At 38.2% G+C, this 72,089-nt stretch overlaps 3 protein-coding genes across 4 annotated transcripts; 2 read left to right on the top strand and 1 right to left on the bottom strand.

Moving 5' to 3' along the window:
• Positions 1–16,851: 16,851 nt before the first annotated feature.
• LOC6042540 (tubulin alpha-1C chain) lies at positions 16,852–23,249 on the top strand. Of its 2 annotated transcripts, none has more exons than XM_038263747.1 (3): positions 16,852–16,951; positions 21,886–23,104; positions 23,158–23,249. In XM_038263747.1, exons 1-3 carry the CDS (start codon positions 16,940–16,942, stop codon positions 23,235–23,237), a joined length of 1,311 nt encoding a protein of 436 aa, XP_038119675.1. In that variant the 5' UTR covers positions 16,852–16,939; the 3' UTR covers positions 23,238–23,249. The 2 variants fall into 2 exon arrangements, with proteins under 2 accessions (XP_038119675.1, XP_038119676.1); XM_038263748.1 differs by lacking the exon at positions 16,852–16,951 and adding an exon at positions 21,732–21,778 and having other exon boundaries at positions 23,158–23,245.
• Positions 23,250–23,310: 61 nt separating this feature from the next.
• On the top strand, positions 23,311–31,186 carry LOC6042539. Its single transcript, XM_001870644.2, has 3 exons — positions 23,311–23,672; positions 30,634–30,685; positions 30,769–31,186. The coding sequence occupies exons 1-3, from the start codon at positions 23,358–23,360 to the stop codon at positions 30,957–30,959; spliced, it is 558 nt and encodes a 185-aa protein (XP_001870679.2). The 5' UTR covers positions 23,311–23,357; the 3' UTR covers positions 30,960–31,186.
• Positions 31,187–41,690: 10,504 nt separating this feature from the next.
• Positions 41,691–46,536, bottom strand: LOC119768952 (uncharacterized protein K02A2.6-like). Its single transcript, XM_038260791.1, has 2 exons — positions 45,296–46,536; positions 41,691–45,012 (listed from the first exon to the last, which is right to left on the bottom strand). Exons 1-2 carry the CDS (start codon positions 46,534–46,536, stop codon positions 41,691–41,693), a joined length of 4,563 nt encoding a protein of 1,520 aa, XP_038116719.1.
• Positions 46,537–72,089: the final 25,553 nt, after the last annotated feature.

The raw sequence follows: 72,089 nt of genomic DNA on the forward strand, positions 1-72,089 counted from the left end.
TATAAAATTTGTTGCGAATTTTGTGAAAGGAAATCAGCCGTTTAGCTTTCCAGTTAAATCCAGTAATTGAGCCAAAATAAATCAAACACGAGCGATATTAATTAACATTTTTTCTTGCGATTTTTTCCTCAAATACATCCTTTGAAGGAAGCAAACGCTCAAATAACTGAAAGGTGACCTTAAATTTTTACCCAATTGGCTGGGTTGCTAAAGTCGAAGGCGTGTTATGGTCAATATTTAACAATAAAACAATTCAAATCTCTATTCTGCACGAGCGCTTCTTGAAAGGATGTGTTTTTTTTTTTGCACAACTGCAGAAATTTTGTCGTAGGTCACAAACATTGTGGAAATGGTTATTTACGGCCTTTAGTTACTGAATTTGACGACCCGTCTATGTATCTAGGAAAAGTGACTGTGTCTAAGCTTATTAGAGTTGCGTTCACCAACCGTATCGCTACATAACAATCAACGCATCGTGGGTCAACGATGTTCTGCAATTTGTTGTGGGGAGTTGTGGTGGCTTTAACAGTGTTTCGGAGTCGCTTCAGAAACAACGCGACTGCATTCCTGATGAAAACATAGTAAGGCCGTTGCAAACATTTTTCAAAGTTTATGTCGCCCCTCCTTTCAAAATTAGTCTGAAAAATCAGGGGGCAAAAAAAATATTTTTCCAAAAAACTTCAAAATTTACATGAAAATAGAAGTCTAATCAACACGGAGAAAAAAGTGTTCCCAAAATCGTGAACAAGCGTTCATGAAAATGGGAACCACGAACAAAGTGTTCAAATCTCATGGTACGATTTCGAAAAACGTACCATGGCATTTGAACACTTTGTTCGTGGTTCCCATTTTCATGAACGCTTGTTCACGATTTTGGGAACACTTTTTTCTCCGTGAACTGAAAACAATCAAAATAGTAGTTTATGCAACAAGTTGCAAAAAGAGGATTTTTTCAGCACGAGTCGTACATTTATCCAACGAGGTTCACCGAGTTGGATAAATACGACGAGTGCTGAAAAAATCAAGTTTTGCAACGAGTTCCATACAACTTTTTTTGCAATTCCGAAAAACACCCATTGAGTGAAATTTAAAGTCAAATTTTCATGTATTTTGTCAATAAAACGTTTAAATCAAAAAAAAAAATTGAAAAGTGTTACTTTTCGAAACAAGTGCTGAAAAGTTCAACTTTTCAGCACCCATTTCAGTGCTGAAAAGTATAACTTTTCAGAATTTATTTTGAAAAGTGTTGCTATTCGATTCTGTTATTTTTGGTACAGAAAAGTAGGCTATTTCGTCGATCGAGAATGACAGGAAAAGTAAGTAGATTCACGACGGAATTGCAAAAATGCATTTTTCTGCATTGATAATCATATTTAGCATGTTTGGGTTTGTTTAAAAATGTTTTGATTTTTTATGAAATTCCAATGTACAGCACCGCAAAAATTTTATTTTTCGCGAAAAATAAAATTTTCGTGAATACTTAGATATTTTGGAATCTAATGATGGCAAAACAACTGGACAAGTGTATAATGGAATAAAAAACACTTTTTTCATTGAAATGTTGAAAACATGGCTCGTAATTTCAATTTTTATACTTTTTTTATTTTTTTTTGACCCCCCCTCCCCCCCCTCCTCGACTTCGGTCAGAATCGAGGGACATAAACTTCAAAAAATATTTGCAACGGCCTAAATTGTTATATAAGTAAATGAAAAAATCTTCTTAGTTATTTGTTTTAAAACACACAAAATATTCAAAAATGGATCCCGCGTTTGCGATGTGGAGTTTAAATAAATTGCCCAATTACACTCCAAATTTATTCTATCAATATGAAACTGATTTAGACAAACTTGACCCTTTTTAGCTCGTTTAAGTTTTTTTTAAGGTTTTGAAGGACCAAAAGTTTCAGCTTATGAGTTAAAGCGTTTTAATTTTAGCCAAGTTTTTGAATAAATAGTATTTTTTTTAGTTTAGAAAAAAACCCAAGATGAGGCCAAATCTTTTTATTTTTTAATATTAGCCGCAATTTTGAAATGTTGAGCATATTATTTAAAAAGATGAGAAAATTTTACATAGGTTTCTTTTTTTTGAAAATCGGAAGAAATTAATGTTTGAAAAATAGGGGCTAATTGGGTAGCATTTAGAATTACAATCCAGGCTCGATTATCCGAAGCCACTAAGTTGTGGTGGCCGAGGCAGTAAATTCATTGGATTAGTCTCTCAAAGGTCTCTGGTTCGAATTCCGTATTCGACACTTTTAGTTTTTTGTTTTGACGGATGAACTTTTTTTTTTGCAAATGAACCTTGAGAGAATAATTCTCTCGCCCATCTCGAGCTGTGTTCTCTGTGTCCGTGAATGGTATCACTATTCTCACGACTCGAGGCCATTGTTCTCTCGGACGAGCGATGCCCAGTTTGAGAATTGATAAAGATTGGAAGACTATTATGCCCTCTACAGGTAAAAAACTGGAACAGTTGCCTTTCTCCATACATTTTGACAATTTTTCCCATACAAATTTCAAGTGGTTAGAGGGAGGGATTCCCGTGTCCCCAGAATGAGCTCAAATTTGGAATTTAGCCTAGTGATGGGTCAATCTTTGATTTCAGGGGGAATTTGGACCACCCTAGTGTGTAGGGATGTTGATCGAAAAATTGTCACTCGATTATCTCCGGATTCTGACCGTTGTGGCCTCATTCGATCCGTCTTAGGGTCCTCTAAGTCGCTATCTATAAATCATGATGTTTAGTTATGTACTTAAAAAGTTATGCTAACAAAACGATTTTGGCTAAAGTTCGCAAGATTGTATAAAGGGTGGTGTTCGCACTTCTACTGCGAATATTATTTCTTGGACCAGTCTAGAGTCCACTCTCAGCTGACTTACAACCAGCAGGTCGAGTGGACAATAGATATATTTGTGTGTTGTGTGTGTCCAATTTTCTGTGTGCCTTACGAACAAGACGACAACAACAAAACAGTGCATCTTCGCATTCGGCCCGAACGGGCAGGGGCCACTTTCGTTTTTAAATAAACCGTTGGTTTCAACTTGTGTGGTGTTTCATTGATGGAGCTAAGCTAGCGCTGCTAATCTGGACGAGGTCTTCTGTTCCTGCTCTACGCGGTGCTTCGAACAGGTGGTTTTTGTAAGAAAATCCGGCATGTTATATATTTTTAGAAAGGTATTTGATTTTACAACGAGTTCAAAATATTGAAGATCTGACAACCCTATCAAAAGTTATTAGCTCTTAAGAGGCAGTTTTTGTAAATATTGCTCGGTTTGTTCTAGTGGTCGTATCGAGTTGCTCCAATTTGGATGAAACTTTCTGCGTTTGTTTGTCTATATATGAGATGAACTCATGCCAAATATGAGCCCTCTACGACAAAGGGAAGTGGGGTAAAGCGGGCTTTGAAGTTTGAGGTCCAAAAAACATGAAAAATCTTAAAATTGCTCCCATTTCCATAAAACTTCATCAATTCCAACTCTCTTAGATGCATTTGGAAGGTCTTTTGAAGCACTTCAAAATGTGCCATAGACATCCAGGATTGGTTTAACTTTTTCTTATAGCTTTTGCAAATTACTGTTAAAAATAGATTTTTTTAAAACCTTAATATCTTTTTGCAACAGCCTCCAACACACATACTCCTATAGGTCAAAAGTTAGGGAATTTTATGGACTATAAGCCTACGGTATTAACTTTTTGGCCAATCGCAGTTTTTCTCATAGTTTTTCAATTTTTCTGCAACAAACTTTTAACAACGTTAGTTTTTGCTCTGCAGGCCTCCATAGCGCCACTTTTTGGTCTCAATTTGGACATATTCGGTATCCTCGTAATATTTCACGTATGATAGAAGTATTGGAGTTGTAAATTTGATTGAAAAAATGCTATTTAGAATGAATTTAAATATTTTTAACAATTTGTTGGATTGGGGGTAAAACAGGGTTTTGCCTACTTGATACAGCATTTGACGTATTGATCACAGGGTAAATAAGATCTATTTCTTTTTCCAAAAATGTTTTATTTAATTATTTTTTAAATCAGATTTTTATCTTCAATATTTCTAACTAACGTAAAATTTTCCGAGGATTCCGAATATGTCAAAATTGAGTCCAAAAAGTGGCGCTATGGAGGCCTGCAGAGCAAAAACTAACGTTGTAAAAAGTTTGTTGCAGACAAATCGAAAAACTATGAGAAAAACTGCAATTGGCCAAAAAGTTAACACCGTAGGCTTATAGTCCATGAAATTCACTAACTTTTGACCTATAGGAGTATGGGTGTTGGAGACTGTTCCAAAAAGATATTAAGGTTTTAAAAAAATCTATTTTTAACAGTAATTTGCAAAAGCTATGAGAAAAAGATAAACCAATTCTGGATGTCTATGGCACATTTTGAAGTGCTTCAAAAGACCTTTCGAATGCATCTAAGAGAGTTGGAATTGATGAAGTTTTACTGAAATGCGTACAATTTTAAGATTTTTTATGTTTTTTGGACCTCAAACTTCAATGTCCGTTTTACCCCACTTCCCTTTGTCGTAGAGGGCTCATATTTGGCATGAGTTCATCTCATGTATAGACAAACAAACGAAGAAAGTTTCATCCAAATCGGAGAACCTCGATACGACCTGTTGCACATTGGTGAAAAACTCGCTCTTAAGTGTTAATTATACACATTTTGAAGGCCGGATCTCAGATATCTTGATGAAAACGTTGTCTGGATCTAGCATGCGACCCTTAGTTGGATTGGTCATAATATCAAAAGATCTTTCCATCAAGCCCAAAAGATTGATGATCTGATAACCCTATTTAAAGAAATGAGTGGTAAAGTTTAATTTGTTTAACTTGTTTAAGGGGAATAATGATATTTTTATTATGTATTCAATATATGAATGTGAGGAAGGCACCAACCACCTTACGATGGAATAAGTAACGTTTTAATTTAACTAAAACGTTATTTTTATATTCAAGACCAGTTTTGAACACCTTGTGTCTTTTGCCAGGAGCAAGATAGGATCATATTTTCTTCGAGAAAGTCAAAAAATAGTTTTTTCATACAAATTTTCATACAAAATTGATATGCTTCTCGGAGACCCGTTTCTGTTTAGAGCAAGGGTGCCCAACCTTTTGGCCCTGCGGGCCAGATCTGATTTTTCTGAAGCAGTGACGAGCCGGAACTTATGTTGGTAAAAGTTAAAAAAAAAGTAAAAAAAAGGTAAAAAAGTGTTGCAAAAATGATTCATTTATTTTGATTTTAAGAAAGAAAAACAAAGAAAACTTTCAAAGAACTGTTTATCTCATTTTTTTATGTTTTGGTTAAAATTGTATTGTGATTTTTTCTGTCGATTGAAATTAAATACCCTGATATCATCAACAAAATAAAAACAATCAAATTTCGTCGCTGCAGGTTTTTTTAAGTTTTAAAAATCAACGAAACAAAAAAACATTTAATGAAACAAAATTTGGATTCAATTCTTCTTTACAAAAAAAAAAACATATTTGCGTTGTAGAGCAGTGCAATGTGCACTAGGGTGGTCCAAATCTGGACTTTTTTGGGGCTACCCCCTGAAATCAAAGATTGACCCATCACTAGGCTAAATTCCAAATTTGAGCTCATTCTGACCACGGGAACCCCTCCCTCCAATCGCTTAAAGTTTGTATGGGAAAAATCGTTAAAATGTATGGAGAAAAGCAACTGTTTTACTTTTTTACCTGTGGAAGGCGCCATAGTTATCCGATGCTTACCATTTCTCAAATGTAGAACCTTCATTATATTTAGAACAACTTTCCCGAAGACACCATATTTTTAGGATTTTTTCCCGCGAAGTTATTAGCGCCCAAATCTGACCATTTTTGCGCGGCCAGCTGTAAGGGGCTACCTAACAACGATGTTTAATTCCAATTCGTACACGCACGTGCTCTCTTGCCTGCCTGGCTGCCTGCCTGTCTGCTTACCAACAAGCGCGCGCTGTTTCTCTGCTTGGACTTTTGTCGTCGTCGTCGTTTTCGTTTGCTATCTGCTGCGCTGCATTTCTGGCATGTTTATTATAATTTTCAACTAAAATAGCAGGTTTGTTTTGAGATATATTTAGCATATAAATTCTTAGATTATGTCAAAATTGAAAAAAGTGCACTAAAAAAAATAATTTGAATAAAAGACTTAGGCCTTGGCTTAGCTTCGTTTAAAAAATTGAAGCAAATGAACAGGATTTGTTCGTTTATCCAAGCATTACAAGCAGTTGTTAATTTTTTTTTAAATAATTGAATCATTCTCTCTAATGAGCATATACGGCTCATTAGAGAGAATGATTCAATTATTTTAAAAATCTTCAGGTAATACAAATTTTGTTTTTTTTTTATTCTATATATCATCCGACCAACTGCTTGTCCATTCGAAGGCGATTTGATTACAGATTTCAAACTAGCTAGCTCAACAATCTCTATTTTTGAGCCTTTTCTTTTAGACATCGTTGCACTTTTTGGATGTTTCGGAATCGTAAACTTCTAATAATCGTCAAAGGCAAAATATACCGCAATTTGTTGTAAGGAAGTTTTTTATATTTTCGGCAGATTAAAATATTTTGTATGGAATGAAAAATAATCGTGATCATAGGGCTACGAAAAAACTTCAAATGTTTTCTTTTTAAGCTTGTTTGATAGTATACAAAAATGAAAAAAAAAAAAAACAGTTCCCAAAATCGATGAATTGTCTAAGTGTATTGTTCTTCTTGAAATCTATACTTGACTAAGTTAAAAAAAAAGTCTTATATTTTTTTCTAGAAGAGTTAAAATCCCAGTCTTGAGTTTGGTATGATACAAAAACTAGAAATAAATTTCAATTACATAACATAACATTCTTGGAGGAACAAATTTATCGAAATTTGTATTCTCTTACACACGCTCTGATAATATGATATCTATTGTTAATCACATATTACATTTAATTTTATATCTCGAAATAAATATCGAAATATATCTTGAAAATTATAATAAACATGCCAGAAATGCAGCGCAGCAGATAGCAAACGAAAACGACGACGACGACAAAAGTCCAAGCAGAGAAACAGCGCGCGCTTGTTGGTAAGCAGGCAGGCAGGCAGCCAGGCAGGCAAGCAAACTCGTGAGAGAGTTTGAACCTGAGAGAGAGCACGTGCGTGTACGAATTGGAATTAAACATCGTTGTTAGGTAGCCCCTTACAGCTGGCCGCGCAAAAATGGTCAGATTTGGGCGCTAATAACTTCGCGGGAAAAAATCCTAAAAATATGGTGTCTTCGGGAAAGTTGTTCTAAATATAATGAAGGTTCTACATTTGAGAAATGGTAAGCATCGGATAACTATGGCGCCTTCCACAGGTAAAAAAGTAAAACAGTTGCTTTTCTCCATACATTTTAACGATTTTTCCCATACAAACTTTAAGCGATTGGAGGGAGGGGTTCCCGTGGTCAGAATGAGCTCAAATTTGGAATATAGCCTAGTGATGGGTCAATCTTTGATTTCAGGGGGTAGCCCCAAAAAAGTCCAGATTTGGACCACCCTAATGTGCACCTTTATTCAAATATTTAACAAATTTTTCTAAATGATTTTAAAGACACGAAATTAAAAAAAAGTGGAGAAAAATAAATATTTGATAGTTGTTTATTCGTCATTCTTCAAATTTCTTAGATTTATTGAAGTGAATGAAAAAATGTTGTCTGATTTCTTGACTGATTTTGAAACATTTTGAAACATTTTTTAATATTTTAAAAATATTAACAGGGATGTTTATTATCGATACGATTAATCTGCATTTTTGTAGATTTTTTTCAGCAAACTTTTTCATTGAAAAGTTATTCTGAAAAAAAAACATTAGTTTTGCTTAATTATTTATGAAAAACCAATTTTAATCAAAATCCTCAAAAATGTAAAAATTAAATAAGAAGTAAAAACAGCCAAAACCTTATGAAATTTAAATTTAGTGTCTTTTTACAATCTTTTTGCACATTTTTCAAGTTTAATAGTTCATTATGAAAATATCAACATAGAAATGATAAGAATTAAATTCAAACATAAAGAATGTTAAAAAATACAGAGGCAAAATTGAAACTAAACGTTGAATTAGCAACAATTTATGTCAAAAGCAAAAATAAAACAAATAAATATTTCGTTATAATATCTAAAAATATGATCTCAAGGTATTTTTTTAAATTTTGACGCAAATTTTATTTACAATTTTTGAACAGCCTTAAGGGCCGGTCATAGAACTATTTTGAAAAGCCGTCGCGGGCCGTATGAAATGGCTTCACGGGCAGATGAAATGGCGTTGGGCAGGCCTGGTTTAGAGTGATAATAAATAAATTGTTCGTTCTACAGAATTGCCATGGCGTTCTCGATTGTGAGATTCCTACTCGGATCTAGGTGTTCGAAGGCTTGATTGTTGAGGCAATTGAACACCTCTTTTTACAGGGGGTAAGAGATTCCAAAAAAGTAAAGTGTCCACGTGGTTTATGGAGTTCTCGAAGATACGAAAAGATACTAAATATCTGCTATGCTTAGTTGCACATCAAATGCGGAAAACTTTGGGCAAATTCCAAAACGTCCAAAGCTTGCGGTCAAAGTTTTGAGCAGTGTTCTGCTGAAAATGACCTCGGACAGTAGAGACTCTCAAACAAGAGCTCTCCGAATGGCGGCGTTATTTGTTTATTTGGGTAATTTACAGCCCATTCCACGCGTGGTCGCCGTTGCTGGAGTAATTACCCGAGAGCTTGGAGTTGGGGCGGGTGGAAGAGGAGGCATTATAATCGACATTAAGTACTTTGTTCGACGTGTGAAGATTTGCTGCTACTGCTTCTGTTTTTTTTTTGCCATAGGTCAGTAAATAATTTCTGGTTTCACGTTTTGATTTCGGTACGGTGCCGGTATTATGGAAGACGAACTACCGGAAACGGCCGGCTCAAGAGTCATGGGGCTTGTCAGTTCAGAATCAAGAAGTTCAAGGTGCAGTGTGGTTTATGATTTCATTTGATTTACACCGGTAGAACTGGAACGAAGATGATATAAGGCGATAAACACCGGCAATGGATCATTTGTAATTTGGTTTGAGCAATTACTAATATGTTTTAAAATTCATGATGTTTGTTTAGCAGAGCAATCTTATCCATCGTTACTAAACACGATCGCGCTTCATTGAGAGATTTATAAGATTCATCGAGTTCATCTACCAAGCCTAATCTGTCGTTATGTGAAGTTACCTCATTCAACAAAGATGAGAATCAGTTACACCATACTCACGTGCAGTACTCTCGTAATTTCCTTACGCAAGGGGTCATCGAGTGCATAGAGTAACCAGAGCCTAACCTGCTGCAAATAACCGCTGATAATCACCCCTATGTGACTACCTGAAGTTGTTCAAGATTTATCAGATGCTCATTAGAACGGCAGACACACATCATTGCTTGATGATTGCTAGCAATGAGGTGCTAATGCCTTAACAAGAATGCTACTTACAAAATACTTACTGCAAACAAAAATCACCCTATGCCAGTCTTAAATCACTTATCGTTTTCGAGGTTTGTAAAAATGCCTCCCTCCAACAGTGACGTCAATCATTGGTGTCTTTTTACAGATTTCTGCGAAACTGCTGGTATCACGACACAAACACTTAACGACGTCGTGGATGGTAGCCTTCCCGCCCGTTTGCGTCAAAAACTTCTTTTTTGAGAGAACTTCAAGGGTTGTTCACTACCGGACTTGATGATCTACCAAATTATCGATAGTTGATTCAATTATGGAGCTTTTGGGGTTTTCTTACAGGTTCTAAAGGATGGACGTCTTACAATTATTAGAACAGCGTGAAGGTTTGCACGTACTCGAGAAAATAACCAAAAATGCTTCAGCCAAGTTATTTGCCATAGATTTAGGTTAAAACTATTCGCACCACAAGACTTTTGAAAATTTGTAAACATCGCCACGTGCCAATCTTCTCTGTGTCAAGGTCGAGAGGTTGTCGCATTCAGTTGACACACACTACTTGGATAAACCTCTTCGGCTAGACGGCAAGACGGCGCCATTGTGCTATGTTGTCGCACATGAACTTAGTCAACTTAGTGCAAAGCTGACACACTTCCTACAAATTTTGTCCCGCGCACAGATGCAAAATTGCCACAATTGCATGCAAAAGACAAAATGATCTCACATCATATATTCAATTTACATAAATTACATTATTCAAAGTAAAAAAATAAAAATACACTTCTTCTTAAAACATTAAAAAAAACTCTACATGAATCAAGAAAGCACACGCCGTGCCAACAAAGTGGCACTTTGCCCAGTCCGAACAGATAATGGCATACAAACACTTCCCAAAGCGAAACAGTTTGTTTTGTTTGAACGGAATGTCATCAAGCGAAGGAAAAATTGTGGCCCGTGCCAGGTGTGCCAGCCCTAGGTCAAAATTGGACGTCACCATTGACGTTGCGCCGCCCTAAATTGACCCAATCAATCAAATTAAAATTTCCTAATTTTATTTTCCGGAACACTACCAATGTTGTCAAGTTTAATCAAACGGCTTGCCTTCCTATTTTAAGAGTAAATGTCATTTCTTTTAACAAAATGTGTAAGGCATCGGTAGATTATGACTTTTAGTATGTCTGTTTCAAATTTAGCCTACACGTATAGTATAGTAAAAGTCTGGAGTTTTTTTTAAAGGTCCAATAAACTAAATTTCCAGTTTTTGCTTTTTGGGTGTTGTATTAAAAAACACCCAAAAAGCAAAAACTGAAAATTTGGTTTATTGGTCCTTAAAAGAAAAAAAAACTCCAGAAGTGATCTTTTTTAACAACATGGAAATTAGGGAAGGTCATACAAATTATGAACCTCAAAACGATCTAACATTACCGTTTTAAGTTAAGTTAGTTTAAGTTACCGTTTCATAAGTTGTTGTGTAGTTTGTCCAAAACACTTTGAGAATGCAATTTATTCGAAACTTTAGGATTTTTTCTTAATATGAAAATGTTATGAAAAAAAATTTCAATTTAAAATTTACAGTTGAGTAACGGAAAATGGCAGAGTTTTTAAATCTTTTTTGATGCTTTTTGATGAAAAATACGTTTTTTATAATTTTGAGTAGGCCATCAAATCGGTTGGCCACCGTTTCAGGCTGCAAATTATTGAAAAAATGTGTTTTTTGGCATGTTCAAAAAATGAAGGGGTCGAACCGCCCCTCCTTTGCGTTCAAAAAACGGACCTCGGATTCGTGATTAGGGACAAAAGTTACCACTTAGAACAAAGTTTCACGCAAATCGAAGGGGGGTCAGGGAAACTGCTGTGCGCTTTGGCGGAGAATGACCCCTATACTATTATAATACAGAACATTTCCAACAAGCAAAGATGTTGGACAAATTTTTAATGTATAAAATGAAATTTGTGCTTAGAAAATTAAACTTTATTTTAAATGAATCCTTTTTTCTACTTAAGATCGGAATTAATCGAAATAATTTTTTGAAATGATAATGTTCTCGATTTTGAATTCTCAAAACAAAAAAAAAAATCGAAAATTTATGGTTTCGCTGAGCAGCAATTCCATTTGAATAGATAGCCTAAACCGAAAAAAAGTTCTCCGATCGGGCTCAAAATTTTTTTGGGGTTCCTTGGCCAACATAATTAAACCCGTATGCTAGGGTGGTCCCAAAAATTCATCATTTTTAGAAAAAAAAACATTTTTTTCAAAAAAAAAAAACATAACTCTACGCTCAAACTCAAACAGCTGTAACTTTTGAGTGAATTTTCTGATCAATTTGGTGTATTTGGCAAAGTTGTAGGTATTGTTGAAGACTATTGAGAAAAGATAGGGACACGGAAAAAAAATTTACAGATTTTTTTATAAACTTTTTTTTTCACAAGAACTCAATTTCCCAAAATACGTATTTGTTTGATTTTTGAGATTTTTGATATGTTTTAGGGGACAAAAACCCGCAACTTTTGAGTCATAGAGAAACATGGTCAAAAAATCTGCCGCCGAGTTATGAATTTTTGAAAAATAGTGATTTTTGGAAAAAAATCGAAATTTTATGCAAAAACAAATTTGACATAATTTTTTAATGTAAAATTTAAATTACAATCAAAAAGTACTCTACAGATTTTTTGATAAAGGGCTCTGTTTTCAAGATATAGCCACCATAAGTTTGATTTTAGCTAAATATATGCAGTTTTTCTATTTTGGAAAATAATGACCATGAGTGACCATTTCTAAAAATATTTTTTTTTGAAGAGTTCAGAAAATTTGATATAAAATTGTCTAAGAGACATTCGAGGTTGGACTTCCGGTTGCTGAGTATCTCTTTTCGAAAAAAATATTTTGTAAATTTTAAATCTAGACTAACATTTTAAAAGGGCCAAACATTGATTATTACGCCCATTTAAAATGCTAGTCTTGATTTAATTTTTTTATAGCAATTTTATAGCAAAATATTTTTTTCTTAAAGATCGGAAAATTTCACGAATGTTTCATGTTTTATTATTGAAATTCGGACCATTAGTTGCTGAACTATCGACATTAGAAAATGGTGGGTTGTTTAGGTGAAACTTAGACAATTTTATATCAAAATTTCTGAACTTTAAAAAAATATATTTTTAGAAATGGTCACTCATGGTCACTATTTTTAAAAATAGAAAAACTGCAAATATTTTGCTTAAATCAAACTTTCGGTGGCTATATTTTGAAAACAGAGCCCTTTATCAAAAAATCTGTAGAGTACTTTTCGATTGTAAATTCAATTTTACATAAAAAAATATGTAAAATTTTTTTTGCATCAAATTTCGATTTTTTCCAAAAATCCCTATTTTTCAAAAATTCATAACTCAGCGGCAGATTTTTTGACCATGTTTCTCTATGGCTCAAAAGTTGCGGGTTGTTGTCCCCTAAAACATATCACGTATTTTGGGAAATTGAGTTTTTGTGAAAAAGAAAGTTTATAAAAAAATCTGTAATTTTTTTTTCCGTGTACCTATTTTTTCTCAATAGTCCTCAACAATACCTACAACTTTGCCCAAGACACCAAATTGATCAGAAAATTCACTCAAAAGTTACAGCTGTTTGAATATTTACGTACCATTTTTGTATGGACAGCAGCCAAAATTGTATGGAGACTTGTATGGATGAAACAAAATAGCTTATTTGGTCATAGGGAAGGCCCCCACAAATCTTGAGCAAAATCAAAATACAGTGGACTCTCTGGCTGTCGATCTTCTCGATATCAATATTGCTCCAGCTGTCAATAAAATTGTCAGTCCCTTCAAGAAGATTGCTTTGATTTTCCGTTCTATAATTTGATAACTCCCTCTCTCGACGGTCCCTTCAATATCGACAACGAGAGAGTCCACTGTATACAAATAAAATCCATTTCCGGTTTTGGTAGAGAATTGCTCAGGTGATAAGTTGGTCTTTTTAGGAAAAATAGGCTACAGACCGAAAAATCTAGCCTAGCTTTTGAAAAGGTCAAATCAAACTTTAAAATGTCGTTTTGACGGTGTCTGGACCAAAGAGCTTATGTCTAAAAATATTTTTATCGGATTCCTTGGACAATTTTACGTAACATACTCAAAAATGGGAGGTCTGCATTAACAGGATTCCGAGATAAGATTTTTTGAAAATAAAAACTGGGTTATTTGGCGTGCCGAGAAAATGACGAAAACTGGGAAAATCAACTTTTTTCACTTAAATTGCGATAACTTTAAAATTTCAGCTATGACGTATACATATTTGGGTACCAAAAGGCAGGCAAGCTAGCACGAACGTGAGTTTAAAAATAATGTTTCCCATGTAGCCCTTACCCCCTTGTCAGACGGTGAACACGTGGCAGAGCATACACTCAAGTTCTGGCTCAGAAACATTCTTCAAAGTAATAAAATTATAATTATTGATGTAACAATTTGAACTATTCTTAATAACGTAACATGACGATTTTGTAACAATAATGCAATCGATGCCTCTCCACGTGTTCACCGTCTGACATGGGGCGTCATAATTTTCACCTAGCCGTCATAGCATACTAAGGACAATGCATACTTTTGAAGGGTGAATAGTTGATTCAGAAGACACCGGACGTCGACCCAATGCGCACCTTGGGGACAGAATGGACAACCCTAATTCCTTCTGGAATTTGTTCATTGGACCATCCCCTACACACCTGTCTTTATTCCGAGTGAATCCATGTTGTCCCCAGACCTGTATGAGCGTTTGAAGTAAAATCACGCATTTCCCATAGTAATTTCCATGTAAACTTTAAACCGCTGGGGACAGGACAATTCTCAACCAAATGGGCTGATATTTGGCATGAGAGTCCCTATGGGTATCCTCTACTAGGGGAACCTCGGTTTGCCTGATTCTGAGAACTTTTTTGTTTGGTTGAAACACCCTAATGGATATTCTAGATAGGTAGGATCTTCAATTTTCAGCTGATAAATTTCTCTGGTCTCCGGTCTCTTTAGCCGGGACCATGGTGTAGGGGTAAGCGTGATTGCCTCTCACCCAGTCGGCCTGGGTTCGATCTCAGACGGTCCCGGTGGCATTTTTCGAGACGAGATTTGTCTGATCACGCCTTCCGTCGGACGGGAAGTAAATGTTGGCCCCGGACTAACCTAAAAAAAAAGGTTAGGTCGTTAGCTCAGTCCAGGTGTAGGAGTCGTATCCCTGGGTCCTGCCTCGGTGGAGTTGCTGGTAGGCAGTTGGAATTACAATCCAAAGGTCGTCAGTTTGAATCCCGGGGTGGATGGAAGCTTAGGTGTAAAAAGAGGTTTGCAATTGCCTCAACAATCAAGCCTTCGAACACCTAGTTTCGAGTTGGAATCTCGCAATCGAGAACGCCAAGGCAATGCTGTAGAGCGAATAATTTGATTAGATTTTTTTTTTGAAATTTCTCTGTGTCTCTCTTTCCTAATAAAACAAATTATTATGCGTGGCAAGATTATTTAACATTTTGCGGTTCTGGCTACTGTGCACAGTGCGGTCGTCTGTTCTGAACTGTAGGCAGCGGCGACTAAATCGCGCAGTTTCAAAAACCGCAAACATTGTTCAATTGTCAAACACTTCGGAAAAATTAAATCAACTCCAAAACGGAAAGTATCCGTTACATCGAATTCTAGCGATTCAGGAGATGAATAATCCCGGAAGGTAATAATACGATAAAGAGAACAGAGCTGAAAGTTATTTACCCATTTTTGAAATTTTCAGCGCATTAAAAGGTATGCGCCTGAGGTACCTATCGAGCACAACGTGGAAATTGACCTGGAGGAGGATGAAGTCCTGTTTAGACTCCGGGAAAAGAACTTCAAGGGTCAAAAGTCCAGTGAAAAACGTGGATCCTTGAAAATTGGTTTAAACAGCGTCGAGGACATTTTCGTTCTGTTTGGGATCACTGCGTCCAGTTTGTTTTCAATTTCCAAAGAAGGAGTGAGGAGCGAAAAGGACCAGGAATATGCAAATATAGACCATTTTATCACTCTTAATCATGAAAACTGTAAGAGATTGCAGATTGTTTGCAAATAAAACAAATAATCAACATGTTTACAATGGTTTCTTTATTTCAAACATCAAACATGGATGTACACATTTTGTTGGCCTGAGTCTGTTCTAACCGAAACCAACCAGAAAAATCAAAATATTGTGCTCCAACATGGTTAAAACTGCTGTCCCAATTCGCCCCATGTAACCCGATGGACCCCAGTTTACGGTACCATCTGAAACCCACACGGAATTGACCCCTGGGTGGCGCTGGATACGGTTCAAATTGGTGCAGTACTGGGCTGAACTGCAAGAACACTTTTTCTCTTTCTGTGATGTTGAAAACGCCATCCCGCTCGTAACGTTTATTCCAGTTCGCGACAATTCGCAACAGCGGTACACTGTATCAATTGAGGCGTATTGCTTGAAAATGGCAGTGCGAATCTCGGACATCTTGCCACTAAAATTTCAATAAATATTATTTTGAAAACTCAACAATAATAACAACTAGAGAAAACTACCTACCAGATGTTGATAGAAAATAGATTGACATGAGCTAAAGAATGCACTGAAAGGCCTACTAAGGGGCCGTTGCGATATTCGCAGCTGCGGGATACACTCGCAGCAGAATGAAAATTTATCTATCCACCCGCAATACTCAGCTATAACAGATAAAAACCAAAATGCATACTCACCACAACCACCACAGCATCAAAAGAATTGACCTTGTGGTTTCATCGGATGACCTGCAAAACGTGACGAAGTTATTCATGAAAAGGTGCCAACTTTGTGGCTAGGTCAACCTTGAAGCTGGTGGTGCATCCTTATGAATAGCTAAAAGTTGTATGAAGTTGTTAAAATTCACAAGTTTCATTTGTCTGCTAACACGTTAAATTCTTCTGGACTAAGGCCAAGGTTTTTGTTTGTTGTTTACCATCTGTCAAGTATGGATAAAAACACCTAATAAAATGTGTCTTTTGTGATATCCTTGCCTTGATAATTTTCTTGAATCACTCTAGGAATTATCTTTAAAATTAACGAATTAGTTATGATACTCGACTTTTAAATTGCTACTGAATTCTGAATTTCATGTTGACCGGTTCTGAGCTCTTTGTTTCTTGTTTTTATCTTTTTGTCAGGCCTTTGTTGGTTTCCTAAACAAAGCACTCCAATTTTTTGCTATACTATTTTCTTCGCCCTACTGTCAGCCTTAGGTCGCGCCACAATAACAGTAGGCCAGGAGCCAATGAGTTTGACTTTTTGATTGTTGTCCGCGCGATTGTTTACGGTTTCGGAAATTCGCGTCTAAATTTAGCGTGAGAGTCGATTTAAAAAAGCGAAGAAAAGAAAAATAAACGGCCTCCACCAACAAAAAACGAAGCACGATCAAGGCTCCCCAAAAAAGCTGCACTTGTTGAAAAAAGCTCACACACACGTGGGACACATACACGCGACTCAAATTGATTGGAGGCAGCATGGCAAAGAGCGTAAGTTCCACCACCGTTGAACTAGGGTGGTTTGACACCTTTCCAATTGCTTACCAATTGCTGTCGAATAAACAGAGTTTTACGGAGTCAAACAGTAAGAAAATAGACAACAAACTTGAAGCAAACACCGAGCCAAAGTGCTTTGAAGGCCAACAGTCAATCTGTGGGACATGTTTCCCGCGAAAGCCTACAAAGTGTTGATGTTTTTTTTTCGTTGAAAAAAAGAAGAAAAAGAAAGTTCACGAAGTTGAACTTTTTTTGCAAATTCGGTTGTTTACGTCTAGTTTGATTAGAAGATAGAACTTTTTTGTGTGTTAATGAATGCTCATTAATGTTGATTACAGCTAATTTTGTCAATTTTTAAAACTTTTTGTGTTACCTAACTCATAATAATTTGTTTATGTGAGTTAAGTTTTTTTCGTCTAAAATTAAAACGAGCAAAACATCACGTCTCTTCGACACTGTAACTTGATATCGAGTGACAGCAAGATTTCACGTTATTTGAGGTTCGGATTAGAATGTTCTCACCTGTGGTACAAACAGTACTACGTGAGATTTTTCAAAAAATTGCACTCGTTGAATCCGGTTGATGCAATCATCTGTGGGATGAGCTCATTTTGTCGATTTAACCTAGTTTCTAAACGAGGAGAGAATTGTGTGCTTCTGTTTTCGTTGGAATTTGTTATACTGGTACAATGCCCATGTTCGCATAAATGTCCCATATTGAAAAAAAGCAAGCTGAGAAAACTCATTTGAAGTTTGTCCTACACATAAGGCTACGTGTTAAGTTTTCACGAAAAAACTGGATTTCCTCTTGATTTCTAAAACAAAGTACTGGATATTGTAGGCTTTTCTGAAAGAGTACACGATTTTGAACCAAACTGCATCAATAACTCAAAAGCGATGAAAATGCATATGGGATTTTTATGCGATCAGGGCAGTAACAGTTCTTACTCGATTATCCTCGCCAAAAAGTCGAATCACGAAATTTTTGTTTAGTTTTATCAAAATTTTTGCTTTAGACCTGCAATAAAATTCCAGAAATGCTCGGAAGTGATCTAGTTGGAAGCCATAAGGTCGAATAACTAATCTATAAAATATCTGAATTCCTTTTTTCAAGCCTTCTGCATCGTTTTACTTATGGTTATTCCGAAAATTTGCAAAAAATCAATGAATTTATGAACATATTTTTTCCTAAACTTTAATGTTTTTTTTCGATATGTAGTCCCGAAATAAAAAAAAAACGCAAAAAGTTTAAAAGAGCACGAAAACTGTACATTGTTTACTCTCAATTGTATAAGTTTTTTCAATGAAAATTAAAATTTAAGTAATCATATTTTTTTGCCCCTGATTTTTAAGATTTTTTGTCAAAAACATTAAATGAAATTTGCAATGCCATTGGCAAAAGTACAATATTTATCATGATTTTTGTCAAATCAAGTTTAGTCAAGAATTATTTTTATCAGTCAAATTTTTAAATTCTGTTTAAAAGACATTGAAATGTCATCTTAAAATTTTCTGAACTTAAATTAGGTGGATTTACAAACTATCACTGCGTTGATCAAATCCTATTATATTTGGCCTTGTTGAATTGTTCACTTGAATATAACTAACTATAACACTTGAATATAACTATAATTTTAGAAAATTTACCTAAAAATCTCCATGAAATTTATGACTTTTTATGCTTCAAATTCGTTAATATTTGATATTTTGTGAAATTTCAAAACTGGTTCGAACGTGATTTCTTTGAATTCCTTACCCCAAATTTCAGCCAATCAAATTCAATCAGACTTGATATATTGTGACACTCAGATTGAACTGCATGTTTCCAGAAAAGCGCATTGAAACTTTGGTAGAAATGATAGAAAAACAAAGTTGTTATCAGGTCAGACGATATCAAAGAAAAAAATTGGTCAATTTGACATAAATTTTGTATGTAAAACCATTAAATTCAGGCAAATCGTATTTTTTTGTTCCTTGCAATCTTAAAACAAAAAATACTTTTAATTGGCCAATTGGGGAAAATGCCAAACAAAATAAACCGAGCCACGTAGCCTAGTGGTAACGCTTCCGCCTCGTAAGCGGTAGATCGGGGTTCAAATCCCGGCTCGGACCAACACAACTGGTGATCTTTTCCCTTCTGGATTCGATTGCTTAGTAAAGGGAAGGTAGTGTATCGTCACAAACTGGACCTTATCACGACACCTTAGGGAGGCGACCTATGGAATGTTAACATTAACCTAAACATGTTAACATTAGTTGAGTGAAAAACTACCACTGAATCCGCTTTGTAAATGCCGGCCCCGATACTCTTCACGGGTGTTCCCCTCAGGAACTGGGAAAGATTTACTTTTACTTTTTTTACAAACAAAATAAATTCCAACGACGTTTCATAATAAAAAAAAAGGATGACAACATTTCGACGTTGTCGTGTTAACTTGCCGCACGTCACTTTTTGACATTTCGTTTGACCTGGAATTAACAAAAAATAGAGCATGCAATTAAACAATAACAAACACGTTTTGTTGGGCTGACCGTTCTGTGCTTTGTCCCGAAGTTTGGTTGCCGAAGTCCCGAGCTATAATTACAAATGTTTATAGTAGTCGGGCATGTACGTGTGTCAAACGCGTTCTGATCTGAAATCTCTTTGGCCAATTGTCGCACTTACATAAATTTTCAGGGTGTGTCAAGATAGCACGATAAGATTGAAACTTGATTCACATCCCGAGCAGGGGTAAATAACACGGGAATACCAATTTTTGGTATTACTTGGGCAAATAACAGCGACCAAAATGTGCCCTTGGTTGCCCAGTAATAGATGGTAAAATACCATGAAATCATACAAAAATCTTGTATGTGGAAGGGCACAACAATACCAAACCATGTTATTCCAAGGGTAAAATAATACCTCAAAATAAAACCATTTCAATACCAAGTTAAGGTCTTCTGGATTTTTGAACATTGCTTGAATACCAAAAGTTGGTATTGCCATGGTTTTATTTTTAGGTATTCCCGCGCCACTGGATATTGTAGGCTTTTCAGATTTCAAAATCAGATTTTGGTATTCCTGTGGTCTTCCACATACATGATTTTGGTATGATAGCATGGTATTCTACCATTTATTACTGGGCAACCAAGAGCACATTTTGGTCGCTGGTATTTGCACAAGTAATACCAAAATTTGGTATTTTCATACCATTTTTAAGTGCAGCAGTTGCAGTTAGTGAAAAAACGGAACGATTCATATGCAACAGCCAAATCTACTCACCTGATAATTCCATGTCGTTCTTAGTGATATTCTTCACCACATTGAATGCATTTGTCATTGATGAACGGCCTGTGCTTTAAGTTCTTGAAGATTCTGAAAAATAATTAGATTGAAAAATAAGTGTTATTAAAACGAAACTGGATTGAAATTCGCACAAAATTCAATAATCTGTCGATTAACTCGTTTTTCAAAGTATTTGGTTATCCGAACTTAGAGAAATTTCAACGTTTTTTTAAAAAAATCTTAGTGGGTATATAAAAAAATTAAAATCAGCTTTAACATTTTTGGGTTTAAAGTCATTTTAGCGCAAAATTAATTATCTCCTCAAAATTTATAAAAAGTTTCCCATAGTTTCAGAGGAATTTGATGAAACCTTTCAATAACAAAATAATACCAAAATGTGGCATCCTGACTTAGACATTTTTCCACAATTTCAAGTCATTTTTTTAGGGGGTATATCAAAAATGTTTAAAATCAAGTTTGAAATTTCCGGTTTTCAATGAAAGCATTCGCTTTGAGACATCATTTTAGCGCAAAATTAATTATTTTGTCAAAATTGGTCAAAATTTTCCTATAGTTTCAGGGGAATTTGACAAAACACTTTAATACTAAAATAATACCAAAATGTGCCATCCTGACTTAGAAAATTTTCCACAATTTCAAGTCATTTCTTTAGGGGGTATATCAAAAATGTTTAAAATCATGTTTGAAAATTCCGGTTTTCAATGAAAGCATTTTCCCATAGTTTCAGAGGAATTTGATATAACACTGCAATACCAATAGAATACCAAAATGTGGTGTTCGACCATTGACAAATTCTGCAATTTTGCAATATCAAAACAATACCTTAAATTGGTATGAGATCACATTTTGCTCTTGCATAATCCTTAAGACAAATTTTAAAGGGTCCAGGAATATCAAAATTTGGTATTGATACCAGAGAAAGGTATTATTACGCAGTTTCCTTGTTATTTACCCATGCTCGGGATGAAGAGTGATAATTTTGGGGATATGTGAAGGTCAAAAGGTGCTTCAGTAAGCTGCACAAAATGGCGTTCTTTGGCCCAAAATTCACGTGCAACAACATAGCATGAAAACGACGATTTGAAATGACGAGTGTCAACATTGCTTGGAGTTTTAAATTTGTCTTAGTCTATCTCAGATTTGTAATCAAATGTTATGGTTCTGTAACAGCCAGAAGCTGAGAAATGCACAAAAACGCACGCTCAACTCAATTTAGCCTTAAATGATCTTGCGGCAAGACAACACGATCGCGATGAACAGCTCTCCATGAAATCTGCGTTTAACTTTTTTGCACAGATCAGTTTGATTCTGCACTGCTCACCCCACTCAATCAAAAAGTTAACTGATCAATCTATTGCCCAATTAAATGAGTAAAACGCTAATTATTTCGATTCCTAAAAAAACAACAACCTGTAGGGAATACCTCTTTTATCGTGAGTAGTCAATCTGTTTCCCCTTCTTTTTGCTCGTGAGTCTAAGCCCGGCCGACATGCAAATCACCCGTCGTCAGCTTTTGGAGCAGTCACTGTGAGGTTGGAGAAATTACCGAAATTTACGTGTGTCGTAACACTCGCAATTGAGAGTCTCCATGAACAGTAAAAGTGATGTTCAACAACTTGTTGTTTTCCCCCCTTTACAGCGCGAAGTGATCCAGCTGCACGTAGGTCAGGCCGGTGTCCAAATTGCGAGTGCATGTTGGGAGTTGTACTGCATGGAGCATGGAATCTACCCGGACGGGCGGTTCTGCGACTGCTCGATGTTTGACGACTGCAGTGCGTTTTTCAGCTGCGACAAGAAGGGCCGGTGCGTTCCGCGGGTGGTGATGATCGACCTGGAACCGTCGGTGATTGACGAGATTCGGATCGGGGCGTATCGGCATCTGTTCCATCCGAGCACGCTGATCACGGGGAAGGAGGACGCGTCGAGTAACTTTGCCCGGGGTCACTTCAGCTTGGGCCGGATGATGATCGACACGTTGATGAACCGGGTGCGGAAGGTCGCCGAAGGGTGCTCCACCGTGCAAGGGTTCATGTTGTTTCATAGTTTGGGTGGAGGGACGGGCTCGGGTCTGGGGACGTTGGCTCTCGAGAAACTCAACGACGAGTACGGCAAGACGTCGAAGATTGAGTTTAATATTTTTCCTTCGCCGCGTATTTCGCCGGTCATCGTGGAGCCGTACAACGCGGTGCTGTCGACGCACGCCGGCATGGAGTACAGTGACTGTTCGATTCTGCTCGACAACGAAGCCCTCTATGACGTGTGCGACCGCAGTCTAAACGTGACCGAACCGACGTACACCAATCTCAACAGGCTGATCGCGCAAATCGTATCTTGCGTCACTTCTTCGTTGCGCTTTTCCGGCGCCATCAACGTCGACCTGCTCGAGTTTCAAACCAACCTTGTTCCGTACCCGAGGATCCACTACCCCCTCGTAACGTACTCGCCGTTGATCCCGTTCCGAAATGCAAACCATGAACAGCTCACCACCCACCAAATCACCTACGAGTGCTTCGAACCGGGCAATCAACTGGTCAAGTGCGATCCCCGGTCCGGCAAGTACATCTCGTGCTGCATGCTGTACCGCGGGGATGTCTCGCCGGTGGACATCAACCGGTCCATCCAGGAGGTGAAGGCGAAGAGTTCGGTCAACTTTGTGGACTGGTGTCCAACCGGGTTCAAGATCGGCATCAACTACCAGGCGCCGATTTCCGTGCCAGGCGGGGACTTGGCCAAGGTGGACCGGGCCGTCTGTATGCTGTCCAACAGTACGGCGGTCAAGTCGGCTTGGGAGCGGATCGCCACCAAGTATGATCTGCTGTACGAGCGAAAGGTGTTTTTTCACCACTTTTTGGATGAAGGTTGTCAATTGTTAAATAATCTTAAATTCTCTAAAGCAATTCCTCATTTCAAGGTCTCGAAGAAAGTGACCTGTGCGACGCCAAGGAAAACATGACGGCCCTCATTTGTGACTATCAAGAGGTTGAAAAGTAATCGTCAAGCGAGGAAATTGTCCAATTACAAGCTCATGTCATCATTACCTACCGATCGTATAAAACTGTTCCCCGGAGTTGCACAACAGTTTAGTCGCACCCCTATCAACCGTTACGAAACATGGCAAATCTAAATTCGCTACTTTTGGTGACGTTCCTGGTGGTCACCGCAACAGCTTGTACGAAGAGTATCTCTTCCGATCTGCTAGATCCGTGTGAATTCAGTGCGCTGACGGTTTCGGTGGCGCCCTCGAGTTGGGTTCTGTCCCGGCAGAACTGTGGTCAACTGATTGCGGTTGAAATGTTTGAAAGCCCGCCGGTGGTGTACTTTGACTACGGAAGCCCAGAAAAGCTGTACACGGTCGTTTTCGTCGATCTGGACGGGGGTCCCACGGAGGACAAGGTGTTTCTGCATTGGATTGTGGCCAATGTGGCGGTGAGTTGGATAGAAAAGGGTTTGATCCTAGGGTTGAGCGACCAGATGGGATTAGTATTCATTAAAATAGTGTTCAAAAGCATTCACACGAATCATTAATAAGTTAGACATTTTGCAAAATTATAATTAACTTTACCATGTTAAAGTGCAGTGCGTTTAAATGTCCCATAAGAGCAATCTTCGAACAAAACGAGAAAAAGAATTTTGTTTGTATTTTTTGCCTTCCTCACTGAGGTCAGGCTATAATCCTGCTCTAAAATTGAACTTTTTATTGAAAGCTCGAAAACCCACCTTGATGTATACATATCGACTCAGAATCGAAAACTGAACAAATGTCTGTGTGTATGTCTGGTGTATGTGTGTGGGTATGTGTGTGTGTGTATGTGTGTGTGTATGTGACCAATAATGTCACGCAGTTTTCTCAGCACTGGCTGAACCGATTTTGACCAAACCAGTTGCATTCGACTTGGTTTAGGGTCCCATACGGTGCTATTGAATTGTTTGAAGTTTCGATAAGTAGTTCAAAAGTTATGTATAAAAATCTGTTTTCACATATTTTTGGAAGCTGAATAAATGGCAGTAAACTGAACCAAACATCATCATGTTATACATCGTTAGTTAGGTAATCGAAAGACCTTTCCAACGAGTCCAAAACATTGATAATCTGGCAACCCTGTCTCGAGTTATAACCATTTAAGTGATATTTATGCACTTTTTTTGTAGCCGGATCTCACTTAAATGTATGTACACAATGTCCGGATCCATCATCCGACCCATCGTTGGTAAGGTAATCGAAAGACCTTTCCAACGAGTCCAAAACATTTATAATCTGGCAACCATGTCTCGAGTTATAACCACTTAAGTGATATTTATAGCATAGCATAGCATAGCATAGCATAACGGGTCTGCACCACGCTGTAGGGGGTGCCACAATGGTCATTTCAATATTCTTAGACAATTTGATTGCTGCCCGGTACATCCAAAAATATCTAAGAACGTTAATTTCCACACTGTGCTCCAAGGCTACGCCCATACAGTCCCGTGGGGATTTGGGAGGGGATGTTTTTGTTGTTCACTAGTGGCAAAAGTGCAGGGAACCCATGCGACTTTTAAAAGTGAACGGAATATTTTTGGGAGGTTTGGAATGAGGGGTGGGGGAATTTCATCGGGCCGATGAAAATGGTTGAATGCGTAATGTATTAAATGATTTGGAAGTTTGTACGTGTAAATGTGAGTCTTTAGTGTATTATATAGTAAGCATATAGTTTTGTAATGATAATAAATGAAAAATATAATAAATAAATTCAAGATGATTCCAGGAAGCTGTAAAAAAAGCAATAATTTAAAATACATATGCTCAAGATGGTTCCCTTGCTGTTTTAGTAAGTGTCGTTAGTTTATGCAATTTGATCGTAAATAGTATGAGGAAATGTTAAGATAAAGGAAAAGGAATAAGATAAGGAACAATGTAAACATTTAAACAAATCATACAATAATTAAATCATATAGTGAATAGATAAATACATATAAACGTTAATTTAAAGTGCAGGAAGCAGTGAAAAATAATAATATACAAACAAATGCTCCAGATGGAGATGAATAATTGGAATGCGAATAGAGCACAAAAGCACACAAAATTTAATAGAATCACTGCTGCTTGCACTAGAATCGATAAGTAGGACTTTGAAACACAAAACAAAACAGAACGCTCTCACCCGGGTCAAAGCATGCTACGCAGACGCCTTCCTTTTGCTTGATCGATGCTGCCTTCTCTCCGGGTGACGGACAAGCGTTGAACCTTAGTCCAGCACCTCTTTTAGCAAGCACGCAGGGCTGCCATCCCAGTCTCGCTTCTGCACCAACAAATGATGCCACCAACATAAAAACCGAGAGAGGAGCCGCCTCTCTTAATGTAGACAATCACTCACTAGCTAGCTCTCCTCAAAGTCAGCCGACCCACAAACCCCCTCACTGCACACACGCACAACATTGTCGCAAGATGCGCGCGCCGAAGAAGACATGTCATCGGCGAACCAAACAGCTCACACGCAAACTCACTCTCACTCCCAGATGCTCCCAAAGCGCAAAACACAAACACAACCAAGACTTTGCTGTGTCTTCCGCTAAGTCAACCACTACACTCCTACACTTTCCATGGGTGTATTTGTGTTTGATCTGATATTCTCTCTCACTTTTCTCGTCCCTTTTGTTCACCTTCACTTGATGCCAAACCACGCAAAAAAAAAAAAGAATCAACCATAATTTAAATTGATCTAAATCCACATAAAACTTCAAAAATCAAGAAAGATTTTATAATCCTCGGAAAGAGCACTTCACGACCGAACGTTTGATACCATTTTCGACCCGAAATTCACAAAATGTACACCATAAAACCGTTTTTTTTTTGCGGAACCCGAAGCGACGTGACTTGCGCGTTTGACAACCGAACTCCACCCCAACCACTTAAGTGATATTTATGTACTTTTTTGTAGCCGGATCTCATTTAAATGTATGTAAACGATGTCCGGATCAGGCTTGCCACAAATACAGATTTTTCAGCACAGGCCCGAAACACAAACGAATTTTTTTTTACAGTTAAAATAAATTTGAGCAGTTTTTGTTAAATTGGCCAAAAAGATAAACATTGTTAGCATCTTTTGGCATGTTCAGTTTTTGGTAAGAATATTATTCTTTAAAGTTATACTCGATTGAGTGTTTGGTATGTGCCAAAAAAATCTGTATTTGTGGCAAGCCTGGTCCGGATCCATCATCCAACCCATCGTTGGTAAGGTAATCGAAATACTTTTTCAACGAGTCTAAAACATTGAAGATCTGGCAACCCTGTCTCAAGCTATTACCACTTAAGTGACATTTATGTACGTTTGGTTTGTAGCCGGATCTCACTTAAATAAATGTAAACAATGGATCCATCATCCGACCCATCGTTGGTAAGGTAATCGAAAGACTTTTCTAATGAGTCTAAAACATTGAAGATCTGGCAACCCTGTCTCGAGTTCTGACCACTTAAGTGATATTTATGTACTTTGTTTTGCAGCTGGATCTCACTTAAATGTATTTAAACAATGTCCGAATCCATCATCCGTCCCATCGTTGGTTAGATAATCGAAAGACTTTTTCAACGAGTCTAAAACATTGAAGATCTGGCAACCCTGTCTTGAGTTCTGACCACTTAAGATGCCACTTATGAGCCCTTGAGTGATATGTGTGTTTTTTGTATTCCGGAACTTAACGAATTTAGACAAAATTTGTGTCTAAACCCATCATATCACATATCACCCATTGTTGAAAAAGAGTGAGGAAGGCACCAACCACATAGGTGGATTAAGTTAGTTTTTTTATTTGGTTCAAACTTTGAGGGGCCTTCCCTATGACCAAAGAAGCCATTTTGTGTCATTGGTTCACCCATACAAGTCTCCATACATTTTTGGCAGCTGTTCATTATGGTGACATGAAAAATGAAAATTTTGGAAAATCGTATGAGATGCTCCTGATTCGCTTCTTTAGGCAAAAATAAGTAACTGTGAAAATTTTGAGCGACATCGGTTGAGGGTTAACGGAAGCTTTTTATCGTTGAAGTTTATATGGAAAAAATGTATGGGAAAAGCAAACATGTAGAAATTCTACCAATAGGTGGCGTTAAATGTATCAGATCACTGTCAAGTGTGAGATTCTTATGTAAAAAATTATTACACACAACTTTGTCCAAGACCGCAAAACGATCCGAGTTAACCCTGATGATTTAAAGAAGACGTTTTTGTATGAAAAGATTTTTTTACCATCTTCAACAATAAAAAACATCCTTATTCCTAAACCGATTTCGCTCAAAATTTTCACAGTTAGGGGGAGAGGGGGTAATATGCACCCCCTAAGGGAAAACTGTGATTTCTCAACCATTACAGCATTACATACTGTGGAAGAATTTTGTTCGATGTTCAAAAACAACTATTATTCTTCGTCATCCTTGTGAAAGAAGTCTTAAAAAACCTCAAATTGTTCGAAAATATCGAATTTCTAAAAACATTTTTGATTCATTTCAAACAACCATGCGGGGCAATATGCACCGCAACATTGGGGCAAAATGCACTACAACAACGGGGCAAAATGCACCACAACATGGGGCAAAATGCACCGGGTAAAAGCAGTTTTCACTAGTCACCACTAGATGACACCGCTGTTTTTACAAAGGAGCTTCAGAGCGGTGCATTTTGCCCCGACCACGCTTTTTGCAGAAAATTTAATTAAAAATGCATTTTTTGATGTTTTTGGACTCATCTACCTACAGAATAGTGACGCTTATGGTAAAAACTATATACCTCAATACTTACAATAACAATAAATGCTTTTTATATTGTCCAAAAATCATAATGAAAGTTCAATGAAAATTAGATGAAAACACAACATTTTAAAGTTTTGCAAATAACTTGAGCTGTTTTTATACTACGATGCTAAAATTTTTCCAGCATGATTTATTAATGTTAAGCTTCCAATTTCTATGAGTTTTCCCCGGAAAATTCTTCCAAATACCGAGAAAAGCAGGGGGTGCATTTTGCCCCGGGGGTGCATATTACCCCCTCTCCCCCTATTAAAAATTAAATGAACACTTTCAGCTTTAAAATTTTAAAGTTTTATGATTAATAACGGTGAGTACATCGTGATGCGTTCGCGACGAACTAACGTATTCCTCATCCATAGTGGGTTTCATCGCCATCTTCACCTACGGTTAACCTACGGGTTAACCCGTACAAGCTAAACGTCTGAATGGAAGAATCGAAAAATCTTTAAAACTGCCGTATTTTTGACCTGTTTGACCAAATCCTTGACATCCGGTAGTCAAAAGAACGGGAAAGATCTCTAGTTTTCGATTCCGGGGAGAAATCCGAGTTTGGACCATTTTCACCGGAGTTATTCCGGATCGTAGTGGGGTACCTTTTGACTGGCCGGCCGCATCCATACAGAAAATTAATTAAAATTGACAAAACTTACTGTAAATAAACAGAACATGCCCCAAAACATATTTGGATCAATGTTGGACCATCCTAGCAAGTGTGGCAACCGGTTCCGGTTCTGGCCACCCTCGGAACCGGTTCCACGAGTGGGTAAGACTATAACACATTACAAGTCACATTTTGCCTTCGTTGTGTTCGTAAAAATATACAAAAAAAAAAAAAAATATTCAGATACAGATCCCAAATAATAAACAGGCCTTGTATGGCCACTATGGCTTGACCCCCGGAACATCCGGAACACGGTTCCAGAGGACCATTTATACGAAACTTGCACACATAGCTTGCGACATGTCAAAAATCATGGTTTTGTATCGTAAAAGTCAACCAACCCACTGAAATAAAGTTTGGACACAATGTGGCCACTATGGCTTGACCCCCGGAACATCCAGAACACGGTTCCAGAGAACCATTTATACGAAACTTGCACACATAGCTTGCGACATGTCAAAAATCATGGTTTTGTATCGTAAAAGTCAACCAACCCACTGAAATAAAGTTTGGACACAATGTGGCCACTATGGCTTGACCCCCGGAACATCCGGAACACGGTTCCAGAGAACCATTTATACGAAACTTGCACACATAGCTTGCGACATGTCAAAAATCATGGTTTTGTATCGTAAAAGTCAACCAACCCACTGAAATAAAGTTTGGACACAATGTGGCCACTATGGCTTGACCCCCGGAACATCCAGAACACGGTTCCAGAGAACCATTTATACGAAACTTGCACACATAGCTTGCGACATGTCAAAAATCATGGTTTTGTATCGTAAAAGTCAACCAACCCACTGAAATAAAGTTTGGACACAATGTGGCCACTATGGCTTGACCCCCGGAACATCCGGAACACGGTTCCAATAGACCATTTTTTGTAAACTGGCACATATGACTTGCGACATGTCAAAAATCATGGTTTTGTATCGTAAAAGTCAACCAACCCACTGAAATAAAGTTTGGACACAATGCACAGTGGTCCGAAACCGAAATCTAGCGTGACAAAATTGATAGCGGCCACACGTTAAGATTTAGAGCTTTGGTGTCTTTGGGACAAATGATCAGGGTCAATAGGGGCATCTTTTGGTATGGTGGACATTAGGGTGGTCCAAATTTTAGGGTGGTTCAGAATTTTTATTTTGGCGGGATGACGAGATAGCGCTTTGGTGTCTTGAGAAAAGTTGTAGGGAACACCATTCTGAGCAACTTTGCTGAAGGGCACAAAGCTCTATCTTCAAACGGGAATTTTCTAGAGCCATTTTTGTAATTTAGGTTTAGGTGTTTATGAAAAAATGAGTTTTTTGAATTTATCAACTCAGGCTTATGTCGTAGCGAGTTGGTGTCTTCTAGACATTTGAAGAGCTTATCAAAACACACATTTATCTTCCAAGAGAGCGAAAATCGGACCTTTTAAACGAAAGTTATAGCCAAAATACGACGAAAAAGACGCCATTTTGAAATGTGAATAACTCGAAATGGTGGTGGAGTTTGACCTCGCTCTTAGAAGCATCTGAAAGTACACATTCTAGAGTACATTTGCTGAAAATATCTCGGAGGTCTTTTTTGTTTAACTCATTTAATCTTAATTTGAAAATGAGCATTTTTAAATCGTTTTTTGCCCATAACTTTTGATAGAATTGACCAAAATTCGTTTTTCAAGAACGAAAATGTTCATTTTTACAAGCTCTACAATTGTCTAGAAGGGCTCAAAAATGTACAAAATGATCTAGTGGTTGTAAAAGAAGAAACAAGTTTTTACTGAAATATTTCAGGAATAAATTTAATTATATATTCCATATATTCCATCTAGTTTCGGGTAGTCAATCTCAACCGTTGTCGCTAGTCTCCGCAAGATGTCTCCAGCCAAACGATTCTCTCTCCTGCTCTCGAATAACTCTCTCGCAACTTTTCTCTTCTATACTTCTCTTCTAATGCAGGAGTCCACGTTGCTTCAGGGCATGACTTCAACGGACGGCGACACCGTGATGGGTAATTGAATGATCTTTTGAACGTAATTCACGTGATCGCAACAATGTAACGATCCGTTTTGTCTCGTCTCATTCCATTTGTAGACTATCTCGCCCCAACGGTGGCCCGCTACGAGCACCGGTACGGGTTCTATCTGTACGAACAGGTTTACGGAACGAGCTACCCGCCGATGAGGGACAGCCGCGCCGAGTTTGATCTGGGCGCCTGGATCGGGTCGCATCACCCGGAGGGAGCGCTCTGTGGCCCCGTTGCCTCGACCGGGTTCTGTGCGTAGTGCGCGCGGGAATTTATTGACCATGCCAGAGGGGCCGTGGAATTGTAGCAGCAGCACCAGCAGATAAGAAGGAGCGACTCTGGAGAGTTGATCTGCGGCGGCAGCATATCTCGGGCTGGTAGAATTTATATAGACATCATGCGAATAACTTAGATGTGACCAATAAATGTCGCCGGGAACAAGCGAAAACCGTGTAACAAGTCGACCCAGACTGGCAGGGAAAGGGAGCGCATTGTGTTTAAGGAGATTGGGATATTTTAATCGAAAAGGCCATTTCATCGAAAATTTCATCACATTTGCAATAATATCTTATTGAAATGACAATTCTACGAAGCAAAACATTCCGCGAAATGACCTTTTTGGTGAAAAGGCCGTATTCCTATTCTTCAAGGGCTCATCGTCAATCCCGGGGCAGCCAGTGGACACTTTTTGGGGGCAGTCGGTCGTCGCGTGGTAAGTTCATTCAGCAGTCAATTTTTGTCGCGAGGTAGGATCGAGGAAAAGGGCACCCCGTGACGGCCCAAGGTCCATTACTTAGAGCGGAGAAATGTCGCATGAGTTGAAGTGAAGTAAAAGAGATAAGATTTTCCTTTTGGCACAATCGAAGAACGTGTCGGCGTGAACATGCACAAGTTCGGGCTTGGGGTTTTAAATTCTGGAACGATCGGGGACAGTAAAGCAGGCTAGTTTGGGATCAAGAAGGTAAGACATGGTTTAATTTGGATTATTAGTATGAGGTTGTAAATTGGCAGAAAATGCTAAATTATAGTTATCTTTACTTATAATATATCTCAAACATCATTAAGAATTGATTGCCAACTTTTTATGTTTCTTTTTCAAAGTGTATCAATTGATTTTTTTTATAACAGTAGAGCAATTCCAGCTCAAATCAGGAATTTTTCTGGTACTTTTGTACCCGACCCTCTCCGATTTCAATGAAACTTTTTGGACATATTATCCTAGGCCTATATAAGCCATTTTTGTGTATATGGAGCCAATAGTACTCGAAAATAACATTTGAGAAGGGCGTAAGGTATTTAAATATTTTTGTATTTTGCAATTTAAAAATGACTGTATCTCGAAGCCGTTGCGTTGTATCAAAAAGTGGTCAAAGACAAACTTGTAGGAAATTGGACGGGCTTTCTGAAAAAAATACACTGAAAGGAAAATACACGCCACTTCTATGAGATTTTTCGATTTTTAAGTCTAAAACTTAAATTTAAAGGTGTTGTCACGATTTTTTTTCGTTCAAAATTTTTGAGGAAATAGCCTAAGATGTTACCAAAAGACTGACGAAAAATGCAGGATGGTATGTCTCTCCTAAAAAAATACAAAAATCATTTACTAAAACTGTTTTTTTGAAAAGTGGTCTAAACGTCAAAATTTTCAAAAACCCATAGTGGGAATCGATTCCCCAGACAATTTTTCATAAAAGTCATTATATTGACCATTGTCCTATGTTCAATCCTTGGGAAAATACAACGGTTTTAAAAATAAAAATGTTGAAAAAATGGGTTTTTTGACGGTTTTTGGTAATTTCTATATGACAGACTTGGTTTTTCAGTCTCGTAAATATTTTTACCGGAAAGCTCGTCCAATTTCACATAAGTTTGCCTGTGACAGCTTTTTGATTTGACTCATTTTGATATATACGTAAGCTAATTTTCTATCAAGGTTATATTTTCAGTTATTAACAATGTAATTAAGCTTATATCTGTAAGACCTTACATCCAGTTGAAATGCTGTCAAAGGCAAACTTATGGGAAATTGGACGAGCTTTCCGGTAAAAATATTTACGAGACTGAAAAACCAAGTCTGTCATATAGAAATTGCCAAAAACCATCAAAAACCCCATTTTTTCATCATTTTTATTTTTAAAACCACTGTATCTTCCCAAGGATTGGACATAGGACAATGGTCGATATGGAGACTTTTATGTAAAATTGTCTGGGGAATCGATTCCCACTATGGGTTTTTGAAAATTTTGACGTTTAGACCACTTTTCAAAAAAACAGTTTTAGTAAATGATTTTTGTATTTTTTTAGGAGAGATATACCATCCTGCATTTTTCGTCAGTCTTTTGGTAACATCTTAGGCTATTTCCTCAAAAATTTTGAACGAAAAAAAATCGTGACAACACCTTTAAATTTAAATTTTAGACTTAAAAATCGATAAATCTCATAGAAGTGGCGTGTATTTTTGTTTCAGTGTATTTTTTTCAGAAAGCCCGTCCAATTTCCTACAAGTTTGTCTTTGACCACTTTTTGATACAACGCAACGGCTTCGAGATACAGTCATTTTTAAATTGCAAAATACAAAAATATTTAAATACCTTACGCCCTTCTCAAATGTTATTTTCGAGTACTATTGGCTCCATATACACAAAAATGGCTTATATAGGCCTAGGATAATATATCCAAAAAGTTTCATTGAAATCGGAGAGGGTCGGGTACAAAAGTACCAGAAAAATTCCTGATTTGAGCTGGAATTGCTCAGTAAAAACTTTGAGACTTTTGGAAAAATTATTTAATTTAAGAACGCTGAATATAGAGTGGAATAATTTTATGGAATTTTTTATGTGTTGATAAAATCTGTTGATCTGATCTGAGAAGTTTTTAGCAGTTCTCTAATCTTTCTGGGAGTTGTCCATGCAAAAGAGATACGTTTGTTTTAATCTAGATGAATACATTATTTTTTGCACTGAAAAAGGGATACATTATTTTCGAGACATTGTTATGAGCGTTATTTTAACGAATTTGATCAGTTTGCTGAAGGTCGTATCGATGAGTACCATTTTGGACGAAACATTAAGAGTTATTGGTCGTTATCCGTTCGAATGATCTCTTGAAGACTTCACAATTTGTTAATAATAACCGGGTTTTGTACACTTTTACTCATAACATTTGTAAATTATTGTTTTTAAACTCCAAATATAATTTTGGAACAGACTTTAACACTTTACTTGTATGGATCGAGAGTTATGGTTAGATGTTTGCTAAGACCCCTGGTATTAAACTGAAAACCAATTTAAGTTATACTAATGCAGGAATGATTTTTATACATATCTTATCAACTTTGTTTATTTTTGACGTATATACCTCCTAGATTAGATTATAAAGATTGCTTCGAATCGAAACGACCTGTTACATTAAAATCTCTAGGAAAACTCGCTATTAATTTGATAATGAAAGTTATATAAACACTTGGAAAAAATAAAAAAAAAAAACGAAGTTGACTTTATAGCTGTCGGCCGCCATTGCTAGTACCAACCACTAGTGTCTTCCTTTTAATCTACAAGGACTTCGCCGCCCTGGGCTCCTAAGTGTATGAAAGTATGGCACGGAGCGACGGCGCCGAATACCCGTATTTACACAAAGAATTTTAGAGCGCCCGCCGCGGGATTCGAACCGGCGACCTCTGGAAAAAATAATCTCTATGAATTTCAGATTTTTCGTAAAAGTTTAAGAGCGAGTTTTTCACCAATGTGTAACAGGTCGTATCGAGGTGCTCCGATTTGGATGAAACATTCAGCGTTTGTTTGTCTATACATGAGATGAACTCATGCCAAATATGAGCCCTCTACGACAAAGGGAAGTGGGGTAAAACGGGCTTTGAGGTCGAAAAAACATAAAAAATCTTAAAATTGCTCGCATTTCCGTAAAACTTCATCAATTCCAACTCTCTTAGATGCATTCGAAAGTTTTTTTAAAGCCCTTCAAAATGTACCATAGACATCCAGGATTGGTTTGACTTTTTCTCATAGCTTTTGCAAATTACTGTTAAAAAATGATTTTTTTAAAACCTTAATATCTTTTTGCAACAGTCTCCAACACCCATACTCCCATAGGTCAAAAGATAGGTAATTTTATGGTCTATAAGCCTACGGTATTAACTTTTTGGCACGTAATCGCAGTTTTTTCATAGTTTTTCGATTTTTCTATAACTAACATTTTACAACGTTAGTTTTTGCCCTGTAGGCCGCCATAGCGGCACTTTTTGGTCTCAATTTTGTCATATTCGGAATCCTCGGACAATTTCACGTAAGTTAGAAGTATTGGAGTTGTAAATTTGTTTTGCACGTGGCACATTGAAAACCCACGCTTTATTTTCAATAAATCAAATCTTGGAATCCTGTTTATGGAATTTAACTATTTTTTGATAAGTTATTTAAAATTTTCCGAGCAATAAGACAAAATATTTTTAAACATAGGCTCTTTGGCCTAAAGACCTTCAGAACAGCATTTAATGTTTTCATTCGACCTTTTCAAATACCAGGCTATATTTTAGACTTGAAACTATTTTTCCATAAAAGCTTATCTAATCACCTTTCATTTCCGTACAAGGCAATCGTTTATAACGGTGCGTAATCATGATTAATAAAAAAATGTTTTTTTCGTGGAAATCGACGCAAATTGCCATATTTTAGGACGTAGGTTCCCTTATGGCCAAACAAAAAACATACGGATCAAATTATTTTGGCCAAGGAACTCCCACACCAAGTTTGGGCTTCATCGTAAAACTTTTTTTTCGAATCTTGGTGTTTTCGTGAGGAATTGCTTTAAAAAAATATGCATAAGTTCAAGATATAAAATATTACTCCCTGACACAAAAATATTCATAGGTAGCACAACATTTTTATGAGTTCAATTTTGTGGAATTCTTTATATATTTGCTTCAGCTGAATTTACGATTCAGCTATCATAATTTTATTAAATTATACTGATTTGTTTTTGAAATTTGAATATTAGAATGATTTGCTACTAAATAATTTTGTTAGGGGGAGAGAGGGTAATATGCACCCCCGGGGCAAAATGCACCCTCTGCTTTTCTAGATATTTGTAAGAATTTTCCGAGAAAAAAATCATAGAAATTGGAAGTTTAACATTGCTAAACTGCCCATGTTCGCATAAATGTCCCATATGCAAAAACAGCAAGCTGAGAAAAGCGCTTTTGAAGTTTGTCCCACACATAAGGTTACGTGTTAAGTTTTCGCGAAAAAACAGGATTTCCTCCTGATTTCTAGAACAACGTACTAGATGTTATAGCAGGGGTGACCAAAGTATGGCCCGCGGGCCAAACGTGGCCCGCGAGGTGATTTTTTGTGGCCCGCGGACCTATTTTGAATAATCATATAAAATGGCCCGTTGACCATTCGTAAAGTGAGTTATAGTTTTTCAAAATGAATTTTAATTTTAAACTTTTTTTTGATATTTTTTTTGCTAATTCATATTTTGTTCCCCATATTACGACACAAACATTATGTTCAAAAATCTTTCAAATTAATGTGAGTGAAACAAGTAAATATCGCCAACATTCTCATCAAACAGTTTTGAAATGTTTATGAAACGATCAAATTTGTCTCAGATAGAAAACTGCAAACAATATAAGTATTTCATATTAATTTGTTTAGAATCATATTGAGCTTGTTTGAATTTATTAGAAAAATAATTTGAATTTTGTTGAATTTTTGATTAGGCTGGTCCCCCCCCCCTTCAAAGTAGCCCCGAAAAATCAGAGGGCAAAACAAAAATGTTTTTAAAAACTTAAAAAATTCAATGTAAGTTGAACTGAAATCAGCTGAAATCAATTTAAAATGCATTCCCCTGCTTTTAGAATCATTTTAAGCATGTTTGGGTTGATTTAAAAATGTTTTGAATTTTAAAAAATTTTCAATGTTTATATATTTATAACCGAAAAAAAAAATCGCAAAGATTTTGGTTTTCGTCAAATCTTACATTTTTGAAAACTAATGATTGCAAAACAACTGAACTAGTGTAAAATGCATTTTAAAACACTTTTTCCATGGAAATGTTGAAACTACGGTTTGTTATTTTAATATTTTACTTTTTAATATTTTTTGGCCCTTCCCCCAGCTGAGGGACAAAAGCCAGAGCTGAGGGACAAAAACTTCGAAAAATATTTGCATCGGCCTTAACAGCAAAAAGGTTTTTTTTCGCTGAAATGTTTTTTTTTCATCGAATTTATAATTAAAAAAATATGATTAAGAATCAACTCTACTGGATGAATTTCCAATATCTATTATTGAAATTTTTAATTTTTTTTACGCCCCCTCGACCATGAAATTCAACTAACTATCATTTTTCAAATACCTAAGGCTGGTACAAATATTTTTAAAAGTTTTTGTTACCCCCCCCCCCCTTCAAAATTGGCCCGAAAAATCAGGGGGCAAAAAAAATATTTTCAGAATAAACTTCAAAATTTCAATGAAAATTCAAGTGCAACCAGCTGAAATTAAATTAAAATACATTCTCCTGCGTTTAAAATCATTTTTAGCATGTTTGAATTTCTTAAAAAATCTTAAGATTTTTTTAAAATTTTCGATGCAAAATCTTTTTTTTCGATACAATTTTTGTTTTTGTCAGATCTTAGATTTTTTTAAAACTAATGATTGCAAAACAACTGAACTAGTGTAAAATGCATTTCAAAACACTTTTTCATTTAAATGTGAAGACTATGGCTTGTTATTTAAATTTTTATATTTTTTTTATTTTTTTGCCCCCCCCCCCTCCCCCCCTTGACCTCGGCCAGGGCCGAGGGACAAAAACTTTTTTAAATATTTGCATCGGCCTAAGACAATAAAATCTACAAAACTGATGGAAAACTGTACTTTTCTGTTTTCTATTACTATTAAGTAACGAAAATGTTCAAATATTATCTTAATTATTTAAATTTTATAGAGCTTGGTGTGATAGATGTATTTTTTTATATTTTAACTAAAAATAACGTGATTTATCTAAAAAAAATCTATTTTGTTCAATATGGCCCGCAGGCTCTTTTGAGACTCAAATTTGGCCCGGCATCTGAAAACTTTGAGCACCCCTGTGTTATAGGCTTTTCTGAAAGATCGCACGATTTTGAACAAAACTGCATCAATAACTCAAAAGCGATGAAAATACATATGGGACATTTATGCGATCAGGGGCAGTAAACCATGGTGGAAAAATATGAGCGCCGTAGTATAAAAACAGCTTAAGTTATTTACAAAACATTAAAATGTTGTGTTTTCATCTTGTTTTCATTGAACATTCATTATGATTTTTGGACAATATAAAAAGCATTTATTGATATTGTAAGTGTTGAAGTACATAGTTTTTGCCATAATCTTCATTATTATCTAGATAGATGAGTCCAAAAACATCAAAAAATGCATTTTTAATTGAATTTTCTGCAAAAAGCGTGGTCGGGGCAAAATGCACTGCTGTGAAGCTCCTTTGTAAAAACAGCGGTGTCATCTAGTGGTGACTAGTGAAAACTACTTTAACCCTGTGCATTTTGCCACATTGTTGTGGTGCATTTTGCCCCGTTGTTTTAGTGCATTTTGCCCCAATGTTGTAGTGCATATTGCCCCGCATGGTTGTTTGAAATGAATCAAAAATGTTTTTAGAAATTTAATATTTTCGAAAAGTTTTGAGGTTTTTTTAAGACTTTATTCACATGGATGACAAAGAATAATAGTTGTCTTAAAACATCGAATAAAATTCTTCCACAGTAATGCTGTAATGGTTGAGAAATCTCAGTTTTCCCTTAGGGGGTGCATATCACCCCCTCTCCCCCTAAAAAATTTTGTTAATTTATAATTGATAATATTTTATATTGATAATTCCAAAAAATTATGGACAATTGCAAATTTTTTGCAAATTCACCGGTTCCAGGCGGTCAAAGTGTCTGGATGGCCTTGAACAGTTTTTTGATGTTTTTTTTTAACACTAAAACTTTATACTGAAAAATATTGAGTAACCATGAAGTGATCCACTGGGCAATACATACAATACAATACACAGCAAGAAATCCGATGGTAAAATCGCATGCAAAAGCATGCACATCACCTTCGTCAAAATAAACACTTAATATTACACATTGCATGTACATTTTTTGCAAACACAAAAAAAAGTTGCAATCGACGGGATTCAAACCCAGCACCAACAGTAAGGACTGGCGCCTTAGCCCATTCGGCCATCAGACCGATGAAAAGCTGTAAGGATAAACGCATATATTAGCTTGACATTTCGGTCAAGTAGGTTACCCATACTGATGGGCTACATATTTCAGGGTGTAAAATCACATAAAATTGCATAAAATAATGCAATTTTTATTTTACACCCAGGCCTTTTACACGCAGCTGGATTACTACTTTTTTAGCTGTGTAGGTACTGAAGGGAACCTGTGATATATCCGGAACAATCCAAAATTCGTGCCCAACTCAAAGGTCATTCGAAACTAGACTAAAAACGTTACTAAATCCACCTTTAGGTTGTTGGTGCCTTCCTCGCATTCATAAAGTGAATACACTACACAGCCTCAAAAAAGTGTATAAATAACACATATTTTTATCAAAATATTTGAATTCTGGCATAAAAAAAGTGTATTCAAAACACTAAAGTACTTGTAACTTTTGATAGGGTTGTCAGATCTTCAATATTTTGGGCTCGTTGGAAAGGTCTTTCAAATACCTAGCAAAAACCACCCAATAAATAAAACAACAAAAACCACCCAATAAATAAAAAACAAAAATAAATAAATAAATAAATAAATAAATAAAGAAGTTCATTTTTCGAATGATTTTTGACATTCTTGAACCTTCAAACTTTGTGTCCCGATTTGCCCCACTTCCCGTTGACCTAGAGTGCTCATATTTTGGCCAGATGCTAGTTTTATATGTACCGTAAACCGGGGTGACTTTGATAGGATTTCAATTTGTTTTTAGAATATTTTCCAACAGGTAAGGTTTTTCTCAAGATTATTATTTTCAAAACATGTACTGGGGTAGGCCACACAAAGTCCATACACTATTTTGGAAAAAAAAGTTTTTTCAATAATGTTTAGCAAAATAGTTACCTTGAAAATTCTTAGGTTTAATTCCGGGGTGACTTTGATAGTCATAGTTTTTCTTGTTAAAATCATATTTAATGTGTTCGAACTTTATTTGTACGCTAAATGTACCATAACTAAAGTAGCTGATATAGTTTTTAAGAAAAAAAATCAATGTTTATATTTATTTAACTAAGTGTTTAAGCTTTTTAGCAAAATACATATAAATTTTAAGTAAAATTGTTAAAAAGTCGAAATTTTGCCTGAAATTTGTTAAAACTATAGTTTTGTTTATAAAATTAACGATTTATATTGCATTTTATACTGAATTCGAAGCACGAATCACAAGTTTTCACATTTTACATGAAATTTGTTCAACTGAAATTGCCTATAAATTTGGAGATTTTTTTAAATTGTCTTTCAAAAACACATATTATTTATTATTTACAAACTTTTTTAACCTTCTCCTAGTGGAAAATTGTCCAAAGAATCCGAAAATGCATTCCGTTTTCCGATAAAAGTCATGTTCATTGAGAAAATTATGACACTTTGTGAAGTTTAAAATAATGACTTTCATCAACATTTTCTTAACTATTGTTAACTAACTTTTTAAACTTGTCAAAATTTTATGAAAAGTTCTTCTTGAGGTACTTTGAACACTTCTCTACCACGGTCAGTATGTTTCTAAACCATTCCTTTTGTTTTTTAATTGTACTCTTCATTTTGCGGAAAAATCGCAAACCTATCAAAGTCACCCCGGCTGTCAAAGTCACCCCGTTTTACGGTACAAAAACCCCAGACAATTTCAGGCAGATTGGTGAGGTCCTAACGACGTCCCATACAAAGGGGTATGCCCTGTTCGTGGACTCGCTCTTAAATCAAAATATTTGAGAGGCCGGATCTCAGTGTATAAATAACACTTAAGTGCTCATAACTTTTGATGGGGTTGTCAAATCTTCAATCTATTGAACGCGTCGGAAAGGTCTTTCAAATACCTTTCTAAAAATGTATACCATGACGGGTTTTCTTACAAAAACCACCCTTTTTATAATCTTCCGAAGTTTAGGCAAAATCGTTTTTTAGCATATCTTTTGAAGTACTCTTCTAAACTTCATAATATTAACTAGGGTCTATTGGGACCCCAAGACGGATCGAATGAGACCGAAACGGTCCAAATCGGTTCGGTCAGTCTGGAGATAATCGTGTGCATATTTTTCAGTGCACGGACTTACAGACATACACACGCACAGACATTTGTTTAGAATTTGATTCTGAGTCGATAGGTATACGTGAAGGTGGGTCTACGAAGTCGAATAAAGAAGTTCATTTTTTGAATGATTGTATAGTAGGGTGTGCAATTCACGTTGCTGCTCGCGGTGTCGACTTACCTCCCCAGTGGTTGGATGACGAAAGAGGACGCGCCCAATGGCGGCCTTCTCAGCTCGCTTGACCGGCGCTGCTACCAAGCGTCGCTGTCAAGCGTTACCCTTCCAACGAGGGGTGTGTTCATACCCACACATCTCTCCCCATCTCCAAAAAAAAAATGATAATAATTATTATTAACTGTCTAAGCTGGAGAAATATCAAAATTAACATTAAACAACAAAAGAAATAGAATCAAACAATCTTTTATAATTTAGTTATTTTTTTTAACAACTGTTCGGTCTGGCATTTCAATCTGTGCCATTTCTGTTCATCTGTTCCTCTTGTTTCAATTTTCGCCTTGTTCCCCTTCACGGTACGGTGAACTTTCCAAAATCCTTCTTCTCCTCCATCTCCACAACAATAACAACATAATCCAGCTACAACTGACAGATGTTTTTTTGAAACGCACCAAAAAGCTCGAATCTGGTAAATGTTGTGAAAAATCAAATCTAGGAAAGAAATAATATTAATACTACATCATCGAACCATACCACAAGTGAACACCGTTTTATCTACCTGTAGCGTTTTCTGAACCTCCAGTTCTTCCTCCACCAGTCGTACGTAATCCTGCAGATAAGATGGAACCTGTTTCTTCCTGGATGGACGAGCTCCCTGTCCCGGTTGGGCTAGTTTGGGAGAACAGCTCCGCTGGTCGATTCCTGCAGGTTGAAGTTGAGCAGCTGGCCGTGTTTCCTCCGATGAAGTGTCCTGAACATCTTGCTCAGGTTGAAGTGGAATCGCAGATGTACCTGGCCGCGACGTTTCTCCGTCCATAACCGGATTGTGTGGTGAACTCGAACGGTCGTTCCTCCCAGAATTGGATGAACCAGACGACGTACTCGAACGCGCGATATTTCTGGGTTGAGGCGGATCGTGAGATTCGCCTCGCCACTTTTGAACCTGCTTCGTCTGGGAAACATGTCTCTTGATGCGAAGACCCTCGTCGTCTTCCAGGATGAGATTTCCGTTCGTTTGCTCGATTACGGTGTATTTAGTTGAGCCGAACTTACAGTCTCCTTTCGAACGTGTCTGCTTCTGTACGATCACTTTGTCGCCTGGCTTGATGCTGCATTCGCGAGCTCCCCGCCGGGCATCCTCGCGTTCCTTTCCTCTTAGTTTTGCCTCCCGGTCTCTCTCGTTGATGGCCTCCTCGTCCAGATGTACTTTCTTGCTGACCAGTAGAGGCAAATTGCGCCTAATCTTCCTTCCGGACATCATTTCCTCTGGGGGAATCTTGGTGATCGAGTGAGCTGACGAATTGTGGGCTCTGACCGCGGCTTGAAGTTCCCCCTCAAAAGAGGTTCCATTTAGAGCAGCGGAGGCCATGGCCTTATTGACCAGCTTCATGTAACACTCGGCCATTCCGTTTTGCCGGGGAAACAGTGGTGTCGAGAAGATTGGTTCGATTCCTCGTTCCAGACAGTAGTTTTTATAGTCATCTCCGTTAAACGGCGGGCCGTTATCGGACTTAATTGCTCTCGGGAAACCTTCTTTCTCGAAGATTTCGTCAAAAATCCGCTTGGTGCTTTCAAAGTTAGTTGATTTCACTGGCCGAGCATATACGAATCGAGACCTGTACTCCACCAACACCAAGATGTACACTCCTCCAAACTTGGCGTACGGCCCGTTGAAGTCCACGGCCAGCATCTCCCATACCGATTTTGGAGCAAATATTCTGATCAGCGGCGTCGTCTTTTCAGGTCTCCCATTCATCGCGCACGTCCGGCAGGACTTAACCCAATCCTCGGCATCTTTCGCCATCCCAGGCCACCACACTCGTTCGCGAAGGATGCTCTTCAGTTTTGCTACCAGCGGGTGACCCTCGTGTGCAACGGCCAAGGCTTTGCGGCGCAACGATTCCGGAACCACGACACAACCCAACTTCGCCACGATGCCGTTCTTCGCGTAGAGATCTCTTTCAACTAACTGGTATCTGTGCAGCTCCCGTGGCCACTCTCCGGTTTCCAGAGCCCGCGGTATGAGCGAAAGTACGGGATCCCGCGCAGTAGCATCCCGAACTTCCTGTTCCGTTAGAAATCTGGTGTCAATCGCATCGATCTTTGCGACCTCCCACGGGCTTTCGCCGTCATCGAACGGGTCGTCCACGCCGACGTAAAGCCGGGACGACGGATCTGCGATATTGAACCTGCCTTCAATGTACTCCACGGTTATGCGATACGGGCTTAATCTTAAAGCCCAACCATCCGCCCTGGTCAGAGCTCGCTTAGAGTGCTCGCGCGTTCTGTTCAAGATGAAAGCCACCCCTCGAGCGTCAGTCCTAAGCGTGAAGCGCCTGCCCAGGAGATAAAACGAGAAATACTCTACAGCCCAAACCGCAGCAAGCGCCTCTCGTTGATTTTGAGCGTACCTCCGCTCTGTTGAATCCAAAGCCTTCGATGCAAACGAAATAATGCGCGGGCTTCCGGATCGAGGTTCCTGCACCAAAACGGCGCCCAGCGCGGTCGGAGAAGCATCGGTGTAGAGTACCGTTTTATCCGAGTCTGAGAAGAACCCCAACGTGACTGCGCAATGGGAGATACGTGCCTTTGTGTGTTCAAAAGCGGCAGATTGTTCCGGACCCCACTTCCACGTCTTGGTAGATGCTACCTCCCACAGCGGACCAGTAAGCTCGGCAAAGTTCTGGATGTAAGGGCTGATGAAAGACGCCAGCCCAAGAAAACTCCGTAGCTCTGAAGCCGTCGCGGGCTGCCGGAACTGCTGCACGTGCTTGATCTTACAACTATCCACGTGGAAGCCGGATTCGTCTAGTTCATGTCCAAGGAATTTCACCCGCACTCGATCGAACTCGCACTTTGCCGGGTTCAACGTTAGGTTGTTAGTCTTTAGGACATGCAGCACCCTGGCGACCGTTTCTCGTAAGCCCTCAAGCGTCTCTCCAAAGATTAAAATGTCATCGATGTAAATAATGACGTTTTTTATCCCTTTCAGGATGCGGACCATCTCCCGCTGAAAGATTTCTGGGGCAGCGTTCACGCCGAAAAGAAGCCGGCAGAAGCGGTACATCCCTTCTTCGCTCAAAAAGGTGGTTAAATCGCGCGACTCTTCTGCCAACTCCAGGTGGTAGTACGCGCTAGTTAAATCAAGCTTGGTGAAGTATCTCGCATTGCTTAGCTTAACCTTCATATCCTGCAGTAACGGGAGCCTAAAATACTCGCGCTTGATGGCTCGGTTAGGCGCTTTCATGTTAACCACCAACCTGAAGTCGTCTTTCCCTTTTGGGACCGCAGACATCCCGCTGATCCAGTTGGGGGCCGATGTCACCTCTTCAATTATACCCCTTTCTAACATTTCGCGGAGCCGTTGTCTGGCACCCTCGCGGAATGCCGCGGGTACATTGTAGTACGCGTTCTTTTCGGGCGTCACCGATCGATCAACGGTGAACTTCACCTTAACTCCGGGCATCTTAGGGAAAGTATTCCGCCCCCCGACTGCTCGGCAAGCGTTTGTTTCCAGTCCGACTCGCAAAAGTTGCAAATCGCTTGCAGTCGCTCGCCCGAGAAGTGAACGAGTGCCGCCTGGGACAACAAGAAATTCAGCGCGCACTGTTGGTCCGGGGACTGTGGCGACCTTCACCTCCGCTTCAAGGATCATCTCTACCTTCAACGGTTCTTTCGAAGCGTACGCAATAAGACTTGCGGTTCTTGAGGGCTTTACCGCTCGGATCGATGCGCGGCCGCAGTCGGCGTCGCGGCGAAGTCTTTCCCAATCCGCACCCCCAATTATGTTGACGTCCGCCCCCGAATCCACCATGAACTTGATAGGTTCCGACGAGCCCACACTGCAGTCAAAGAGGACATCGCTCAGAGACAAGGTATTTACACGCTGTAGAGAAGAACATATTATAGAAAATTAAAAAATAATGTTTCTCTTTGATAAGTTGTTTTCGGACTCAATAATACAACACGCAAGGTCAATGTAGGCGTCCTCTCGCAATGGTTTATTCAATTAAAATTGAATTTCTTCATACCTGGTCGCGAGAATTTCCTCGTTCGGTTTGGCGGGCGAACCCCTTCGATCCGGAAGAAGGGCAAGTAGAAGCAAAGTGTCCTACACCATCGCACCTCCAGCATCTCTTGTCCGCCGCAGGGCAGGGTTCTTGGTCGCCATGGTCGTTGCGGCAGTTGGAACATCCCTTTCGCTTGTTCGGCGCCCAGGCCGGCCGGTGTCCGTTCTTCCATTGTTCATTTCCCTCACTGCGCCGGACGTCCCTCCCGCGTGAGCCCTGCCCGCGCGTTTCGTCCGAACCTCGCCCGTATCCTCGTGTGTCGCTGGTGCTGCGTCCGTATCCGCGTGCTTCGCTGAAACCTCGTCCAAAACCCCGCGTGTCACCGGAGCTTCGCCCATATCTGCGTGTTTCACCGGAGCTCTTCCCGTATCCGCGAGATGTTTGCTCGCGCTCGCTGTAGCCTTTCGGGCGTCCGTTGGAGCTCTGCCCCCGTGAACGATAAGAATCCCCCGCTGATTCGACAGCAAACGATTCCTGCATCAGCGCACCTCTTGCTTGTGCTTCCTTGGCCAATGCTTCTCGCTTCCTGCTGGCAAGGTTTTCTGCGCGGTGTGCGTTGCTGACCAGTTCGCCCAGTGCGTGGTTGTGGATTCTTGCGTGTTCTGCCAAACCTTGATCGATCATTCCCTTTAAAAACTGCGACCGCACAAATCGCTCCTCGTCGCCCGCGTGGTAGCCGCACGCAGTGACCTTTGACCTGAGCCTGGCAACAAACTTCATAACCGGTTCTTCGGGTCCCTGTTTCATCTCTCCGAATGCGTCATGTTCTGCTGAGGCGTCAGTCATTGACCGGAAATACGCAGCAATGTTCTTGATCATAGTCTCGTAGCACTCGGGATCATCAAGACTCGGGCGTAACCCGTTGGTACGCACAATCTCTTGCAGGTCGTCACCTACCGCCAGGTACAAGAGCTTTGCTTTTTGAGCCGAGTCATTGACGCGGTACAGAGACAACGAAAGATTAAACTTCTCGATGTAAGCGGTGAAGGTCTCCCAGATCATACCATGCGGCACGTTCTTCGGGAAATGTGGCAGGCTGTCCACCCGGACCATGTTAACTGGACTTGCTGAAGACGTCCATGGGTCGGAAGCTGCTAACCAGGAGGCATCCGCTGGCGGACCTTCGTTGATCTTACGCCTCTCCACCAATGTACCCGCAATGTTTGTCAACACTTTTTCGACAGCAGATATACGATCCTCGAGGCCAGCCGGCACGGCAACTGCTTCAGGAGCCCCAGGTGTTTCCGGTGACGTGTTCCTCATCTGGAGGTCATGTACCGCCCTGTCCGGATCCATTGACCCTCTCTCATGGTTTGCGTTGCTTTCTGGGTCTTCCGTAGTATCAGCAACCATTCGTTCACCGGTGTTATCCGCTTCGTCCCAGTCCGAGCTAAGACCGCATTCCGAATCGAAACCCCAATCCTCCGGGGGCCATTTCACAAATCTTCCACCTCTGTAGCGCTTCATGTTTTTTCTTCTGAAAGTAAACCAATTGAAATATTCTTCGTGAGACGGCCATCGTTTTCACACCATCCGGGCAGCCTTTAGCGAATTCATTGTGTTCAGTCGTCTGCTGGTCTCACAAGCCATGTGGGCCTTTCAGTGAGTATTTGAGGGTCGTTGCGGCCTTTCAGTGAGTTCACAAGCCAGAAGGGCCTTTCAGTGAGAGCTCACAAGCCGTTGTTGTCTATCGCCGGGCTCACAAGCCAGATAGGCCTTTCAGTGAGTATTTGTGGATCGTTGCGGCCTTTCAGTGAGTTCACAAGCCAGAAGGGCCTTTCAGTGAGAGCTCACAAGCCGTTGTTGTCTATCGCTGGGCTCACAAGCCAGATAGGCCTTTCAGTGAGTATTTGTGGATCGTTGCGACCTTTCAGTGAGTTCACAAGCCAGAAGGGCCTTTCAGTGAGAGCTCACAAGCCGTTGTTGTCTATCGCCGGGCTCACAAGCCAGATAGGCCTTTCAGTGAGTATTTGTGGATCGTTGCGGCCTTTCAGTGAGTTCACAAGCCAGAAGGGCCTTTCAGTGAGAGCTCACAAGCCGTTGTTGTCTATCGCCGGGCTCACAAGCCAGATAGGCCTTTCAGTGAGTATTTGTGGATCGTTGCGGCCTTTCAGTGAGTTCACAAGCCAGAAGGGCCTTTCAGTGAGAGCTCACAAGCCGTTGTTGTCTATCGCCGGGCTCACAAGCCAGATAGGCCTTTCAGTGAGTATTTGTGGATCGTTGCGGCCTTTCAGTGAGTTCACAAGCCAGAAGGGCCTTTCAGTGAGAGCTCACAAGCCGTTGTTGTCTATCGCCAGGCTCACAAGCCAGATAGGCCTTTCAGTGAGTATTTGTGGATCGTTGCGGCCTTTCAGTGAGTTCACAAGCCAGAAGGGCCTTTCAGTGAGAGCTCACAAGCCGTTGTTGTCTATCGCTGGGCTCACAAGCCAGATAGGCCTTTCAGTGAGTATTTGTGGATCGTTGCGGCCTTTCAGTGAGTTCACAAGCCAGAAGGGCCTTTCAGTGAGAGCTCACAAGCCGTTGTTGTCTATCGCCGGGCTCACAAGCCAGATAGGCCTTTCAGTGAGTATTTGTGGATCGTTGCGGCCTTTCAGTGAGTTCACAAGCCAGAAGGGCCTTTCAGTGAGAGCTCACAAGCCGTTGTTGTATATCGCCGGGCTCACAAGCCAGATAGGCCTTTCAGTGAGTATTTGTGGATCGTTGCGGCCTATCAGTGAGTTCACAAGCCAGAAGGGCCTTTCAGTGAGAGCTCACAAGCCGTTGTTGTCTATCACTAGGCTCACAAGCCAGGTGATCCACCATAATTTGTCGGAATTTTTCAATTAGTATCGACAAAACATCACAAAATGTTTCATTTTAAAAATTCAGACGCAAATCACACTAAACCTCTAATAACTCTTAGTCAAAAGGTAGCATAATTCTTCTATCATCGTTGGCTCACGCCATTTTACACCCCAGCCCAAGAGAGGGATAGAAAAAAAAGATGGCGAAACCAAGATTACACACTTGACAAAATTCTGCCCACATTTCTGCATCATGAAAACCCACATAACCGCACATTCCTCAAACAAAAATGCAATACCAGTCAAATTGTGGTGAGAAAGAAAAAAAAAACTAAATTTTAAACAATAATCAGCTTCTGGCAGGATTCGCCATTTGTGCAATTCACGTTGCTGCTCGCGGTGTCGACTTACCTCCCCAGTGGTTGGATGACGAAAGAGGACGCGCCCAATGGCGGCCTTCTCAGCTCGCTTGACCGGCGCTGCTACCAAGCGTCGCTGTCAAGCGTTACCCTTCCAACGAGGGGTGTGTTCATACCCACACATAGGGTGCCCAGAAAAAATGACCCCCTGCTCCACAAGCGAAAAACGGTTCTTTGGGTTATTTTAAGCATCTGTGCAAATTTTGAGCGAAATTGATACCCGAGCCTAAAGTTGGTGAAAAAACAGTTTTTCATACAAAAATGACTTTTTTAAATCGCTAATAACTTTTTAGGATCGAGTTTTACAGCTTTGGTATGTTCTACAAAGTTGTAGAGCATTAAATTTCCAATGAGAATCTCACTTTTGGGAATATTTTGATGAAAGAAGCGCACTGTGCAGACCAAACCGTAAGAAAATTGAGTTTTCCATACATTTTTTCGATTTTTTACCATACAAAATTCACCTTCGAGTATCAATGGGTAAATGTTGACCGATTTTGCTCATATTTGACCCAGAGTCCTAAAATAGCTCAAGGAACAATAATCAGCTTGTGGAGCGAGGTTTTGAGAAAAAGTCCCATATTCTGGGCACCCTATTGTATAGCCTTTCCTCATTGAGGTGAGGAAGGCAAAACAGGACCTGCCCTGAAAGTTTCATCAAAATTGGATAAAACCAACCGTAGATATGATTTTTACATTTTAAAAATATTGTTTCTGAAGGGGCATGGCCTTTTGGATGTTATTCTCATTGACGTCTGAAATGTCGTTTTTACAGTTGACAGTTGACAGTTAAAATTGCAGCATGTTGAAAATGCAAAAAATCGTCTACTTCAATTTTGTTTATTAAGGTTTGCTTTGTTTGACTGTTATTAAAAAAAATATATATATCTATGTTTTAATGAAATATACTTATTTTCGCAGTTGATTCCAGGTCAAAAAAAAAAAAAACACTGAAAGCTCCATCCATTTGAGCACATTTACGGTGCCACAATTTCCAAACAGGAAATGAACGATTGTAAGCCGTGCCCACGTGCGTTCCGAAAGCCAAGAGCTTGCGCTCGCGCGCGCGCGTATTCTAAATTTAAAATACAAAATTTACTCCACCCACTCCTAGTGTAGTACACACTCGGTGCAGTGCTTTTCAATTCATAAGGCACTGCTGTTGCTGCTGCACTTCTGAATGAGTTTTTCGCGTCGTGTGTACACAGCACTTCTTGTCGCCACGAGAGAGAGAGACCCCAAACGAGACGAAACGTGTGCCCTTATGGCAATTCATGTACACTCGCGTACTCTTGATTGCGCACTTCTTAACGACCCCGAAAGCTCATGAATGAGTGCGTACATACGGTGGAGAAGAGGTCTCTTGGCCCTTTCGTGGACGATTACCCATGACGACGGCCCCAGAAGCAATCTCTTGGTCGCGACGAAGAAAGCCAACTATAGCCAGAGTGAGAGACTTAATCAACGAGGACCCTCTGCCGGCTGATGAGGGTACTTGGGGTCGCTCGGTTATTATTATTGGGGGTGCCACTCCCCTCCTCATAACCCAAGGACTCCCTTTCCCAGAGTTTATCGTGAAAGATGCGAACACACTCTCATTAAACGAGTGCCCAACCCTTATCTCGCTAATTACACACTGTCGTCAGTGCACTGACGAGACGATGCTGGCAGCCTTGCCAGGGAAGATATGACCAGGGCAAGATCATCACATCAAAGGTTGACATCATTTTGTTTTACTTTTGGGTGATTGCATCAATTTCGTCAAGAAAGTAAAACAAAGTTGATGAAATGATTTCTTCCAACCTTATAAATCTCAAGGTCCTTGAATCTTTCTGGACGCGATTATCATCACCGATGATCATCGTCACCGTTGCCGTCGTCGTCTTCAACAACCTCGACAACCGTGAAATGAACCGTTGTTTTCCAACAACCTTTTTCGCCAGCTTGACGCGCAATTTCTCTCACCTTTATCAACGTCTTGGGATCAGATTAAACGCGCCCGGTTACCACCTTGTACCTTCCTACCTTGGGTGCGTTTAGCTATCTCGTCGCCTCCCTTCACAACTCGTAATAATTATTTTTATTTGATAGTTTTAACAATCTACCATCTCCACCCACTTTGGAGCGATTGCGATCGCGTGAAATTAAAAACAGAAGCCTCATTTAAAATCGTACAAACTTTGAATCATTTCTAGCGGAGGGGCCGTGTCGCTCCAGGTGGGGAGAGCTGCCCATTCAATTAAAGCTGACTAATCAAATTAATTCAAGCTCTGCGCAACGCCGCAGGTTAGAGGGGTTTAATCATCCTTCCGGTGGGATGACTCAATCGATGCGGACCAGATGGCGCTTCTCCAGTTGACGGATCTCGGAAGTTGTACGCCACTGGATGTCGAGTCATTTCTTAAAATTTTGAAAAAAGAAACACAGGATTTGTGCACAATAGGGTGCCCAGAATATGGGACTTTTTTAAAAACCTCGCTCCACAAGCTGAATATTGTTTCTTGTGCTATTTTAGGACTCTGGGCCAAATATGAGCAAAATCGGTAACCATTTACCCATTGATACTCGGAGGTGAAGTTTGTATGGGAAAAATCGAAAAATGTATGGAAAACCCAAGTTTCTTACGGTTTGGTCTGCACAGTGCGCTTCTTTCATCAAAATATTCCCAAAAGTGAGATTCTTATTGAAAATTAAATGCTCTACAACTTTGTAGAACATACCAAAGCTGTGAAACTCAATCCTGAAAAGTTATTAGCGATTTAAAAAAGTCATTTTTGTATGAAAAACTTTTTTTTCACCAACTTTAGGCTCGGGTATCAATGGGTTAATCTCATCCAATTTCGCTCAAAATTTACACAGATGCTTAAAATAACCCAAAAAACCGTTTTCCGCTTGTGGAGCATGGGGTAATTTTTTCTGGGCACCCTAGTGCACAATAGTGTTCAATGAGATGATCACGTATCAAAAAACCCGAACTTCGATTTTCATGGTGGATTGTTGAACAAGTTTTGCGATTTTTTGGAGATTTTTTGATCTTACTTTTGCTGTTTTTATTCAGACTGTAATCCCGATGTGCCCCAGTTGATGGTAACCCAAGTAGCAAGAAAAACATCACTCTTTATTTTGTTGTTGAACAATTGCTGCATAAGTGTTTTTATTCGTTAATTTTTGAACAAGTGTCAAAAAATTTGGTCAATTGTTCACGTTTTGATCAAAAAACCATTGTTCAACATGGCTGTATAACACAAATGCCAAATCTAGCAACGGATTACGAATAGTTCATTTTGAAGTTTGTTCTGACCTCAATGAAACATGCTTGTAGAACTCGAAAAGCAAAATGACATTTGCAGACATGATGTTTCATTTCAGTTTGCTAAACGTGATAACATAGTAGATTTGACCTTTGGCTTCGGCTGGAATTTCTCGTAAACAAGTTGTTTATGTGAAGTTCGCGTTCGTGTTCTAAAAACCGAGCAAGAACATGTTGACGAAACATGCAAGGATAGTTCTAAAAATAGAAACAGCTTATGTTCGAAAGAAGTTTTGGCAAACTGTTAGTGAGCTTGGTAAAACCTAGATGACCGCAGACTTCTTATTGACGTTTAGGCCTGCTCATCCTACATAACCCCTCGTGGAAAGAAGCAGACGCGCGCCCGGACTTGACATTTGGAGTGATCTTGGGTTCGATACTTGCCCTGAGCATTCTTCATCAAAAAGGAAAACTGAAAATGCAGCACCGGGAACCAGCAGCAGTAGTAGAGTAGTAGTAGCGAGCGATGTTAATTAGCACTCAAACATAATTGAAAAAATCCCCAATGGCGGCATAATTAGGAAATTGAATGATTTTTTATGGTTGATATTTTTGTATTATCCATCATTCATATTATTATCATTCATAAATGGCGTATCCCTGTCCAAACTAATAAATAACCAAAAAAAGTAGTTAAAGTATCGTAAAGCGACATTACTCACAAATAAAGGATTAAATTAAGAAAAAAAACTTTTGAGCGAACACCTTGAACGTATTTTATGAAAAGCCTGATTAACATTCTTGTCTGCCACGATATGTTCTTGAACGGTTTTAAAAACGTTTGCCTAACTCCCTCCTGAATCTTAAAGGCAGAATGTTGTTAAATGGTTCTAACGACGTTATCCAACCCGGTTCAGAATCTTATAGTCAAGAGTTCTTATGACATGTTCAACAAACGTTCTCTATGCAAGTAGGACGTGCGCTGGTAAAACTTAATCAAACCACTTACATTTCTAACAGGTTAAGAGATGTTCAACAACAGAAAAACGTGCGCTTTTTCCAGCGTTCAAGAGTTCTCAGGGACGTTGGGAAAACATAGTAAATGAGTTCAACAACAAGTTCGGAAATCTTTTGGCGAACAAAGTGTGCTACTTGGGAATGAACTCATTGGAGTTAAGATATGTGGGCTGCTGTCGTAACAAGCAATAGGTCAGCAAAATAGTCTACAAAACTCACTGAATCTATGCTGAAATGAGGCGAAGTTAAAATTGACTTCTTTTTTGTTACGGCGGTAAACCCACAGAACCTAACTTTAGGAAGTTCATTGAATATCTGGGGTATCCTAACACATTTTTACCCTTGTTTGAAAATCGATAAAAAATTTGTGTGCATTCAAATTGGGCATGAGCATGAGCATGGTTGACTGCCAATGAGCTGCTACTCCGTTATTGACATATCAGCTGAAGTTAAACAATGAATCAAAAATCATCAGTGGAAGCCAACCATCCGTTCACTGTTTAACCTCTGAAGATCCCTACCTTATTAGTCAATACCGGCGCCCTCCCAAGAAGCCTGCAGTTCAACGAAAGGGAGGAATGTTAGTCCGATAATTGAAGTTGCAGATTCATCAAGCATACCTGTTGATATCGCATGAGACCGTTGAATCCACAGCATCTCCTTCAAGCATCACGTGATTAATATTTTTTGGGTTAGTAGGATAAGGTATTGGCTTTTTGATGCCTCCCGAGCTACGATGCTATGAGAAGGACTTTCATAACAAACCCGTCGGCGAGCCTTCCGAGCAACGAAGCTATGGGTAGGTCTTACTGGTTAACATACAAAATCACTCACACACAATTATTTTGCTCCACTATTAACTCGACGATCCAAAATGTCAGTGCGTCTTTCGATCATTATATAGAAATGGCTATTTCACCATAAAAAATAAAACCTTATTTCAAAAAATTATACACAATTTACCCGACGCCGTGCTTTCCGATCAACGGTGATATAGGTAGGGCTTTGAAAATCACAAAACAATTAATTAAGATTACAAAAGCACAAAAAACACCAATTACTCAACGTTACTTTGGAACACAATTACTACGACAAACTCAACCGGCGGCGTGTCCTCCGATCAACGATGATAAAGGAAGGAATTTCACTCCAAATATTTTTTACGACCACGCGCTCCCTTTACAAATTATACACTCATCCCATACGAACAGCGACACAAAAGCACACAAAAAAAATATCCTGAATAATCACGACTTCGCGTCCCCACTTCCAGCGCACCAATCCATATTTTCAGAAAGATAATGAAACTGGAAAAAGTAATTAATTTAATTCACTTGTATTTAAATAGATTTTTGTTCTAATTAAAAAATGGTAACATAAACGTAAAAAATAGCGTAGGTTTATTTTAACATAAAGTGCAACTATAATGATAAATCGTTCCAAGAGTATTTTTCAACAATTCTTTCTCCAATTTCAATAAAATTTCAACTCAGATTGTACCCTAATGTCGTGTGTGTGTGTGTGTGTGTGTGTGTGTGTGTGTGTGTGTGTGTCAATCCAATACCCGCCAACCGGTAGCGAAATTATGGGAAAGTATAATTTGTATCAGACTTTGTATATGCCGAATACAACTTACAACTGATACAACTTATCTCAGTCCCGGGTATTAGGTGGTGATAGCACTCGCGCTGCTTCCAACGACCCGTTTCCGAATGACAGAGCTCCTTGTGGTCCAATTCGGAGGTCGCTGGGCATTGTTCGGCCCCGCCTAAACATAGAAGCAAGCATCTGGAGGAAACTCGATCTAGGGGCAATATACCCATTTTAATCAGTCTAAGCCGTTCGACCAATTCTCATCACTTTTGCCGTTTTCCGCTATTAAATCAACATTTTCAGATGTATCAACAAAGGAGAGTTCCTTGCTCACTTTTATTTGAGCTGTTTATTACTTTGGAACAGTCAAAAACACATTATGAAAGCTGCAATCCATGATCAAAGTGCTGATAGGCCGATAATAGAAATAGGCTGAGAAAGGGTATAGTTCCCCTATATTTAGACTTCCAATCCCATCAGGCAAATCAGGGACCAGCACGTATTTAACACTCAAACGCTCGGGTAGTCATCTGACCCCTATTTTTTTCTTAAAAATCTCATAACTTTTGATAGAATTGACCAATTTGGATGCTTCCGGTTGCAAATGATCCAGATTTGTCTATATTTTTAACTGCCAGATGGGGGACAAATATGATCCACTTTTACCGGAGATATTCCGGATTCCGTTGGGGTACCTCGGCCCTCCTATTTGGGGTTTTGGCCAATAGAACAAAAACCACTTCACAGAACAATGCCGGAAATGATGCAAAACTACAAGGCATCATTCTAATATATCATTCAGCATAAATAATTGACATGGTTAAGTCCTACGGGGCACCGGAGCCGGTTCCATTGGGGCACCAATCGACATCAGCTCAGTGAACCGTTTCCGCTTGGAACCTGTTTCGGTGCCCGATGGTCTTGAACATGCCATTTATCTATACAGGATGATGTATTAGAATGATGCCTTGAAGTTTTGCATCATTTCCGGCATTGTTATGTGAAAAAGTTTGTGTTATATTGACCAAAACCCCAAATAGGAGGGCCGAGGTACCCCAACGGAATCCGGAATATCTCCGGTAAAAGTGGATCATATTTGTCCCCCATCTGACAGTTCAAAATATAGACAAATCTGCATCTTTTGCAACTGGAAGCAACCAAATTGGTCAATTCTACCAAAAGTAATGAGATTTTTAAGAAAAAAAAATAGGGGTTAAATGACTACCCGAGCGTTTGAGTGTTAATATGAGAAGATGGCATGTTTCAACACTACGGATCAATTCACAGCTAGAGTGTAAACCTTCTGATGGCCGACTGCTTAGCGTCCCACAGACCACCAATCCAAAGGTGTGAGTTCGAATCCCACCTGATTCGTTTTTCGTTTTTGTTCATATTCAATGTTCAAATTCATGATTCCAAATTTCAAAGGTACCGACCGGGATTTGATCCCTGAACCTTCTGCTTGTAAGACAGAAGCCGTAACCATTAAGCCACGAAGCCGGTACTCAGATTGTACCCTAATGTCATGAGCTCAAATCCCGAGGTGGTTTATCAGCAAAATAAGTTTGAGGCCGAGATCTTGAAAAAATGTGCGTTATGATTTTTGCATTAATATGGAATACCTCTATTTATTCTATCTTTCAATATTTCATTCGAACAATCGAATTAGGTATAAAAAAAGCTCTATAAAGGTTCATAAAAAAGTTATAACTAAACCTAAATTTCTAAGAATTACAATCTTCTTTACAGATTGGTCAAAAGCCCATTTTACATGATCATTCAAAAAGGCCCGAGCTTATTTTTTTTGTTGTTGTCTTTCCTGAAACTTTGTAGAACAGTATTTCACTCTAAAATATAACTTTGTACTCAAAAGGATGCTCAAAAGTACATTTCAGCACTGTTATTTTTTTGGCGATGAAAAGTAGGCGATGAAACGGCCTACTTTTCATCGCCACAAAATTCGAGAATGACAGGAAAAATAAGCAGAAATTTCATAAAAATGGAATAAAACTCCTGGCTGCATTTTCATTTCCATTCTTGATCTTCTCTGATATTATTATTATAAAACAATCAGAAAATACTCAATTAACTTGAGTCTTAATTGCGTAAAATTTATAAATAATGATAACTTAAGAAACATTTGAATACAAACACTGAAACAAATTGAAATCAACTCAATTATTTGAAAATTGTGAACAGGCTAAATGTTTAAACAGTTAGTTTGACAACAAAAAAATAAATAATTTAAAATTTATTAAAACCCTAGCTCGTGCTGAGAGCTTTGTATTAGCGCATAATACCACTATTAATGCAAATAACGTGCTATTAAGCACCAGAACTATTCTCTTTTATGACTCTATCCATGATTGCCCACTTTGAGGGCACCTCTAGCACACTCCATGGAGTCCTGACCGCTACCCAAAAGGCTCGAGCTTGCCGGCCAACTTGGCCAGCATACTTTCGATTTCACTCAACGGTTTAATTCTATAGCATTATCCAGAAAGAGCCTCGCGGCGCTGGCGTCAACATGGTGGACAGATCAACCCCAGAGTGCAAACAAAACACACACAAAAAAAACGGACTAAGAAATTATGTTTTCTGAAGTTGATTTAGCCGTCAAGCGTCAGCTCATCCATCATTTGCGTCAAGTTCGAACGAGAAAACAGGTTAATCTTGGTTGTCCACCCGCAGGGGCCAAAAGGGCTCCCATTCATTATGCAATTTAAAACAATTTCCCTGCCACATGTGCGCCGCACACCTGGGCGTTGAGCTTTTATGCTTGTTTTGCAGGTAAAAGTAATGTGGCATAAATGACCACGTGGAGCACACGGTATCACGCTATCGAAGCGATGATGGCGGTGTAATGATAACGATGGTCGATCTTTAAGGGATCGCGAAATGACCACAATCACAAAAGCCTGTCATTACATCCTTGGCGATGTCTTTAATTTCAGAGTAATGTATAGCTTGCGGTTGTGGAATTCGATGTAGGTAAATGAGCATATTTTGTGGTAAATTAACATTCATTTGTTGGGGTTTAATTTTACGTGAGAACTTACCCTTAATGTGGAGGCAGTCGGGTGGAAGCCGTGACTTCTTGACTTAAAATCCATTAATTTGGCTGTTTCTTTAGCTTTTTTTCGTAAACTTATTTTTATTAGGTCCTTTGCGGTAGCTGTGACCTGGTTAGGGCCGAGGATCTAATACAAAATAAAATATAAAAAACCATGCTAGGGGTGTCATTACACTCTTGGATTAAGTTTATTTTAAATATATGTTTTGCCTTTCCTCTTCTGTGACCTCGACCAGCGCCGAGAGACAAAAACATATTTAACAAAATGTTTACTTGTTTTAAGAGCGAGTTTTTCACCAATGTGTAACAGGTCGTATCGAGGTGCTCCGATTTGGATGAAACTTTCAGCGTTTGTTTGTCTATACATGAGATGAACTCATGCCAAATATGAGCTCTCTACGACAAAGGAAAGTGGGGTAAAACGGGCATTGAAGTTTGAGGTCCAAAACACATGCAAAATCTTAAAATTGCTCGCATTTCCGTAAAACTTCATCAATTCCAACTCTCGTAGATGCATTCGAATGGTCTTTTGAAGCCCTTCAAAATGTGCCATAGACATCCAGGATTGGTTTGACTTTTTCTCATAGCTTTTGCGAATTACTGTAAGAAATGGATTTTTTTTAAACCTTAATAACTTTTTGCAACAGCCTCCAACACCCATACTCCCATAGGTCAAAAGTTAGAGAATTTCATGGACTACAAGCCTACGGTATTAACTTTTTGGCCAATCGCAGTTTTTCTCATAGTTTTACGATTTTTCTATAACAAACATTTGACAACGTTAGTTTTTGCTGTGTAGGCCGCCATAGCGGTACTTTTTGGTCTCAATTTTGTCGAGGATTCCGATGTATAGACAAACAAACGCTGAAAGTTTCATCCAAATCGGAGCACCTCGATACGACCTCTAGAACAAACCGAGCAATATTTACAAATACTGCCTCTAAATAGCAATATTTGATTTGTCGGAATAAAAACAAATCTATAGTACCAAAACTAAATTTTGATAGGACACTTGTTGAATAAGTGATTTTAGAAACTGTGAAGCTCTGCTCACCCACTTCCGGTGCAATTATTCAAATCAAACAATTAAACTGGGCTCATGTCATCAGCCACCATCAATCTTTGTTTGCCGGTGCGGTTTTTAGAAAAGAAGGTAGGCGGCTTCTCTCGTGTCGGGACCAAAACAAGTTTATTTTTATGAATGAAATCACTATACTTATTCAGCACACCATTCAATGCTAGCAAAGTCGTGTCGTGGCGTCTGTCTAGGTGTGCAAACTTGCCCCGAATCAGGTTCTGGGCAGAATTAGAGACTTTTAGAACAGCTAATCGTATGACTGAGTGGATTTTGAGATTTGAATTAATTACCATATTTCGCGTCATCGTGCGTTGAAGTCACCGTTGAGGTCGTCTTGGAGAAATCATCGAAGTTCCAGGTCACAGCTTTTCCTTGTCCAACAACGCTACTGCTGCTGCTGCTGCTGGTTCAGCAACATTTCACAAGACCCCCTGCTTCCTCTCGAGTACCACGTGAAGTGCCCCGGTGCCATACCAGGTCTCGAGAATAGACCTGTTTTTGGTGGTGGTGCACAACAAACCACGCAACTTTGAATCTCCAGTTGTTGTGTTTTCCGCTGTAAGCGCACTCAATTTGGCCTCTGGTCTTTGAGAGAGCAAACCTCTTCGGCATCACCTTCCCTGCCTGACTCCATGCACAGGCCCGGGGAAAAAAGGCAATCAACCACCCGCCCACGTGGCAGCACTTCACAAGAACCTACGACGGAAGAGAGGGGGAAAGGAGTTTGTGACACGCGTCGACTTGGGGTACAAATTTATGAATGAAATCACGACACTACGCGAGCGAAATCGTACACCCAAATGAAGATAGGTGAACGAAAACTAAATTTTCACTTCGAGATTCAATCCAATGCCCTTTGATCAACAAAAATGCACCCTACCTCTGGGCCACGCAAGCTTAGTCTCCCGTTTGGGTGTATCGTAGTAGCTGGTAAGGTACCAGGAGTTGACTGTAATGAAGCAGTGCAAAAAGACGAAAACTGCCTAGTATGGAGATCTTATGCAAACAAATTGTAAGAAACTAGTAAGTCCCAGTGAGAGATTTAGTCTTGCAGCTAACAGTATGACACAGGGTTGTAGAGATTTTACGCTTTTCAGAACATTCATTGTCCTAAATTGTTAATTTTAACAACAGATGTTTCTGAAATTCTCTACAAAGGACATTGGCCAAACTTACTATTTTTGTAGGACTGCGCCCTGTAACTTCAACCTTGGCATCTCTGGAAAGTGAAGTGACTTGTTGTGACTAGTTCACTATTCGTCACGCTACCGAGAGTATACCTGACGACCAGACTGAGAATCGTGGTTTCTCTGTTTGAATCCAGCAATCGAGCTTCATTCACAGCCAAGGTGCGAGATCGTTGAAAAATTAATGAAACCACTACTCCCCAAGTCTAGTAGCGCCCTCTCCTAGTCAGCAAGCAAAAAACCAGATCTTCCAGTAGAGAGTTGCACCGTCGGGTGTCACCTTAAACTGGTGACAGACTGTCGCTTCGTTAAAGGTTGCGGAGTCGGTGCTCGAGAGTGTCGTCTAGAGAGCTTGTGACTTGTTTTTGTTTGGTTGGCTCGGTTTTATGAATGAAGTCTAGCGGTCTTGATCGTGAGGCAGCGAGTTGTTGTCCATGGACAGATTGACTGCTTTTTTGGTTTTGAAAAATGTCTTTTTTATTTTTTTATGCAATTGTCTAGTTGAATTATGATTTTTGCATTTCATTTAAATTAACAAAAACGAATAGTTGACAAGTTGACAATGATTTCATAAATATTGAATAAACGTATTATCTTCTGGGGAGAATCAGGACACATTGAATTTATTTAGACAATAAGCCATGTTTTGTACAATATTTTTATAGTTTGTTGATAGTTGATAGGTTTTGAACAGACTTAGAACAGACACAGAGCAACACAATTTAGTTTATGGGTAATTCTCCGCCAACTCACACAGCAGTTGCCCCGACCCCTCTTCGATTTGCGTGAAACTTTGTCCTAAGGGGTAACTTTTGTCCCTGATCACGAATCCGAGGTCCGTTTTTTGATATCTCGTGACGGAGGAGCATGCGCGTTTGAACATGCGAAAAAAGAGGTGTTTTTCAATAATTTGCAGCCTGAAACGGTGATGAGATAGAAATTTGGTGTCAAAGGGACTTTTATGTAAAATTAGACGCCCGATTTGATGGCGTACTCAGAATTTCGAAAAAACGTATTTTTCATCGAAAGAAACACTAAAAAAGTTTTAAAAATTCTCCCATTTTCCGTTACTCGACTGTAAAAAATTTTGGAACATGTCATTTTATGGGAAATTTAATGCACTTTCCGAATCTACATTGACCCAGAAGGGTCATTTTTTCATTTAGAACAAAATTTTTCATTTTAAAATTTCGTGTTTTTTCTAACTTTGCAGGGTTATTTTTTAGAGTGTAACAATATTGTACAAAGTTGTAGAGCAGACAATTACAAAAAAAATGATATATAGACATAAGGGGTTTGCTTATAAACATCACGAGTTATCGCGATTTTACGAAAAAAAAGTTTTGAAAAAGTTGGTCGTCATCGATCATGGCCGTTCATGGTCACTCGCGACAGACACGGACGACGAAACAAAGAGAAACGCAAAAAGTAACTTTTTCAAAACTTTTTTTCGTAAAATCGCGATAACTCGTGATGTTTATAAACAAACCCCTTATGTCTTTATATCAAAATTTTTGTAATTGTCTGCTCTACAACTTTGTACAATATTGTTACACTCTAAAAAATAACCCTGCAAAGTTAGAAAAAAACACGAAATTTTAAAATGAAAAATTTTGTTCTAAATGAAAAAATGACCCTTCTTGGTCAATGTAGATTCGAAAAGTACATTAAATTTCCCTTAAAATTACATGTTCAAAAAAAATTTACAGTCGAGAAACGGAAAATGGCAGAGTTCTTAAAACTTTTTTAGTGTTTTTTTCGATGAAAAATACGTTTTTTCGGAATTCTGAGTACGCCATCAAATCGGGCGTCTAATTTTACATAAAAATATCTTTGACACCAAATTTCTATCTCATCACCGTTTCAGGCTGCAAATTATTGAAAAAAACCTCTTTTTCGCATGTTCAAAAATGGAAGGGGTCGTACCGCCCCTCCGTCACGAGATATCAAAAAACGGACCTCGGATTCGTGATCAGTGACAAAAGTTACCTCTTAGGACAAAGTTTCACGCAAATCGAAGAGGGGTCGGGGCAACTGCTGTGTGAGTTGGCGGAGAATTACCCAAATATGAGATGGAATTTGATTTAAAAATCGGTATGATGAACCAAATACATTAGAAATTAAGTCATTTGCCGAACTATTTGTTACTTAAAATTATTTTATTCAAACGCCATCGGTAATATTAAAATTTGTTTCTCCTTTATACTTAAAATAATTACTTTTTTAAAAAAGTTTGATAATTTCAAATTTGCTATTTTTTTTTATTAAAACTATGGGAACTATCTCTACATTTTTTTCTGTTTGAATCTCCGTCTCAGGCCACACCTTTACTTCTTCCCTTAAGGAAAGCACATTGTTTATGAAAGACTTCGTATATAAAATAGTTAAAAATCTAAGAAGTATTGTCAATTGCAATAGAGAAGATATCAGTCATATTATCAGCTCACAAACTCCCATTCTTGTACGCAGTTTTAAGGCTTTCGTTCCAATCCGTATCAATTGCATAGCAAATTTCATCGACGATTACGCATGCTACATAGCGAGCTTTATTAACATTCCAACGCCCAAGGCTCCAAAAAAGTTGGAACGGTAACTTCAACTCAATGGTTCTCGGGCATAACTCAACCAATCAAGATGATTCTTCTTTCCAGTGATTTGTTAGGATGTCTAGATGATCCTAGAACTTTGCAGAACTTAATTTTATCAAATCTGTATTTTTTGCGATCAAAAACATCGTTCCAACTTTTTTTTTCGCGTGCAAAAAAAAAATTCGCCAAAAATTCCGCGGAGGCAGTCTTTTAAAAAAAGGTGGAACGATGTTTTCGGTTGCAGAAATTACAGATTTGTTCAAATCAAGTTCTGCAAAATTTAAGGATCATCTAGACATTCTTACAAATCACTGGAAACAAGAATCGTCCCAATTGGTTGAGTAATGCCCGAGAACCAGCGAGTTGAAGTTACCGTTCCAACTTTTTTGGGAGGCTTGGGCGTCCGTGTAAGTTGGACATGCGTTGGGCGTTCCAGTGTTAAATACATTTGTAATTTACTGTAATTTGTGATAACGCAATCCTGAATGTCGTCTTCGATTGTAATTTGCAAATACATTTGTGTAATCCTTAATTACAGTTTGTAGATAAATTATCACAAAAATATTTCCTAGTAACATATTTTCAAGCACACTTGAAAAAAAATATAATTTTGAGACAACTAATCTTGAATAAGCTTATGTTTGTGTTTTTTCATCTACACAAACATAACAAAAAATAGGTTTTGTTTCATTTAGTTATTTGTTAAATTTCTTCCAACAAAAAATGTAAAAAATGGAACTGAATATAGTAGTTTCAATATTGATTTGGCAAACTGGTAAATTTTTAAATTATGGGCAATGTGAAATCACCTAGGGGAGATGTACCTATTCAGCAATTCCCCACGAAAAAAGCATGATTCGAAAAAAAGTTCTCTGATCGGGCTCAAAATTTTTCTGAGGGTTGCTTCGACCCGTATTTTTTGTTTGGCCATTAGGGTGACCTACACCGTCTTAGGGTGGTCCAAAAAAATTACAATTTTCGTCGATTTTTGCAAAAACCACCGTAACATTTGAAAAGGTCAAATAAAAACTTAAAATGCTGTTTTGAAGGTCTCGGGAGCAAAGATCCCATGCCTGAAAATATTTTTTTCAGATTCCTCGGAAAATTTTACATAACATATAAAAAAACGTCATTGAAAGACGCAACTTTTGGTACCGTAAAACGGGGTGACTTTGATAGTCGGGGTGACTTTGATAGGTTTGCGATTTTTCCGCAAAATGAAGAGTACAATTAAAATACGTACGGAATTATTTAGAATCATACTGACCGTGGTAGAGAAGTGTTCAAAGTATCTCAAAAAGAACTCTTCATAAAATTTTGAAAAGTTTGAAAAGTTAGTTAACTATAGTTAAGAAAATGTTGATGAAAGTCAATATTTTAAACTTCTCAAAGTGTCATGATTTTCTCAATTAACATGATTTTGAATCGGAAAACGGAATGCATTTTCGGATTCTTTGGACAATTTTCCACTAGGAGAAGGTTAAATGAATTTGTAAATAATAAATAATATGTGTTTTTGAAACACAATTTAAAAAAATCTCAAGATTAACAGGCAATTTCAGTTGAACAAATTTCATGTAAAATGTGAAAACTTGTGATTCGTGCTTCGAATTCAGTATAAAATGCAATATAAATCGATAATTTTATAAACAAAACTAGTTTAAACAAATTTCAGGCGAAATTCCGACTTTTTAACAATTTTACCTAAAGTTAATATGTATTTTGTTATAAAGCTTATAAACTTAGTTAACTAAATATAAACATTGATTTTTTTTCTTAAAAACTATATCAGCTACTTGAGTGATGGTACATTTAACGTACAAATAACGTTTGAACATCTTAAATATAATTTTAACAAGAAAAACTATGACTATCAAAGTCACCCCGGAATTCAGTCTAAGAATTTTTAACGTAACTATTTTTCTAAACACTATTGAAAATACTTTTTTTCCAAAATAGTGCATGGACTTTGTGTGGCCTACCTCAGTACATGTTTAAAAAATAATAATCTTGAGAAAAACCTTACCTGTTGGAAAATATTCCGAAAACAAATTGAAATCCTATCAAAGTCATCCCGGTTTATGGTACCCAAACATGTATAGGTCATTGCTGAAATTTTAAAGTTATCGCGGTTTTAGTGAAAAAAGTGTTTTTTATGCCGATTTCGTCATTTTCCCGTTTTTGCGCGCGGCGCGTTGCAAATCCCAGTTTTTATTTTCAAAAAATCATATCTCGAAATATTGAAAACATTACTTCACCATTTTTTGATATGTTATGTGAAATTTTCCGAGGAATCTGATATTTTTTTCAGATATAGGCTCTTTGGTCCCGAGACCTTAAAAAGAGCATTTTAAGTTTTCATTTGACCTTTTCAATTGTAACGCTAGATATTTGAAACTTTTGACTATTTTCTATTAAAAGCCTATCTAATACCCTTTCGTTTGCGCACAAGACAGCTCAAATCGGTAAAAAGGTGGGGAAATATATATTTTTTTGAAAACGGTGGTTTTTTGCGAAAATCTACGAAAATTTTCATTTTTTTGAACCACCCTAACCTTAATGGCAAAAAAAAAATACGGGTCACATTATTTTGGCCAAGGAACCCTCAGAAAAATGTTGAGCCCGATCGGAGAACTTTTTTTTCGAATCATGCTGTTATCGTGGGGAATACCTAGCTGTATTTCTTCACAGCTATGCTGTAATTTATGATCAATGTTCTGATTAAACGATAATAGAAATAGGCCGAGAAAGGTTTTTTTTAAGATCAATTACACGGAGAGGGACGCTCTCACCAAATCAGTTATGGTCATTTTGCTAGTTAATTTGAAGTGATTATGGCTATTTTTGCAGCTTCTGGTTTTTTTTTGCAAATCCGTTATTTTTTGCAAGATAGGCTTTTAGCTTTAGTTTCTGCAGTTTGATTTCAAGAAGGTATCTGGAAAATTTTGGCAAAATTTAGCGAAAAAATGTTATAATCGATTTATCGATCTCAAACGTCCATAGCACTACGATTAAATTTGCATAAATCGTTAAAAAAGTCCAATTTCCTAAGGGCCACAAACAACCAGGGTTTCACCCGAATGGTGTCACCTAACTTACACCACCCCTTCTTGCTGCTGTCACGTCGTGGTTATACTGTAATTGCATTAATCGATTGACCATAATCTATCGGCCATTACTTAGGCCGCGATTTCACCGTGCCCAGCGACACTTGCGACACATAGCCCTCGGCAAGTAACTGTTTGTGTGTGTATGTGAGTGTTTCTGATAAATTTACGTAAGGAACCTTGAGCACCATCGCGATCCGTGCTAGTCCCATGGGGGCCTAACTAACCTATTAAATAAAATCAAATAGGATTATATTTATCAATTCCGTCAAACTTAATTAAAAGTCGTAATAATTTACATAAACCGTACTTGAATCGATTCGCAGGCGCACGACGACGTCGAGGACCGATCTTTTGTTCTCACCTCTTCTCGTACGCTCTCACTCACGAGTGGCAACTTCGATTCGGTTCGCGAGTTTATGAATGAGCGCTCTATCTTATTCACACTGTGTCTGTGCCGTTGTCACTTGCACCTTAATTCGATTATGAATCTCACCTGCAAGTGATCTCCTTCTTCTTCTCCTTCTCTCTTGGCGAGCACTGAACTAATCGCGAGTTACACTTTCTTTGTCGCCAGCTTGATCGTGAGCCTAATGTGGCGTTCGATGATGATGGGATAGTCACGATTGGGGCGCGATAGGGTTGCGGGATGCTGATTGTAATTTTTCAAATTTAATTCAATTTAATATTGTTTATACAAATTTCAGCATAATTCACAAAAAAAAAAAAAAAATAAAAGCGTAATTATTTTTTGTAAATTAAGATACTCAAAAAAAAACACGCTTAAAATTTGCGAAAATGTAAAGCTTTTTTGGCAAGGTTAAGGAATATTCATCGTTATTTTGAGATAAACAAATAATTTAACTTTTTTGAGAATTCTGCATTTTTTTCGAGATATTTTTTTTATTTGGGCGAAGCTTTGTCCTTGCATTTCCTTTGTCAAAAGAAGCTATATGCGTCATTAGTTTTTTTTTCCATACAAGCCTTCATTCCATTTTGCGGGCTGGTCATACAAAATGGGCATGTGATCATCCGAAAATCTGTATTTTGGAAAGAAATTTTATTATCGATTCTGACAATTGAGAAAAAAAAAGAACTCAGAGGAAGAAATACTGTCGATTTATTAATTTAAATTGTTTTAACTGACTTAATTTTTTTCGATTATTTCGATAATTCGACAATGTTTTCAAACTTTATTTCGAAAATCATTATAGGTTGCTTGATATTTTTATGTTTTTTTTTGCAGAATTAAAAACATGAAATTTTTCTCCCAATTTTAATTGCTTTTCTCTCCGTCGCGAGATTCTCAGCATCAAGAGTTGTTTACTCAATCCCTTGTGACATTCTCTTTTTCTCTCTCATTCTCACATTCACAATCATCCCCTCTCAACAGAACGTAGCCACAAATGCCGCAACAAAACAATATTTTCCAACGCAGTCTAAAGGGACGTAATACGTGGTCGTTCGCGTTTTTTCATGAGGTCTTCTGAGAAAACAAAAGAATCTTCGTCGAGTTGCGAGCGACTGAAGGAGAACGAGTGATACAAAGAGAATACTCTCGCTTGCAAACACGAGAAAAAAGAAAAGATCTCACAAGCTTTAGTAAGGGTCGCTATACTCTCTGATGATTTGGTGAAGTAATGATCAAATGATAGTTTTTGTATCACTCATTTACAATACTGATTATTACTAAAACATAAAAAAAGAGAGAGAGAGGGGGCGGGGTAAATTTTCAGTGATTTTAGTGTAACGTATTTTATGGATGAAACCTTATGAGCAATTCTCTGAGATTTCGGGCATTCGATTTTTTTGTATTTTTTAATCCGGCTGAAACTTTGTTGGTGCCTTCGGTATGCCCAAAGAAGCCATTTTGCATCATTAGTTTGTCCATATAATTTTCCATACAAATTTGGCAGCTGTCCATACAAAAATGATGTGTGAAATTTCAAAAATCTGTATCTTTTGGAGGAATTTTTTGATCGATTTGGTGTCTTCGGCAAAGTTGTAGGTATGGGTATGGACTACACTGAAAAAAAAAATGATACACGTTAAAAAAAATTTGGTGATTTTCACTTTTTGTCACTAAAACTTGATTTGCAAAAAACACTATTTTTATTTTTTTTTTATTTTTTGATATGTTTTAGAGGACATAAAATGACAACTTTTCAGAAATATCCAGAATGGGCAAAAAATCTTTGCCCGAGTTATGATTTTTTTAATCAATGTGGATTTTTTCAAAAAATCGAAATATTGGTCGCAAAAATTTTTCAACTTCATTTTTCGATGTAAAATTGAATTTGTACTTTATTGAATTTTTGATAAAGTGCACCGTTTTCAAGTTAAAGCCATTTTTAGGTAACTTTTTCGAAAATAGTCGCAGTTCTTCATTTTTTAAAATTAGTGCCCATGTTTGCCCACCTTTGAAAAAATATTTTTTGAAAGCTGAGAAAATTCTCTATATTTTGCTTTATTGAACTTTGTTGATACGACCCATAGTTGCTGAGATATTGCTATGCAAAGGTTAAAAAACATGAAAATTTATGTTTTCTAAGTCTCACCAAAACAACCCACCATTTTCTTATGTCGATATCTCAGCAACTATAGGTCCGATTTACAATGTTAAAATATGAAACATTCATAAAATTTTCCGATCTTTTCGAAAAACATATTTTCAAAAATTTAAAATCAAGACTAACACTTCAAATTGGCGTAATATTGAATGTTTGGCCCGTTTGAAATGTTAGTCTTGATTTTAAATATTTGAAGATAGTTGGACCCCGTGGCGCGGTGGTTAGCGGCTTCGGCTGCCGATCCCTCATGTGTGCTAAGGGGCTCGGGTTCGATTCTCGCCCATCTCCTCTGGGTGTTCTGTGTTTGTCCCGTTTAGTTAGTAAATTCGGTCTGAAAAGACAGTGTGATGTCTATTTTAAAAACATAAAAAAAAATAAAAAAAAATAAAAATAGTGTTTTTTTGCAAATCAAGTTTTAGTGACAAAAAGTGAAATAAAAATCACCAATTTTTTTCACCGTGTATCATTTTTTTTTAGTTTAGTCCATACCCATACCTACAACTTTGCCGAAGACACCAAATCGATCAAAAAATTCCTTCAAAAGATACAGATTTTTGAATTTTCACATATCTTTTTTGTATGTACAGCTGCCAAATTTGTATGGAAAATTATATGGACAAACTAATGATGCAAAATGGCTTCTTTGGGCATACCGAAGGCATCAAAAAAGTTTCAGCCGGATTAAAAAATACAAAAATTAAAATTAAAGAAAAAAGACCGATTCCGTAGAGAACTACTCTAATGACTTAAATACATCAGTAAATTAAATTATTCATATTTTTTAAATTCATAACATCAATTTTTTTTTGTAAATAATGATAGTTGCTAAATCTTTGTATAATATTTCCAGGAAATCTGCATTAAATCCTTTTTTCACATCTGCTGTAATATGAAAAAAAAAATTCTGGGACACAAATAACGAAATCATAAAAAACTTTAAAACTCCATCACTTGAAAGGAATAAAGAAAAAGCTTTTTTTTGTTTTAATTATTTTCAAAACTTTAAATCCTTTCGATGTCTGGAAACCCTAGCGTATTTTTTTTTTCTTCTAAAAACAATGTATCTGGCTGAAATGCCCACAATTACGATCTCTCTTTACCATTCCCATCATCATCATCATCATTACCATAAGGTAAAAAACACAGAAAATCCCTCGGTACAAGCACTTCCTCCAATATCCCCCCATCCTTAAGTGCCGCAATTGCCTCGCTATTTGGAATCGTAATTTGAAGTCACATTCATAAACTAAGTTAAAATATTATTCAATGAATTTAAACCCAGAGAGCACTCGCCCCGATCTCCTTTCATCGTTGAAAAGTTAGGTGCCTTCGCATCGCGAGCTAGATGGAACAAAAAAGGGGTTGGGCTCGCGACAATCGTGTCGTGAGCTTTTCCCGCAACTTTAGTACCCCCTTGGTACCTGCCGGGGGATGGCTGCGAAAAACAATAATTTATTTTAATGAATGAAAATTCATACACACATCGCTCTCGAGACAGTTTATGATTGACGATCGGGATTAACGGGTTTGCAAGAATATTATTATTTAGGGAAAATACAGTACTTTAGATGTGTGAAATTCATTTAGAGTCACTTTAACCGTGATTCATAATTGCTAAAGGGTTAAACTTTGCTGAAATCTTTATTTCCTACATTTTTTTTATAGCCCTCTCAACTCCACCAAGAGCTACAAAGCTTATGCCCAGCGGGCTCGTAATTGGATAATGTTTCACCCGTTTATATTAATCCTTATAATTGCAGATATTGCGCCCGGGTCGTGCTTCGTCTTGTCCGCGGAAGATTGCACTCTGCCCAAGTGCGAATTGAAGAAGCGAACCGTTGTCATCGCTGGCCGACAACGATTACCTGGAGGGACCAACCAGTATGACACGGCACAAAAAGGCCTGGCAGGTTCTGGATTGATCTCTGGAGCTCACACAAAAAAGGCAAAAGTCATAATGGCAAGAGATGTACACAATTGCGAATTATAACGAGCGGGAGTCACATCTTCATCGGCGTCACGACTGTTTTTGCCGCGCGTACACACACACCAGAACAGTGGTTCCGTTCGGTTCCCGGTTGCCCGGAACGACGAGTTCCCGGTCGGTGATTGTTCTGCAGTTTTAGGGTAGAAGGGCCTGGTTTTGAACTGTTCTTCAGTCTTCAGTCTTCAGTCTTCAGTCTTCAGTCTTCAGTAGCCTGTCCCATTTTGAGGTCATGTCGAGGAATTTCAGGTGCTCACTTCTTAAATGATAGATTATGATGTTAGGAACAATGTTTTCTTAGACAAGAAAAAATAATAAAATACTTTCTCGCACCCCCTAGTCGATTTACTGAAAAAAGTCACTTTTTTGAACAAATTTTCTAAAATTGCTTGGAATCAATACAAAAACTGTTTCGATCAGGTGTGTATTATATTCAAACGATAGGTTTTTGTCCATAGATTAAGATGCACTATCAATATTGGACCAAAATTTAAGTTTTTGGACTCTCCCAGGCGGATTTGTGTCGAAAAAATCGCATTTTTTCGAAACTTTTTTCAGAAATGTTCATTTAATTTAGTGTAGCCTATTTTTCCCAGTAAAACCAAAACATGCAACTTATAGGAAATTTCATGGCGAACATTTTTCCCTCTGAGAAAATTCAATTTCGACACTCCAGAGCCGAGATATTTGAGTTTTAGTGAGGAAAAAAGTGCCAATTTTCAAAATTTCTCAGAATTCAGAAACAAGGCCTACTAATTACACGATGTAGCAAGCATATGTCTCAAAGATTAGGGTATGCTTTTTTATAGTAATTTTGGCCGCTGAATCCGAATCTGAAATCAAATTTCGTGTAAACAGTGATGTTTTGGAGCTACACCCTTTTGGAATGTTATTTGCGTGTATAAGAGGCAGTTTTTGTAAATATTGCTCGGTTTGTTCTAGAGGTCGTATCGAGGTGCTCCGATTTGGATGAACTTTCAGCGTTTGTTTGTCTATACATGAGATGAACTCATGCCAAATATGAGCCCTCTACGACAAAGGGAAGTGGGGTAAAACGGGCATTGAAGTTTGAGGTCCAAAAAATATAAAACATCTTAAAATTGCTCGCATTTTAGTAAAACTTCATCAATTCCAACTCTCTTAGATGCATTCGAAAGGTCTCTTCAAAATGAGCCATAGACATCGAGGATTGGTTTAACATTTTCTCATTGCTTTTGCAAATTACTGTTAAAAATGTTTTTTTTAAACCTCAATATCTTTTTGCAACAGCCAGCAACACCCAAACTCTTTTAGTTCAAAAGTTAGGGAATTTCATGGACTATAAGCCTACGGTAATAACTTTTTGGCCAATCGCAGTTTTTCTCATAGTTTTTCGATTTTTCTATAACAAACATTTTACAACGTTAGTTATTGTCCTATAGGCATCCACAGCGGCACTTTTTGTTCTCACTTTTGTCATATTCGAAATCCTCGGAAAATTCAAACTTCAATGCCCGTTTTACCCCCCTCCCCTTTGTCGTAGAGGGCTCATATTTGGCATGAGTTCATCTCATGTATAGACAAACAAACGCTGAAAGTTTCATCCAAATCGGAGCACCTCGATACGACCTCTAGAACAAACCGAGCAATATTTACAAAAACTGCCTCTTAAACACGCAAATAACATTCCAAAAGGGTGTAGCTCCAAAACATCATTGTTTACACGAAATTTGATTTCAGATTCGGATTCAGCGGCCAAAATTACTATAAAAAAGCATACCCTGACCTTTGAGACATATGCTTGCTACATCTTGTAATTAGTAGGCCTTGCTTCTGAATCCTGAGAAATTTTGAAAATTGGCACTTTTTTCCTCACTAAAACTCAAATATCTCGGCTCTGGAGTGTCGAAATTGAATTTTCTCAGAGGGAAAAATGTTTGCCATGAAATTTCCTATAAGTTGCATGTATTGGTTTCACTGGGAAAAATAGGCTACCCTAAATTAAATGAACATTTCTGAAAAAAGTTTCGAAAAAATGCGATTTTTTCGACACAAATCCGCCTGGGAAGTCCAAAAACTTAAATTTTGGTCCAATATTGATAGTGCATCTTAATCTATGGACAAAAACCTATCGTTTGAAGATAATACACACCTGATCGAAACAGTTTTTGTATTGATTCCAAGCGATTTTAGAAAATTTGTTCAAAAAAGTGACTTTTTC

The sequence above is a fragment of the Culex quinquefasciatus genome, chromosome 3 (assembly GCF_015732765.1).
Source record: "Culex quinquefasciatus strain JHB chromosome 3, VPISU_Cqui_1.0_pri_paternal, whole genome shotgun sequence".
NCBI lineage: Eukaryota > Metazoa > Arthropoda > Insecta > Diptera > Culicidae > Culex > Culex quinquefasciatus.

What these genes read in the sequence shown, in the direction of transcription:
- LOC6042539 (XM_001870644.2), top strand. Translation starts at nt 23,358, where the DNA reads ATGGCAAATCTAAATTCGCTACTTTTGGTGACGTTCCTGGTGGTCACC. An exon ending in GGATTGTGGCCAATGTGGCG is followed by an intron (nt 23,673 to 30,633) that starts GTGAGTTGGATA and finishes CTTCTAATGCAG; the next exon opens with GAGTCCACGTTGCTTCAGGG. An exon ending in GGACGGCGACACCGTGATGG is followed by an intron (nt 30,686 to 30,768) that starts GTAATTGAATGA and finishes TTCCATTTGTAG; the next exon opens with ACTATCTCGCCCCAACGGTG.
- LOC119768952 (XM_038260791.1), bottom strand. Translation starts at nt 46,536, where the DNA reads ATGGATCCGGACAGGGCGGTACATGACCTCCAGATGAGGAACACGTCA. An exon ending in GCGGACAAGAGATGCTGGAG is followed by an intron (nt 45,013 to 45,295) that starts GTGCGATGGTGT and finishes CTTTGACTGCAG; the next exon opens with TGTGGGCTCGTCGGAACCTA.
- LOC6042540 (XM_038263747.1), top strand. An exon ending in TCACCACTTTTTGGATGAAG is followed by an intron (nt 23,105 to 23,157) that starts GTTGTCAATTGT and finishes CCTCATTTCAAG; the next exon opens with GTCTCGAAGAAAGTGACCTG.